Source organism: Vigna angularis, chromosome 7, assembly GCF_016808095.1.
Source record: "Vigna angularis cultivar LongXiaoDou No.4 chromosome 7, ASM1680809v1, whole genome shotgun sequence".
Taxonomy (NCBI): Eukaryota; Viridiplantae; Streptophyta; class Magnoliopsida; order Fabales; family Fabaceae; genus Vigna; species Vigna angularis.
Window position 1 is genome coordinate 16,384,448 of NC_068976.1, and position 59,872 is coordinate 16,444,319.

Here is a 59,872-nt window from a genome sequence, read left to right on the forward strand (position 1 = left end):
TTATATTAAAATATTAAATTAAATAAAATAATTATTCAAATTTAAAGAAAAGATAAAATTTTAACACAATTATTTATCAAATAAAAAATAAAATTATATTAAATAAAATATTTAAATATATTAAATTATATTAAAATATAAAATATTAAATTAAATTAAAGCATTATTAAAATTTAAATATAAAATAAAATTTTAAAAATGATTCTTTATCGAATATGGATATTCGATTCATAACTTATGAGATATTTGATTAACAAAATTTTTTAAAATTTTGTTTTTTAAAATTTTAATAATTATTAAATTTAATTTAATATTTTAATATAATTTAATATATTTAAATATATTAAATATGATTTTAAGTATTATTTTTATTTTCACTTTTATTCTTATTTTAGTTATTATTTTTTAATTTTCTTAATAGAACTATTTTAAAAATATAAATCATATTTTATTAATTATTATAATATAAAAATATAATAAGCAATATTATAATTTTTATTTAAGTTTAATATTTACTAAATTTTAAATAAAAAACAAAAGTATTAACATATTTTACAGATTTTAATATATAAATAAGTTTTTAAAAATTTTTATTTTTATTTAAAATTTAATAATTATTTAATTTATTTTAATATTTTATTATAATTTAATATATTTGAATATATTAAATCAAATTTATTATTATTATTTATAATAATAATAATAATTTTTATTTTTATTATTTTATATTTATGTTTTTAATATAACTATTATTATAATATAAATTATATTTTAATAATTATTAAAATAAAAAATTATTTTAAATAATATTTAAATTTTAAATTAAATTAAATTATTATTAAGCTGGTGAAGATTGTTTTTAATAAAAAAGAAAATAAAATGAAAAATATTTATTTAAATTAAAAATGAAAGTTTTGAAAAAGTTAGAGGTGTAGGATGACATATGAGATGGTTAAAATTGATATTTTTGGAGGTGCAGGATGAAATCCTCGAGGTGTAGAATGAAACACTCCCTTAGATTTTGCAATCACTCAGATAGAAAGGTTTTTTTTTAAAGAAAAAAAATTAATAAAATTTTAAATTAATTAGAAATCAAAACAAAATAATAATAATAATAATAATAATAATAATAATAATAATAATAATAATAATAGAAAGATTATTTCTCTAAAATTAAAATAAGAAGAAATAAAATCAATTAATTAACAACTGACAAAATTCGAATTAAGAATTAATTGGGTTTAAAGAGAAAAATAACAAAATTTGAACTGAGAATTAATTGGGTTTAAAAAGGAAAATAACGAATTTAGAAATAAGAATTAATTGAATTTAAAGAAGAAAATAATGAAATTATAATGATTAATTAGAATATGAAATGATTTACTAATTTTGGTTTTATGAAAGAGGAAAATAATAAGATTATAATTATTAATTAGATTAATAAATGATTTATTTATTTTAGTTTGTTATTAAATGATATTTAATTATTTATTTTGTAATCTATTTATTGGAATGGAATCCATGATTATTGGAATGAAATTCATGAAGGGTTCATGTTGAGTACATTAGATATTTTAAATGAAACTTTAGATAATGACGAATGAATAATGTTAGACAGAGATGAGAATAGTTGTTTTATTTAAGTATATGATGAACTTTGACTAATGATTGGAATGAGTGAGTGTTAGAGTTGCACCTGACTGTGTGGTTGATGCACATAATAGTGGAAGATAGGTTCACTTATTGTACCTAGTAAAACTTGAGACTATCGATCGTATGATACAAGATAGGGACTTCTTTTGGCTTTATGTGCGAAAAGGAGTGCTCAAGTATTGAACCTTATTTGTTTGGGGTGTTGGTGTTTGTAACACCCCGAAATTTGGTGTTACGTCGACTAATTTTTCCGTAAAACACGTAAGTAAAAATTCAAATTTTAATATTCAACCTCAACGGAAAAATAGTACGATATTTATTACAAACCGATTATTCCGAAAATAAAACGTTTAAATAGTCAGGATCGAATATAAACAAATACATTCCCAGTCATCTATTCCATCTCTCTTTCATCCTTTATGCATGTTCAGAAACATCAGCCATCACATCTGCAATAACATCTGCTCCCGTATAACATCACACATTATACGATCATCGCATTCACATGCACAAACAAGCAAGGGTGAGCTAACAAAAAATACAATTCATATACATCATAAATATACTCATAATAACATACTATCATCCACACCTTAACCACATCAAACTATATACCCAAGTACGAATTATGCTTCAACCTTATGCATATACCAATATGTATCAAAATATCAAATTAGAATGCATACACCAATATGCATTACAAAATAAATCAGACTACATCCACCAATATTACAGATCAATCAAAATACATACACCAATATGTACTAGCGTCACTCCCATCACTCTTTTCAGAGCTTCCCCGGGCCGTTACACATTACCCTAATGTGTAGTGCTGCTTCCCATCACTCTATAGGGAGATTCCCCGAGCAAGTACACAAGTCACCCTCCATCACTCTAATCAAGAGCTTCCCCGGACAAGTGCAAGTATACCCCTCATCACTCGCCTAAAGAGATTCCCCGGGCCCGCAAGCACAACACCAACTTAATTATCTCGAGCTTCACCGGACTAGTACCCCACGTCACCCCCATCACTCTTACATAAATGTAAGAGATTCCCCGGGCGGTTACACATTACCCCAATGTGTAGTGCTGCTTCCCATCACTCTATAGGGAGATTCCCCGGGCAAGTACACAATGTCACCCTCCATCACTCTGAACAAGAGCTTCCCCGGACAAGTGCAAGTATACCCCCCATCACTCACCTAAAGAGATTCTCCGGGCCAACACGCACAACGCTTACTATCCACCACTTGTTTAATAACATCATCTGACCAAATACCCATATACAATAATCCTTACAATACCAATCCAACCATACCATAACGCCCATATCATATCATCATCACATATTCGCCAACCATGAACTTAGCATATGTTCAATATATTCAAATGCATAAGTGAGATTATCACAATACCATATCATTAATAACCTCAATTCTTCATTTAACATGAAACTCATAATCAAATCATATACAACCATGATTTCAACAGTACTTAACCATCCAAACATCATTCTCATATCAATATGCAATGTCAAACCAATCACACAGCATTTCCATATCAAATAGATATATCTAACAACTCAAAACAATGTACACATAACACATTTTCTTTATATCCTTTTAATACCCATATTTAGGTAACTCAAATAGCTTTGAAACCATCACCAACAGTTCCGGAAGGGTCAAAAACCCCCCAAAACGAACTAAAGAACGTCCAAAACGGACATCCAGAACCCCCAAAACTCCCAAAAACAAAATCTGCAGCATGCTGCTGTGTTCAGGCGCGCTGGAGTGCGACCAGAGGGCGCTGGAGCGCGACTCAACCTGACCATCGCGCGCTGGAGCGCGATAAATGGGCGCTGGAGCGCCGTGACAGCAACCAGATTCTGGTTTTTCACCCAGAATTTTTCCAGATTTGATTTCCAGTACATATTCAACACTTCTAACATGTTTTCAAACATATTTGGAGTCTATTACCACTCCACAATCAACCACAAACACCATAAACATCAAACCATCCATTTACTCATGTAAAATCAACTCTTTAAGTGCATAGCCTCATATTTTTCTGCATAATTTCTACCAACTTTTAATTACTCAAACAACTCCCAAACTGAGTTCAATCCATCCCAAAACAGTTTACACACATCACCAATTCATCAATCATCACAAACAGATTTGAATTTGCACTATGCTTAAGTGAGCTTCCCAAAACTCATCACTTATACTACTCATCAAACCATACTTATAAATTCCATCATTTTCCACAACATAAAACTTTTATAACATCAACATCTTAAATCCTAACTAACCATACTTTCATCTTATTAAAGATTTCTACACAAACCATCAATTCATCCATCCAAAATTCATCAACCAACCAAAATACCCAATTTTCGTATTTGATCAAAAGGAAGGTAAAACCATCATGTTTCTCATCCCATTTCACAACCTAATCCAGCAAAAGCTTCATATACATGTATATCAACATGCTAGAACGAAAATCCACCATCAATCCAATATATTCATCAATTTTTCATCATAAAGTTCATACAAATTCCATATATCAAAGTTATATCAAAAACCCATTTGATTCATCTTTTTACCATCAAAGCATACTCAAAAACCATCATCTAAGAATAGGACATTTCCAATCCAAGATCTCACAACAAACATTCACATCCATCCCATTCAAACTAATCATTTGTTCAAGAAGTATGATTTTCGGATTTGGAAAAAGCTAAGGGAAAACCACCATGTTCTTCATCCCATTTCAAGAACCAATTCATCCAAAACTTCATATCTATATATACAAACGCATTAGAACGAATTCTCATCATAACTCCCATCATTCAACCCATTAAAAACTCATTACATTTCGCAGGACTTTCATCAAACAAAACATGTGCATTTTTTTTTTTTACAAATCAAAGTTAGCTCCCCTTACCTCTTGAAGACCTCCTTGGAACACCTTGAATCCTTCACTACGAATCTGGGCAGCACCTTGCTCCAAAGACCTCTAGAAAACTCTCTCACGGATTCTGCAGCAAGGACTTCACTCACACAAGTGCAGAACCCATTTCCTCCCTTCCCACACTTGTAGATCTGCCCAAGAGACATCATGGCCCCCTTGATCTACAAAGAACCACTTAAACAATGCAAAAGAGATTTGCCCACGCTCCTCTCGGACCCAAGGGACCAACATTATGGGTCTGGAGTATATTCCCCAACTTTCCACGTAATCCCCACATGTTTCAGATCTGAAAACTGATACGCTCGCGCCCGGGCGCCCCACAGGAAAGGGCGCTGGAGCGCCATCCACACAGACAGCACATCTGTCACACCTTTGACAGTTCCGTTGAACCCCTTCACGAAGTCGGAATTAGGCGTATGAGTACTCGAATCGAAGCTTTTTGAGTCTAATTTCCAATGGAAAAAGAATCAACCCAAAATATTAATTGTATAAAAAGTTATACATAAAATAGTAAACCATGTCAAATTTTGACAGCATTCTATTTTACACTACAACTTGAAATTTTTACAACTTGGTAAAATTTTGAGTTTACAAGGGTCTTACTGTGTTTGCTTTGTTCTTGTGTGGTAGAAAACATGTTCCTTAGCTAGGATGACAGGACTACTCGAGCAGACCTATAGGGGAGGCTATGGGTTTTTGAGGTAGGGTATAAGAGTGTGACTGATTCCTTTCACTGTGGAGTTCATGGTATTATGAGGGCTGATGGTGTTATTCATGATGAAGGATTCATGATGAGGTTAATTCTGATGGAGGTACATGTGATGATGATTCATAGTGATATTGTGTTTGGAGATGATGTTGATAAGGATGATGTTGATAAGGATGACGTTGATGGTATAATCATGATATAGTTAACAAGAATGTTGATGATGATCATGGTGTATAAATAATTCTGCTAGTAGGATAATGTAAGAACTAAGAAAAAAAAAAAAAAAAATTTAGTCATCAAAATTTATTTGAGATAAGGTTTAATTTTAGTATCATGTGTTAAACTTAGTTGTAGATACTGTTAAACTTTTAGAAGGCGTGTATTTATATTAAATTAATAAAAGTATCATGAAGTTTAAATTTGTCAGAACTTAGTATGATGGAGTAAATGTCTAGTGAATATGCTCATGGATGTTGAAAAAAAAAATAAATAAAATAATAAATAGTAAGTTAATATTTGAAATGTGTGAATTTATATACTTTATATATTTATTATATGGTCAATATATCAATAAATTCAGCTTGGTCTTGTGGTGTATGTGTTGATTGTGTATGCATAGCTTGATGGATGCGCCTTCGAACCTTCAAGTGGGCTAACTTTTACATATTTTCTTAAAAATGTATTTTTTTGGAGGTTTCAAGAAATAAAAATAAAAAGGAGGACTGGTAGGAAAAGGGGGGGGAGCGTTTTTGAGAGGGAAGAGAGAAGACCAGAGAGAGAGAAACTCACCCATCTTCATTCTTCTTCTCCTTCAATTATTTTTCTTTGTTCCTTCTTTAGAATCAAAAGTTCTTTTGACCCAATTGTTTTTCTTCTTCAAATTTGGGTTTTTTCCTCTTTCTCGGACCAAACCCTAGAACAGTGAGCAATGAAGATTGAAGGCTTAGTTTTTTTTTTTTATTTTTTGTGCGAGGGAGAGCACCAAATGTTGAATCCGAGTAAGATCGGTGGTTAGTGTGAGGCACTAAGAGAATCAGTTTGCGAGTCAAAGAGAGAACACAGGACTGGGAGAGCAAGATACATAATGTTCGAACCAAGGGTTACCGTAAAGAGGAGGAACAGGTATGGGGAACTAAACTGCTTCTAGATATTTAACAGTGTTTTCCTGTGTGCATACTTGCAATTTTGATTCAGGAATAAATGGTGTTTCGGATTGCTTGTGTTTGATACTTGAATGATGGGTCTGAATTGCATATTGAGCAATAACATGTGCATATATAATTTTTTTAAGATGATATACTTACCATGTGAAAACAAGGTATATAAATCTGTGATTTAATGTCTATATGTTGTTTTCGGTTGCTACAATGGGGTTATTTACCCGACGGGAATTCAGTGGGGTAAGTTTAGGTTAGAGTTGAGTTATTGTGCATAATATGACTTTTCATTGATGATTCACTTGGATCAGTGTATCAGAACCAGTATAACGTTAATGAACTAAACATCTAATACTCTAAGGGGGCTGATGGTCGTGTAATCTTAATTATATAAATTGTAACAGAAATAATGGGTATGTAATTATCTCCGCAATAGGTATAAATGGAAATAAAGGGGAGGAAGTCGTGCTCTGTTTGTTATTGTGACTTGGTTTTAGAGTTGGTTATATATATGTTTTGTTAGTATGATAAATGAGTTTCTTCTTCCTTAATTTTAAACAATGCAATGTAAATGAGATAATTACATACTTAGAAATTGTTGGGTATGTAATTCATATTCTATTTAACTTGAAATAACTGGTCCAAACATAAGAGAATCTCACTCTTAGAATGGTTGTGCACACGATTTACATTTCTTGATGATCAAACGTTGAGAAATTGCATGAATGAGTAAAATAGATATAATGTACGCATGATGTAATACAATGTATTGTTTAAGTGTATTTAGAGTTACAGGTTACTGTTTTGAAGGAATATAGGAATTGGAAATGAGTCTAAAGTGATTGAACTTAATTAAATTAAAGAGTTATCTTAAGGAATTACACTTTGTGGCTGAATGAATGTTACTAGTTGGTAAATCTGGTTTAGGAAATGCAAACTACCTAAATACCGTGCTGTCCTGCTATAAAATTTTTCAGAAATATCTCAGTGTCTTTGTATATAAACTATTTAAATACCTTGTTGTCTTGCTATAAAATTATGCAGAAAATACCTTGTTGTCTTGGTTGTATAAACTACATAAAAAAAACCTCGCTGTTTTGTTGAAATATTTGCATCAGAATGTTAATGTTTGCACAGTTGTTGGGCTGTTAATATCTCTCCAAATCTTTTAACACACTTGAGCTTTGAGTTAAGTTGTTTAAAGCTTGTGTTGGTTGTTGATATTTGTACCGTTAATAACTTTAAACCTCGACTAAATATTTATTTAGAGCAAAAGCAATTAACATTTTCTTTTCATTCAATGGCTTATTGGAGAAGGTCATAGAAAACGCGAATTTGGAGAAATTAGGACAAGTGTTGGGATTTTGGACAATTTTCAGTCCAACATATGTTTTAATATTATATTACAAAGTTCTCATGTGATGGTGCAATATATATTTTTTTATATATTGAGTGGTTTGAATCATAAGGCATTGGTTGAGTTTAAAATTGAAGTATTGAATTAAGTGGTAGGGCCGTTAGTATCTTGTTGTATCTCATTTCCTTTTGTTCGTCCAGTGTATTTCATAGATTGAAAATTCTTATATTATAAACAAAATCTAGAAAGACTATATATATATATATATATATATATATATATATATATATATATATATATATATTATGATATGTTGGTCATGATCGGTACATCATTAGGTTATTATATGTTATAATTATTATGTTATATATTATACAACATGCCAAGACGTGTTTTGTTTAAGTATGTTGTTTAAGACTTTGGGTATATAATATTATAATGTAATATATATGATAAAGTTCCTTAAACTTTTCTAGTGGAATATTTAAAATATTATACTAATATATATATATATATATATATATATATATATATATATATATATATATATATATATATATATATTAAATAACTTGTAATAAACTTTTCCAATTTTAGTTATTAGGATATTATATTAAGTATTAGAAAATTGTTTGGGATTAAAAGTATTAACTACATGGTTAAAATATTTTAATTATATAAAGACGTATGAACCTGTTAATGTACTAAACTGTTGTTTTAATTTGAGTTAAGCAATATTTTATTAGATTATTGAAGGCTGTTTTGTAGTTATAGTTAATTTGGTATGCCTTAAAAAAAAAAATATGAATTTGGAATGAATGTTTAATTTGATTAAGTTGTTGTGTTGTAAAATATATTGTTAAGTTTGATTAGTTAGTTGTTGTAAATAATGAATCATGGTTGTTGGGAATAATGAATCATGATTTTTGGAAATAATGAATCATGGTTGTTTGAATGGATTCTAGGTTGTCAAATGGTTTGATATGAATTAACGGTTTAATTAGTAATTTTACCACATGATTATAAATTAGTAGAATTTGAATTGTATGTTAATTGATTTTCTTAGCTCACCCATACTTGTGTGTTTGCGTGTTAGTGTATGTAATTATACAATGATTGTATAACATATGTTATATGGAAGCTCAAATAGGAACACAGACATTGTAGGAATTATAAGGGTGACGAGAGAGGGATTGGAGGATATAGGAGTTCATTTAAAGTTTATCCAATTTATGTAAAGGAACGTATTAAACTTTTTACGTTGGTGATGAATTTGGATAATTTATATATTGAAATTGTAAAAGTTTTATTTCTTTGGAAAATTTATAAGAGACATGTATATTTAATGTATGAATTGGAATCGTCTTGTAGTCGTATTCTTTCATAATAAATCTCTAGATTGTAAATATTGAATAACCATGACGTGTAAGATGAAAGAAATGTCCTGTGTAGATATTAATCAATTAAAATAAAATGATTTTATTCATGATTGTGAAAATTTTAAATTTCTACACATTTTTATGAAATTAAAATTGGGGGTGTTACAGATAACGCTGTAGATGATTGATTTGTTATTAAGTTGTGTTTGTTTCTTATTTAAAAATTTTCTTGTTATTGGTTGTGCTATGGTAGCTTACCCATATTTGTTTGTGTTAGATGTTATATGTGTCTTGCGATGATCGTATAACTTTTGGTTATACGAGAACAATGTTGCAAATGCTCCAAATAGAGCTGTCAAAATGAGTAACCTGGCTCGACCCACCACATGTTGGTGGGTTAAACGGGTTGGCTCACTGGCTTATTTAATTATAACTTTTTTTTTTAAAATAAAAAAAATTAATTTTTTTAAATTGAAATCTAAATAAATATCACTCTAAAACAATGTTAAACTCCAAAGACAATTCAAAAAAAAAAGTATCATACAATTCAAGCGTAATCTAAAAACATGTACAAAAGACGAACAAATAAGTTTTTAATGTTGTTAATTTTTGTTTCACTTATCCATTTATAATATTAGAGTCATAAATAGATAAATTTAAAATATTTTTCTCTCTTAAGACATCTTCTTCTTTATCACTATCTACAATATAATAAAAAAAAATGCTAACTAATAATATCGAAACAGAAAATAATAAATAATTAAATTAAATTAAGTGGGTTGGTGAGCCAACTCGACTCATCACGAGTTCAACCCGCTGAGTCAGGTTCTAAGTGAGTTGGATTGAAAACTAGCCGCATAAAAAATTACATTTTTTTCAAACCCAACTTGGCTCAAACCCGTGGTGAGTCGGGTTGGCTCACGGGTTACAACTCATTTTGACAGCACTAGCTCCAAATGCATAATAGAGATGCGAGAGTGAGGGAAAAGACTTGTGTTATTTACTTGCTATATGCCAAATTGATTGGGTAGAAATGCAGATTACTCAGATGTGATCTCCTAGAAACTTCCTGATCGTCAAACAGATGATTGAGGAATCAAATATCTTAGAGAAAAGTGAGAGGAAACTAAGAGGAAAAATTTTAGAGAGATGATTTGTATTGTAAGTAAAAAGATGAGTTTAAGAATTTCTAATTGAATTATTTTAACTTTAAAACACTTCGCTCATTATTTTAAAACACCTATAATCTTTAATACTTTACTTTTTAGATTCTTACAAAATAATATTTCTTAATCAATATTTAATATTTAATATTTGAAGTAGTATCATAATTAGAGCAATAAGGTTATATTAATTTCTAGTGATTTACTATTGGAAGGGATTTGCGGAGATGGATTTGCTGGTGATTCTGGTGTTCATAGAGGTAATGAAGGAATGTGATTGCGAGATTAGCTTCTCTTGCTATCGTCCTTGGGACGAGGAAATTTGTAGGTGAGAAATGGTATTTTACAATATTGTCCTTAATTTTTCATCACTTGCAGTGAAAGAGAGAGAGAGAGTGTGCTATTTGAAACTTCAATGGCAAATGAAATGATTCGGGGATGTTGGAATTGGTTTTTGGGATTAGCTCTTCAAGTGGAAAACACTACATGGAATTAATTCCATTAATATATACATAAGTATATCACCTATGAGGAAATTGTTTTTTTTTATTGGTTTATATATATATATATATATATATATATATATATATTTATAATTATTTTTTGTGGGGTGAAGTTTAAAAAGAAAATAATTTTACTTTACTTAATTTTTTTATTTTTTATGTTTTTTAATACTTAAAATTTATTTTATCAATAAATATATTATTAATAAATATAATTTTATATTAATTTTACTATTAAGGACATTTTAGTAATTTTTAATTTCTATCAATTAGTACTTTTTTTTTATCTATCACATTGGTCAAATCCTACCCAAATTGTCACAAATTTTATTTCTAAATTCACTCCTAATCACCTCTAAATCCATTCAGAAAACAACATATAATTTATTTTCAAATCCATTCAATCTTTTTTTCTTGAATCATGAGCCTCAAGTGAAAAAAATTTAATATTTGTTGAAAACGTTTTTTCACAAAACAATGTTTAACATTTTATCATTGCTTCATTATTTTTCATTAAATGATAAATTAATATTGATGTTGTAGGAATAATGATAATGAATCGAAGCTTCAACTTTAATTTAATTTATAGTTCAGATTCTCATTGCCTATATTGTGTTATTTTTTTTCAGGGAGTCTCGATATTGTTGAAAAGATTGAGTTGTAAGTGATTTTCTAGATGAATTACATTCATTTATAAAAATGAGTAAAATTAATATATGCTTAAGGTTTAATTTATTTAATTATATTAATTATATCAATACCCGAGTTGCAAGAATAAAAAAGATTATGGAAAGTAATATAAAGAAAAAACATGTACATAAATACTTTTTATTCATCAAGATGTTTCCTTATTATTGAGTAGAATTTTTATTTTTTTCTAATAATTTTTCTTGTTATAAATTATAATATTTATTTACACTTTTGTATGCAAGTATTCATCTCATTGTTCACATTATCAGCGACACCTGAAAAACATGTAAAATTAATGGTATAAAAGAGCAAATAAATTTTAAAAATCAAGAGAAAAATATAGTGAAATAAAACATCGAAAAACAATATAAAAACATGAAAGAAGAAAATATGTAATAATACGTACCATCGTTGATGGCGTTAGACTTTATTAAGTGACAATCACTTATACAATTATAAAAGGGATCATTGGATAATTGGCTACAGTGTGACGACTCACAATGACCCATACATCTGGAAAACAACTCTTGAGAAACTCCTGCAAAAAAACATCGAATTCTACACTTGATATCGCATAAAAGACCATGACTTAATATGGGTTGTGCAAAATTTAACAAAATCATAATCGTAATCATGACTCCAATACATTTCATCTCAATTTTCCCCATAATTCTTTTCTAAGTTATCTTTAAGATTACGAAATTGTGCAAAAGGTGAATTTCACTTGTGGTGTTTCATGAAGGCTAAATATCAATTTATAGAAAAATAATTGATATACATTTTTACCCTTGAAAATATTTAGTAATAAAAAATATTAACAATTTACTTATTATTTTCTGTTATAATTAATATATATAATTAATGTAACGTTTTTACTTTGTATCTTATTTAAAACAATATTTAAGTGATAGTTGACTTATTAAAAGGTATTAAATGAAAAAAAAGAGATTATACCAAAGATATTTGATTTTTTTTTAATTTTTAATTTTAAAATTTATTTACACATATACTTATAAATAAATATTTAAAGCATATATTTTGTCATATAAATATTTTCCAAGCTTTTAATTGATAAATTAATATTTTTAATTAGATAAATTAAAAATTACTCTATTATACTAATATTTATAACTTAATTTGTAAGTATTAATGATTTAAACATAATAGTGTTGGATATTTATATTTTTACAAAAATATAATATAGAAAATTTAAACTTTTTAATTATTTTAATACTGATTTTTAAATTAAAAAAATGAAAAAAAATGGGTCTTCTAAGAACAGGTTGATCTTTGACTTGCCAATTTTGCAGGCTAGGTGGGGTGAGCCAAAACAAACTAATAGGTTGAAATTTTCAATCTAGCTTGTCCTATTTTGGTGGGTTGGTGGGCTGACTCACAGGTCACAATCCACTTTGTCATCCCTAAATAAAAGTTGAGGGAAAATTTTGGAATAAAAATGTTATCTTTACCAATGTTTACGAATTGTAAATTTTGGAAATTTTTAATATGTAAATTAGATATAGAGATTTTTTTTGGAAGAATGGATATTGATAAGTCTCATTGATTTTGATTTGTGTCATGTGAGGTAATAATAAAATTGGAGAGCAATGCTTGTCAAATAAATATTTCTCTCAATTGATCACCTGTCATATAAACTACGTTATTATGAAGAGTAAATGGAAAATTCGTGCATAATATTTCTTAGACAAGAAAACCTCAACATGTTTTCCTAAATTAATTTTGTTTAAATACTTTAAATGTTTTATACTTATAATTACTAAAATTTATTATGTTGTATGAAGAATGATAACAAATTGAAGCTTCAAATTTAATTTAATTTATAGTTAGGGTTCTCGTTATCTATATTGTGTTTTTTTTCTCAGTAGTGAGTCTGAAGATAGTTGAAATGACTAGTGTTGTAAGAAATTTTCTAATGCTTAAGTTTTAATTTATTTAATTATATTAATAAGTTGCAAGAATAAAAAAGATTATGGGAAGTAATTGAAAGAAAAAATAAGACAATAAATAACAAATACTTTTTTATTGATCAAGATGTATTTCTTATTAGGAATATTATTTTTTCTAACAATTTTTTCTTGCTAGAAATTATAATAGTTTTTTACATTTTTGTACGCAAGTATTCATCCCATTGTACACCTTAGGAGCACCTAGAAATCATGTAAAATTAATGGTCAAAATCATAAACAAGCAAATAAATTATAGAAATCATGAGAAGAAAAAACAGTTAAATAAAACATTGAAAAACAATATAAAACCATGATAGAAAAACACATTTAAGAATACGTACCGTTGTTGATGGCGTTAAACTTCATTAAATGACAATCACTTATACAATTATAAAAATGATGGTTGGATAATTGGCTACAACGTGACTTACAATCATTGACACATGTGTCAAAAAAATTTTTAGAACCAAATCTTAGTGGTACACATTTAAGTGTACACTTTAGTCGGCAAAGATAACTAGTACTTAATACGGGTTGTGCAAAATTTAACAAAATCATAATCGTAATCATAATCCCAATAGACTTCATCTCAAATTTCCCCATAAGTCTTTTCAAAATGCTCTTTAAGATTATGAAATTGTACAAAAGCTAAATCTCACTTGTGGTGTTTCATGAGAGCTAAACAAGAATTTATATAAAAATAATTGATATACATTCTTACCCTTGAAAATATTTAGCAATAAAAAATATATTAATAATTTACTTATTGTTTTCTCTTATAATTAATATATAATTAATGTAACATTTTGAATTTGTATCTTATTTAAAACAATATTTAAATGGTAATTGATTGAATAAAAGGTATTAAATGAAAACATAGATTATACCAAAGGAACGAAAGAAGGAGAGAAAATTGAAAAGAACATAGAATCCCACAAACTAAATGTACTTGTCTCATTTGAGTTGAGACTAGAGATTCAATATGAAACATTCGAAAATAAAAGCATGGTTTTGTGCTAGCCAATATTTAAAAATGTTTTGTAAAGCATGATATCAGTACCTAATGAAAAAAAATGAGAATAAAATGTTTCTGTACACGTTAGTCTAGAGAACATATATTTGTTGTGTCTCGTTTCTTAGATGGTTATATACTATTATTTTCAAGATATTCAAACATTATCACCATATATCATAGTTTCATACAAAGAGTTCCATTAGAAAATATAACACACAAAAACATTTTTTTTCATACTTTCACTTATACTTTAAATAAATCCTTTAGTTTTTACTTACTTAAGTATCATAAAGTTTTTTGCAATTAGATTTTTGTTTTGTTTGTTCTGACCTATCTTGCAAAATCTTAAAATTCCACCACTATGTTTTACAAATCAAAAATTTAGAACTAATAAAAACATTTGGAACCAATCGTGGGACAATGATAAAGCAACCATCTCTAGGAACTTTAGTCCAACACTGACCATTTGAGACGGAACAAATCTCTAGGCTTTGCCCAAATTCACAACTCGCAGAGACATTCATCTTATCACCAAAAACATATATTTAGTTATTTTCATTTAAATAATTTTATTATGTTACCTCTATAACTTTAGAACATATTTATTTTGTTTATGAAGATCTTATTTTATCCGTTTATGTAAGGGCCTGAAGAATCCTAAAGCTATTGGGCCTTATGTGGGGCAGCCAGGCCCATCTGACTAAAGTCAACCTGACTTTAGGAAGGGCTCATCCGACTCTGAATTTTTCTGAGCTCTTCTCTCTCTAAAACTTCAGCCCTAACTTTCTCTGTCTTCTCTCTACCAAATCTTGAAATTGAATCGGTGCATTTTCATTTAGGTGGTGATTTTGCGTTCCCGGAGTCGATAGCTTCGACTTGAATCGATCGGTTTCGCGTTCTATAGCGGGTAAGTAGCTCCTCCCTGTTCTCCGCTGTTTGGGACCTAGGGCAAGTTGCATGTGCCTAGTGTGCCCTTCCTTATGTTTTTCTCTGTCCATTTTAGTTCTAAGAGTTGTTTCTATCGCCATTTGGGTGATTTGTAGATTGGGACTATGCCTTGTTTTGGGAAGTGCTGTGGATAACGGTACTGTATGTTGTACTGTAAAGTTCCAGGTAAGGGGAGCTAGTTACATATTTTTAGAGCTGTTTGATAAGATTATGATTGTCCTGCTGTCGTACTATATTTTGATGATGAACATGTTGAGTTGCATTGGTGAATATGTGAAATTTGTGTAAGCATGGTATACTGATTTTTATTTGACTTAGATGAGTTGGTTGGCTGTAATTGACTTTGTGGGAGAGGTTTGGAATGAGAATTCTGTAATAATGGTAAAAGGAATAGTAAATAATTGTACATGTACTATTTTAGCTTACTGTAATGTGAAGTGAGATAGATAAATGGGGAAAATTGGAGTCTAAAACACCATAGGACCGTTTGGATGACTTAGATAAATCAATTGTGACTTGTCGAGAGTACTTTGTTGGTAGGATAGAGGAATCTTAAAAACCTGAGTTGGCACATCCCTGATCATAGAGCAGCCCTGGTCAGATCCAGTCAGTTGTAACTAGTCATATGTGCTAGCACTGAAGGTGAGACTGATGCGTTCAAACATTTGATTCTTTTCCGATGACCAATTGGGTTAGTAAGGAGTGGTCGATGTGGAAATCATGTGTTAGTTGCGTTAGAAGGGTTAAGAGAGTACTATTTTAGGTCTTTTGAGGGGAACTGAGGTAGATAATTTGAGCATATGTGGTCTTGAGTGAAATTGGACAGTGTGGCTGCCTTGTATGAGTAAATTAGAACAAGTTAGGATCATAAAAATGGGCAAAGTCATGTTCAAAATGGTAGAATTGAAATTAGGTCCTTGGGTTAATGAAAATTGGAAATTTAAGTTAAAATTTGGTAGTGATCACTTTAAAATCATGCTAAGAACGTTTAAAATCATCTAGACAAGTTTAATTAGGTACAAAATATGAATTAGAAGTCTTAAAAGTTGGAAGAAAGGCCTATAAGTGGTAAGGAGTGGGTGAGTGGGTAATTATGATAAATTTGCGTTCTGCAGATTATGCAGACTCGCTAAGCGAATGTTTTCGCATAGAGAGTCCTCACAGAGAGGTGCTCTTTGTTTGAGCATTCGCACAGCGAGTTGGTGCGTTGTGCGAAAGACTAGAGATGGTTGCTCTCTGTTTGGTAAGTCGCGTAGCGAATGTAGTCGCTTTGTGACTATTGCTAGCTTGGGAAATTAGCCAAATTAATTCGAATAGCGAATTTGGGGCGGTATGAGAATTTTAGCTGTCCCCTTGTCAGGAAAATTCGCTTAGCGCATCAAGGGTTGTGCGTTATGCGAATTTTAGCTGAAAAACACTCCCTCCGTTAGGAAAATTCGCTCAGCGCACCAAGGGTGGTGCCCTGTGCGAATTTTTGTTGTCTTGCCTTGCACCTTGGTGCGTTGTGCGACCTGGTTCAGTGAGTTTCACATTTTTCCTCATCTGATTGAGCTGTTTGATGTTGTTTGACTGCCATGATGTATGTATGTCCATATATTTGAATTTTGTGGCTTGAAACAATGAAACTACAAATTGAAATGATGTAATTGAGTATTAAGTGGACATCTCAGGGTGAGATGATTGAAAGTGATGTGCGGGGTGTTGTTGTTGTTCTGTATAACTGTATGGAGCTTTGAACTAGTATGTCTATCCCTACACTCGAAGCACTGTTCATGCTCAAATAGAGGAGAGCAGTGTAAGTGGTGAGAGTAGAGGGAGGTCCTCGTCTATAGTCTTAGAGTTTAGACATAGACAAATGGGGGATTTACCTTGCATAGTGTTAGGGAGTGCCAGCTGAACTATGCAAGTGCAAAGACGACCAATAGTTCGACAGTTATACCAATCCGGATGAGTCGTGTGAGTGTTTGAGTCATGGTTTAAAGTGGTGTGCTTTAATCGTTCTTTATATGTAAGCTAAGCACGATGATATTTATTGATTGAACTAGATGATTATTGCTTGTTTATCTAGCTCACCCTTGCTTCTGTGTTGTGTGCTGCTCGTGTATGTTTTCTTTCCGATGATCATCCACTTGAATGGGAGCAGATGTTGTTGAGGAGATGCCTTTGGAGCAAGAACTAGAGGATACTAATGTTGTCGCGCAGTCTACTTAGGATTTTGCTATTTGAACTCTTGGGTGTTGAATACTCTAAACTATCTAAGTTTAAAATTCTGTATTCTTAATTTTGGAGGACTGTAATTTTGTATTTAATTGCAAGTCATACTATAATTATTCTCTTTATTTGGATGTTGACGCTTACATTATATGATTATGATTATTATATATTTAAGATGTCACAGTTTAAGTGATGTTACATATTTAAATAAATTAGTAAAACAATTATATTTATTTTAAGAATTATAGTGATAGTTATATTGTCATAAAAAATTACCATTGTGATATTTTTAAATATATTTTTTTATTAATATTAACTAGTGAAAACATATGTGTCGGCCTTTTGTTTTTATTTTAGTAAAAGTTATACTAAATTATAAAATATTTTTTATAAAATGAAAATTATTAAATAAATATTTTTATAATTTTATTATAAATAATTTGTGTAGATGATTTATGTGACATCTCTAAAATATACGTCATGCATATATAATAAAGACATCATTGAATTATAATAATAGAAAGCAGTTGGAAACATAAGACAGAGTATAGGGAGTTATAATCATCATTAATAAGCTAGGAAACCAAACATGAGGTACTAAAGTTCTTCAAAATAATATGAGTTCATGGAAATAAAAGCTAGCAAATCTAAGCTACAGTAGTGTCGTCCCCATCAAGAGCTATTTCCAAAGTATCCTCCTCGTCATATGCTCTCACCCAAGTGGATGATCATCGCAAAAGGAAACACATACAACATGCACAACCACAAGCAAGAAAGGGTGAGCTAATTATATAAAAAGCATGCATCATGTCAAGCATAGAATCTACAAGAGTTATTCTCAAATCAAAACATATTAAGACAGGTATCCTAACATGTTGAACACTAGACTTGACTCGTCCGGACTTTAGAATGATAGTCGAGCTATGGCGGGTCATGCACACGTGGTGGCTTGTGATACTTGGGCTCCCCCACCCTGCCACACTCACGAGGTTAGTCTGTTCCGCGCCCTGGAGCATACTGGAAGCCTCAAAGACTAAGACCTCCTGCTACTCCTCACCACATTGTTCAATCCTCTATACGTGAGAAGAAAGACCATTGGAGCGTCAGGAAGACCCCCAAGACTGAGCTCCTACTTTCATTCTAAACCACTAAGAATCTCACCAAGAGATTCTACACAGATGGAACTTGGTTTACCACTTGGATCGTACTTTCATAACTTTGTAATCATATACTTTTTTCCACAATCAACATATACATAATCTCAACAATATACATTAACTCATTCATCACAAGTTATAAAAGTAACAACTCCATAAATTTAATCTAAATTTATCAATACCAGAATCTTTATAATTTATTTTCAATGCCTACACTCATATACACTGAAAACATGTTTCCTTTAGTACTATTATAATAGTTATATTAATCATAATTCTATTATAATATTTATATTAAATCATTAAGTGTAACAAGCATTCCTAATTTTCATATTAAACCAACACAATAACATTCATTCATATTATAATATTATAAAATATTATGAACATCACCAATTATCACCATTTTCTTTTATACATATCATACATACCTATTAATTTTTCTTTTATATAATTATATTATATTAATAGGATATGTACTCTCTGTTACTAATTTTATATACATAACGATATTATATTAATATAATTTATTATCATACTTACTCTTTCATCTTTTGTATAAAATATATTAATATAATCTATCTCATACTTTCTTCTATATATATATATATATATATATATCATGGTTCCTATTTAGTAAACTACTTGTCTACTTTTCATCATAGTATAAATCTTACTTTCCTCCAATTGGTCACCGGAGAGGGAACGCATCAGACTCACCTTCGATGCTAGCACATTTGACTAGTCACAAAGTACTGGACCAGGCCAGAGCTGCTCTATGATCAGGGATGTGCCAACTCAGGTTTTTAAGTCCCCTCTATCCTACCAACAAAGAAAGGCTCTCAACAAGTTATGATTTAATTATCTAAGTTATTAAAATTGTCCTACAGTGTTCTAGACATCAAATACCCAATTATATATATCTCCCATCCCCTCACAGTAACCTTAAACAGTACCTGCCCATATACATGCTATCACAGAGCCCTTACTCCAAACCCTCCAACCAGAACAATTTCAACCAAAACAGATTACTTTCAACCCAAACACTTACAAACATAATTTCCACATGTACCAGTTGAACACCAAAGCATAAATTATTTAAACACAATTTCACAGTCTCAGTTATAATTATCCAATAAAAATTAAAATCGTAGAACAACTTCACAAGAACACACAAGTTCAACATTCAACCTGCATATATTTTTATAAAATAAATTCATACAAAAATAATTAGCTTCCCTAACCTTCTTCTTTTGGGTTGCTCAATACAATTCACAGTAGATTCCCTAACAATACCCTCCACACAGGGCGGAACTTGACAAAACCTACATATCACCAAATTGGTGATAGAACATAGCTCTTAGAGCTCGAATAGACAGAGAATGGAAGGAAAAATGTACAAGGCACGTGAACCCAGCAAAGTTGCATGCATGCCCTACGTTCTAGAACAGTGAAAGAGAAGGGAAAAGGGAACTTACCGGTCAGGAACAGGAAATTGTTCGGTTCAAAATGAAGCTTTTGCCACTGTGATCGTTTAGGCACCTTCAAATTAAAATTTAAATTGTTCAGTGTTTGGATCTTTTAGAGAGAAGACAGAGCAATTATTAAGGAAAAAGAGTTTCTGTTTAGAGAAAGAAAGAAAAAAGCAGAAATGAAGAATCTGGCTTTTGGGGAAGGACCCTTGCTAAGGTCAGGTTCCCTTAGTCTGGGCCTGGCTGCCTCCAACTAGTGCCCAATAGCCCTTTATTCATTTACAGGTCCTTACAATTTATTTATAACGAGTAATTATTTGAATTAAAAAATAAATATAAAAAAATAAAACTGGAAAGTATTATTTTATTATTAGTAATTTATTTAAATTTTAAAACATAGTTATAAAAAGTAAAATTAAAAAATACATAGATACCGAAAGAGAATTTTTTTTATTAAATTTAAAAAATAAGGTGAACAAGGTGAATCCCCTTATTAATCATAAGTATCAATAGTATAGATAATGAAATTCATGTAAATTTTCTTTAATCAATCAAATTAATATTAAGCAATTACACATTTTTTCTCTTTCTCTCTCTCTCTCTCTCTATATATATATATATATATATATATATTTACACGTATTTCAAAAATCTTTCTAATAATATAATATTTATATTTTTTTTCTCGAAGAAAAAATAGTGATAGTAAATATTTAGTATTCCTACTATCTTAAATTTTTAGGTTATTTAATAAAAAAAATATTTACAATGTAATTTTAAAATGGATATTATAACATCCTAACTATATAATATTAAACTACGAAAAAACTATCTTGTATTTAATAAAATAGAACAGTTAACATGATTGAGAATAAAAGATTTCAATATAATTATATACAAAACATAACTATAAATTTAATTTTATATATAAGTCAACTAGAATAAAACTATCTACATCTAACTAGCTTAGATAAGACTAAACATGAGTTGTTCTTCCATCCAAAGCCTGCTCCATAGATATATACCTCATCACCCTTTGCTCACATCCAACGGATGATAATACCTAAAACATCAAAGCATAACAAAATACTAACAAAACACAAAGAAAATGGTAAGCTAGTGATACAAAACAATTCATGACATACTTAAGACATACTTAAGCATGACATACTTAAAGAGAATAATTTTACTCTACTTAATTTTTTTATTTTTTTATTAATTTTTATGTTTTTTAATACTTAAAATTTATTTTATCAATAAATATATTATTAATAAATATAATTTTATATTACTTTTACTATTAAGGACATTTCAGTAATTTTTTATTTCTATCAATTAATACATTTTTTTATCTATCACATTAGTCAAATCCTACACATACTTTCACAGAAAACAACATGTAATTTACTTTCAATTTCATTGAATCATTCTCTCTTAAATCATCACCCTCAAGTGAACACATATATAATATTTATTGAAAACGTCTTTTCACAAAACCATGTTTTACATTTTATCATTGCTTCATTACTTTTACAATAAATGATAAAAATACTAATGTTGTATAATAATGATAACGAATCGAAGCTTCAAATTTAATTTAATTTATGGTTAGAAATACCTTAGTCTATATTGTGTTTTTTTTTTCTGGATGAGTCTCATTATTATTGAAAAGGCTGAAGTTGTAGGTGATTTTCTAAATGAATTACATTCATTTATAAAAATGAGTAAAATTAATATCTGCTTAAGTTTTAATTTATTTAATTATATTAATTGTTTTATTAACATTCGAGTTGTAAGTAAACATGAAAATATAATGAAAAAACATGAAAATAAATAATAAATACTTTTTATTCATCAAGATGTATTTCTTATTATTGAGTAGAAATAATATTTTTTCTAATAATTTTTCTTGCTAGGAATTATAATATTTGTTTTCATTTTTGTATGTAAGTATTCATCTCATTGTTCGTTGATGGCGTTAGACTTTATTAAGTGACAATCCTTTATACAATTATAAAAATGATGATTGGATAATTGGCTACTGAGTGACTTATAATCATTAACACATTTGTCAAACAATTCTTGAGAAATTCTTAGTATTGTACACTTTACTTTACACTTCAAATTGCATAATTTATCCCAAATTCATTCAAATTCATTCAATCATTCTCTTTCAAATAATCACCCTCAAATGAACCCTGAGATTTAATATTTGTTGAAAACGTTGAAACAATGTTTTATGTTTTTATCATTGATTCGTTACTTTTACATTATGAAAAATGATAATGAATCAAAGCTTCAAAGTTAATTTAATTTATTATTAGGGTCTCTTTTGTATTGTGTTTTTTTCTCCAAGTGTGGGTCTGAATATTGTTGAAATGACTGGTGGTGTAGGCAATTTTCTAAATGAATTATATTCATTTAAAAAAATAAGTAAAATTAATATATGCTTAAGTTTTAATTTATTTAATTATATTATTTAGTTGCAAGAATAAAAAAGATTATGGGAAGTAATTCAAAGAAAAAACATGAAAATAAATAATAAATATTTTTTATTGATCAAGATGTATTTCTTATTATCAAGTACGAATATTATATTTTCTAACAATTTTTTCTTGCTATAAATTATAATATTTTTTAACACTTTTGTATGCAAGTATTCATTTCATTGTTCACCGCATCAAGAGCACCTGGAAAACATGTAAAACTAATGGTCAAAATCATAAACAAGCAAATAAATTATAAAAATAATGAGAAAAAAATAGTGAAATAAAACATCAAAAAACAATATAAAACCATGATAGAAGAACATATTTAATAATACGTACCGTCGTTGATAGCGTTAGACTTCATTAAGTGACAATTACTTATACAATTATAAAAAGGATCATTGGATAATTGGCTACAATGTGACTTACAATGACCCATACATCTGACAAACCAGGCTTTAGAAATTCCTGCAAAAAAACATCGCATTCTACACTTGAATTCGCATGAAAAACCATCACTTAATACGGGTTGTGAAAAATTTAACAAAATCATAATAGTAATCATAACCCCAATAGATTTTATCTCAATTTTCACCATAATTCTTTCCTAAGTTATCTTTAAGATTATTAAATTGTGCAAAAGGTGAATCTCACTTCTGGTGTTTCATGAAGGCTAAACATCAATTTATAGAAAAATAATTGATATACATTTTTACCTTTGAAAATATTTAGTAATAAAAAAGTATTAATAATTTACTTATTATTTTCTGTTATAATTAATATATATAATTAAGGTAACATTTTGACTTTGTATCTTATTTAAAAAATATTTAAATGATAATTGACTTATTAAAAGGTATTAAATGAAAAAAGAGAGATTATACTAAAAGAGAAAGAAATGAAAGGACAGAAAATTGGAAAGCATATAGAACCCTATAAACTACATGGACTTAGCTTACTTGAGTGAGATTAGAGATTCAATATGGAATAATCGAAAATAAAAACATGATTTTTTGTTAGGCAGTATTTAAAATTGTTTTGTAAAGCATGATATTGTCACTAAGCCCTAAAAATAGATATGAAAAGGAAAAGTGAAAGTAAAATGTTTCTTAATGCTCATTGAAGTTTCATAATCTTTATTAATGGTAGATATCCAATGCATATAGATGCATATATTAGTTGTGCCTCATTTCTTAGATGGTTATCTACTATTATTTTTAAGATATTCAAACATGATTACTATATCTCATAGTTTCATATTGTTGAGTAAAATTTTTGAGAGTCTCAAGTGCTCTTATTGTAGGAGATCTTCATAAAGACTTGTTTTTATATTAAAACTTTTATAATTTAGTAGATTGATGTATAGGAGGATGTGGTTTATCTTTGATATTATGTATTGTTTGCCTTAGGTTGCGTTAACATTTATTTTGAATTAGAAAACTTCATTTTATAGTCAAGATAATTGATTATCAAATTATAATAATCGATTATCAGTAATCAATTATGACTTGCCATAATTGATTATAATGAACAACTTGTCATAATTGATTATAATGAACAATTATGAGAATTTTTAAGCAAATTTTTTACCGTTGTATATTCATTAAATGCATAATCAATTACCCTAATTGCATAATTGATTATCACACATTACTCTAATTCTAAAATACAAAATACAAAATACGAAATAAGTGTATTTCGGAACCCTTGTGCTATGACTTTGAGAATTTGGCGTTTTGGTACAGAGCGAGAACTTTCACAAGGAGTGTGATTGAGTGTTGTTGTTGTTGGCATAGAGCGAAAACTTTCATAGGGAGTGTGGTTGAGTGTTGTTGGTGTTGCTGAGTTAAAAGTCCATCATCCTTCGTGAAGCATTCGGAGGAGGTGTTCATCCTTTGTGAAGATTGAGAGGAGATGTTCATCCTTTGTTAAGATTCAAAGGAGGTGTCCATCCCTTGTGGGTTACAGGGGTAGTGACTTTCTTCTCTTGGGGTAACAAGAGAGGTGTTCTAACATTAAACTGTTTTATTTTCTTTGTAATTGTAATAGTTTGTTGTTTGTTCTAGTGCAATTTTAATTCTCAGTTGAGATTAACAATTGGATGTAGGATCTGTTTGATCCGAACTAGGATAAAAATTACCTCTGCAAATTTCTCTCTTCCTTATTCTTTAAATTTGTTTTAATTGTTTTAAGGAATTTATATTTATGTGAGAAAATTATTAAAAGAACTATTTGCGATAAGAAACCAATTCACTCATCTCTTGGTAAATTTCTCTCTTCCTTATTCTTTAAATTTGTTTTAATTGTTTTAAGGAATTTATATTTATGTGAGAAAATTATTAAAAGAACTATTTGCGATAAGAAACCAATTCACTCCTCTCTTGGTTTGTTGAACGCATTAACCATTTCGTTGCGCCGCTCTGACACATATAAAGAGTTCCGTTAGAACGTATAACGCACAAAATCATTTTTTATACTTTCACTTATACGGATTGATTAATTAATATTTTTAATTAGATAAATTAAAAAGTACTCTATTATACTAATATTTATAACTTAATTTGTAAGGGTTAACAATTTAAATTATAATAGTATTGGATATTTATATTTTTACAAAAATATAATATAGAAAATTTAAATTTTTTAATTATTTTAATTCTAATTTTGAAATTAAAAAAAATGAAAAAATAAAACGAGTCCGCTAGGAACATGTTGATCTTTGACCTACCAATTCTGCAAGCTAGGTGGGGGCGAGCCAAAACAAACTAACGGATTGAAAATTTCAATTTAGTCTGTCCTGTTTTGGCGGGTTGGTTCACATGCCACAACACTTTGTCTCCATTAAATAAAAGTTGAGGCAAAATTTTGAAATAAAAATATTATTTTTACTAAGTTTATGAATTGTAAATTTTGAAAATTTTTAATATGTAAATAGGATGAATGTATAATATTTTTAAGAGTTTGTAAATATTCTAGCTAAAATATATGGTATATAGAGAGTTTTTTTTGAAGAATCAATCTTGATAAGTCTCATTCATTTTTATTTGTGTCATGTTAGGTGATAATAAAATTGAAGAGCAATGTTTTTAAAACTTCTCTGTCAAATAAATTTTTCTCTCAATTGATCACTTGTCATCTAAACTACATTATTGTCAAGAGTAAATGGAAAATTCAAGCAGAATATTTACCTTAACATGTTTTCCTAAGTTAATTTTGTTTAAATAATTTAAATGTTGTGTACTTATAATTACTAAAATTAATACTGTTGTATGAAGAATGATAATGAATCGAAGCTTCAAATTTAATTTAATTAATAATTAGGATTCTCGTTTTTTGTATTGTGTTTTTTTTCAATAGTGAGTCTTAATATTATTGAAATGACGGGTGTTGTATGCGATTTTTTAAATGAATTATATTCATTTAAAAAAATAAGTTAAATTAATATATGTTTAAGTTTTAATTTATTTAATTATATTAATTAGTTGCAAGAATAAAAAAGATTATGGGAAGTAATTAAAAGAAAAAAATATGAAAATAAATAACAAATACTTTTTATTGATCAAATTGTATTTCTTATTATCAAGTAGGAATATAATATTTTGTAATAATTTTTCCTTGCAATAAATTATAATATTTTTTTACATTTTTCTACGCAAGTATTCATCTCACTGTTCACAATATAAGTACCACCTGGAAAACATGTAAAATAAATGGTCAAAATCATAAACAAGCAAATAAAATATAAAATTCATGAGAAAAAAAATAGTAAAATAAAGCATCAAAAAATAATATATAACAATGATAGAACAACATATTTAATAATACGTACCGTCGTTGATAGCGTTAGACTTCATTAAGTGACAATCACTTATACAATTATAAAAAGGATGATTGGATAATTGGCTACAGTGGTGTGACTCACAATGACCCATACATGTTTCAAACAAGCCTTCAGAAATTCCTGCAAAAAAACATCGAATTCTACACTTGAAATCACATAAAAAACTAACACTTAATACAGGTTTTGCAAAATTTAACAAAATCATAATCGTAATCATAACCCCAATAGATTTTATCTCAATTTTCCCCATAATTCTTTTCTAAGTTATCTTTAAGATTATCAAATTGTGCAAAAGGTGAATCTCACTTGTGGTGTTTCATGAAGGCTAAACATCAATTTATAGAAAAATAATTGATATACATTTTTACCCTTGAAAATATTTAGTAATAAAAAAGTATTAATAATTTACTTATTATTTTCTGTTATAATTAATATATATGATTAATGTAACATTTTGACTTTGTATCTTATTTAAAAAATATTTAAATGATAATTGACTTATTAAAAGGTATTAAATTAAAAAAAAAAGAGATTATACCAAAAGAGAAAGGAACGAAAGGAGAGAAAATTAGAAAGCATATAGAGCCCCACAAACTAAATGGACTTAACTAACTTGAGTGAGACTAGAGATTCAATATGGAATAATCGAAAATAAAAGCATGATTTTTTGTTAGGTAGTATTTGCAATTGTTTTGTAAAGCATGATATTGTCACTAATCCCTAAAAATAGATATAAAAAGGAAAAGTGAAAGTAAAAATGTTTCTTAATGCTCATTGAAGTTTCACAATCTTTATTAATGTTAGATATTCAATGCATATAGATGCATATATTACTTGTGCCTCATTTCTTAGATGATTATCTACTATTATTTTTAAGATATTCAAACATGATTACTATATCCTCATAGTTTCATATAAAGAGTTATGTAAGAAAGTATAACATACAAAATCATTTTTTATACTTTCACTTATACTGTAAATAAACCCTTAAGTTTTTACTTACTTAAGCATCATAAATATTTTGTAATTGGATTTTTTTTTTCTGTCTGGACTAACCTACCTTGCAAAGGTATCTAAAGATTCCATCACATGTCTTATAAACCAAAAATTTAGAATTGATAAAACATTTGGAATCCATCGTGGGGCAACAGTAAAACAACCATCAAGATGTCACTCTAAGAGCCCTAGCCCAATTCGTGGCGATTTGAGACGAGATAAATCTTTAGGCTTTGTCGGAATTCACAACCCGTAGAGACATTCACCTTATTGTCGAAAGAAACCAAAAACTTCACGAGTACATGAGTCCAATGTGAACTTCCAGGACGTAAGGGTACATCTGTGACTTTCCAAGGATCAAAACTTTTATCCTTTTACTTCAAATACTACGCGAGTTAACCTTGATTTTTTTTAGTTTGTATATTGAAGTTTCAAGAGATTTTGATTTTGCGTTATGGTTGTTAGAAAAGTAACCTTATATCTCAAGCCAAGAGGGGGAATTAGATTTTAAAATATTTGAAATATGTGGAGTCTAATGCTCCCCCTATCAACAATGGTTATGGTTAGGATTTGACACAATGAAGAGATTAATGACTTATTTATTTGTTACTTTTTACTTCAAAGTATAAGGAACTCTGGACAAGAAAAACTAATTTTAATCTAAAAGTTAAGTTATAAGTAAGTAACCTATTTTGTGATGTCTTGCAGAAATAGTTTAGGCCAAATGTTCCAACCAAGAGGAGGGGTGAATTGGTTTCCCTTGTAAAAATAAGTGCTTTGAAAATCTTTTTGAAATCTTTTGATCTTTCTTGGAATGAAATCAATAAAGAATGAATAACGATGCAAAAGTATAGGGAAAGAGAGATTCACATAGTGAAATATACTGGTTCGGCCACTACCTACATCCATTCTTCTTTCAACCAACCTTATTAGATTGAAAGAATTCCACTATATTGATTTAAGTTTTTACAAGCAAGAAATATAGAGATCACTCCTCTCAATGTAGTCTTCTTCCTAACTCCAAATCAACTATAGCAACCCAGAAAAAATACCCTATTTTTGTCACCCTTACAGATATCACACTCTAAGTCAAAGAACTCCACCGAGTTCTCTTCCTGGTCGCAGCAATAGGGAATACAATCCTTGATTGCAAGTAAATCTGATCTCCAGAAAATACACCTTAATAGTTCAGATATGATCAGCCAATGACAACTCTTCAATTCTTCAAGAATCTTTGAGAATTTCTTCCAAATGTGGTAGTCTTGATTCTTGGAGAGTTTCAGACGCTCCTGTAATAAAATCTCAACAAACAAACTTAGATATTAAAAATATGAATCATAAAGTTGTTGAATACAGATAACAACACGTCTATTTATAGATTTTCTCAACTTTGACACAATTTAATCGATTACGCAAACAATGTAATCGGGTAAGCAATTCCTTCAGCATTAACAAATTTACATTTCACAACATTTAACAGATTAAGAAGTACATGAAATCGATTAATCAAAACACATAAGCCATAGTATTTAAAAGTATGATCGTTAAGACAGTTAATGCTATTTATGAAAAAGGGTTTCATACACAATGCATATTAACCGATTAAGAAATTAATATAATCGGTTAAGTTCCATACTTAAGCAAATTTTGAAAACTTTTTCATTCAAAACATATCAATGCACTAAGTAAAACATGTGTGGCATAACCACGAGTTTTAATCGATTATATCCATAATCTAATCGGTTAAAACGTGATGTTTTGTCACAGTTAAGTATATACTGATATATGATGAATCTAACAGATTATACAAACAGTGTAATCCATTAATTCATACATATATACAATGTGCAAAGTGTTTTAATCAATGATTCATTATTATAAGCAATGAATACACATCACAGATAGTTCAAGCACGTACACAAATATAATCAAGCAACAATTTTAGTATATTATAGTACAAGAAACTATAAAACATTTTTGTTGTCATTATCAAAAATACATATATGAGATATGAGTTCAGCGATAAATAACTCCCATATCAACATGTCATGCTACTTTTGCATGTGAAAATGTTAGAAATATTAATTAATAACTTAGCCATAGACGTTTACATGATGAGATTGTTAAAATAAATTCTGATTTGAAAAATAATTAAAGTAAGGGTGGCAAATAGGGTCAACTTGGCCCGTTTACGGCAAACTGACCCGCCACTTTTTTTATTTTTTTGTAATTTTTAATTTTAAAATTTGTTTGTATATATACTTATAAATAAATATTCAAAATATATTTAGTCATATAAATATTTTTCAAACTTTTAACTAATTAGTTAATATTTTTAATTAGATAAAATATAAATTACTTTATTAACCTAATAATCATAACATAACTTGTAAGCTTTAATGGTTTAAATAATAATAATATTGGATATTTATTTTTTTACAAAAATATAACATAGAAAATTTAATCTTTTTAATTCTAATTTTTAATTTAAAAAATGAAAAATAAAAACAAAACGGGTCAGGCAGGGATGGACTAATCCACCTTTAACCCATCAATTTTGCAAGCTAGGTGGGGCGAGGGAAAACAGACCAACAGATAAAAAATTTCAATCGGATCCATCCTGTTTTGGTGGACTGGCATGCGGGTCACAGCCCATTTTATTACACCTAAATAAAAGTTGGAGGGAAATTTTGAAATAAAATATTAACTTTACTAAAGTTTATAGATAGTAAATTTTAAAAATTTCTAAGATGTAAATAGAATGAATGTGTAAATTTTAAGAGTTTGTAAATGTTATGTCCAAAAAATATGGTATATAGAGATTTTTATTTTGAAAATTTGATCTTGATAAGTCTCATTGATTTTGATTTGTGTGTCATGTGAGATGATAATAAAATTTGAGGACAATGTTTTTAAAACTTTTCATTCAAATGAAGATTTCTCCCTATTGACCACTTATCATCTACGTTAATTTTGTTTAAATACTTTAAATGTTTTATACTCATAATTACTATTGTTCTATTCTATATTTCTAGTGTTTTTATTTAACTAAAATTAATTATGTGGGCCAGGAAATACTTTTTATATATGTGTTTAACGATAGCCTAAACTAAACATCATGTTAACCATTCGATTAAATACTATGAATGAAGTTTTGCAAATATTTTTAAGCATACATAGAGCACATAGTTGAGCGATTAAATATATAGATAAAAAAATAAAAAACATATTTACTAATTAAGGTCAAGGAAAATCTAAAGTTGAACTACTCTTAACATAAAATACACTGTTGTCATTATACTTTTGATGCATATGTTGCCTTTCTTGGTGCAAAATTGGTATGAGCATCCACGATCGTTAATATTTTAGGTATTGACATGCCACCAGAAATAACAATTTCTGCATCACAATAATAACATGTAAAATAATAGTAAGAAAAGAACAAAAACCATCGATTGATGTTTGTAATTCCGTGAAATTTAAATTTGTTTTTGTGATAAACTTTAATATATTTTAGTTCTCAAACTTCAACAATAAATAAATATAATCATTTTAATTCAATTACTTTCTCTTATGACATTTGAGTTGGAATACGTCAAAACCAACTAATACGTCAACATAAAAATTTGATTTGAGAAACAAATTATATCAAAATTTAAGATAAAAAACATTTCATCTATGTTTACTTGAATGGACAGGGAGAGTGATTGAATGAATTTAAGATGATTTGAAAGTAAATTTTTTGTTGTTTATTTGAGTGGATTTTGGAGCTAAGTGAGAGTGAATTTGGAAGTAAAGTTTGTGAGAATTAGTAGAATTTGATTGATGTGATAAATTAAAAAAATTTACTTCCAAATTCACTCTCACTTACCTCCAAAATCCACTCAAATAAACAACAAAAAATTTACTTTCAAATCCTCTCAAATTCATTTAATCACTCTTTCCCAAATTCATTCAAGTAAACAAGGACTTCAATTTCACGTTACAGTTTAGAACTAAAAACATATTTAACTTCATTGAGTTAAGAACATTCGTACCTATTCCTTCTCGAACAGACAAATTTGGTCTTAGAATATCATTTGGGCTAATGAGATAAATATCTCCAAGGTACAAGTGATTGGTGGGAACGTAAACACAAAATAGTTCATCATCATCTCTATTCCTTAGTATCACCGAAGAAGTGATGAACCCAATTGCATACTCACCAACACGAGGGTGTCTTATGATCGCAACTTCCTTGAAAGCATTTGAGCTTTGATCTGTGAATTAATTAACAAAGCTTAAAGTTTGCTAAAAAAAACATGAAAATAATGATATAGAGTTAGATGAATGTGTAGAGAAATATACCAGGTGATATTGCTACACTTATTTGTTTAGAAGCAACATATATGTAGCTTACTAAAGGCATTTTCTTGATGAACCATTCACCAAGGGTGAGAAGTGAAATTCCTAACCATGATGACATGAAAATTCCAACCAAAAATATAAAAGTGATGGAAGTAATAAATCCAAGACCTGTAAATTGAAAAAAATAATTTGTTAAAGTTCATGACCATAATACATCTTACAAACAATGTTATTCAAGCATGAAAATTGTATTTGAAACTAAATTCCACATTGCAAAAGTTCAAAAAATAGAAGAAGCCCTTGATAAAAATATTTGTTCTTGTTTCCAATTTGTAAGAGATATAAATAAAAGAAACAATAAGAACAATATTTGTAGCAAATGATACAATTTCATCCTAAATCTAAAATTTATATAACTTTAAACATGCCATATTTCTAATAATTTATCTTTCTAAGTGAATAAACTTATGCATCAAATTTATGTATGTCTTAAATTTATAACCAAAATGATTTAAAAAAAATTGTGTTTACTAATAATTAGGTAATAGATTCCAAAATCTTACCAAAAATATTGATTCCTAGATGATTATATATTGGAGAGAAGAAACCATCAACAAATCGGATAAATCCCCAAGTAACATAAAATGTTATTGCAATGGGAAGAAGGATGACACTGCAAATTACATCACAATCTTCTTCAGAAACTTAACAGATAATAATTCATGTAAAGAATAATAATAAAAAAAACATCCCAACTTTATAATGTTACAAAAGTATTAGAGAAACTCCCTTAACCTTTTGCATCCTTTTAAAGACATTCGCAACCTTTTTAATTTGTGAAAAGTTCATTTATCGTAAAATAACCCTTTAAATATAGTTAGTACTATTTTCCATCTATAAGCAATGTACCGATAAACCTCTAAGAAATAACAAAAAAAAAAGTGAGGAAGAAAAAATGGAAATAGAACAAATATTTCACTGTGGTGGGTAGAGATAGGCATGTTGCTTGATAAAAAAGAGAGTGCCATTAACAAATAAAAAAACTGATTATTTGATTTAAAACATAATGAATGTTGTTACTACCACATCTAATCATCGTTTAAGAATTCAAGTCTAAGACAGATTTGGTTAGAATTTGTACGAGTCTAAGTTATATATGGGATAAAAGTGAGAAATTAAAATATTATATAAAAATGAAATCTATTATTTTATTATCTTAAGATTTTTGATAGAGAATAGTATCAATCCATTATGTAATTGATTGGTGTTGTATCTCTTTAATAAATTTCATTTTCTATAAATCTAATTAAGTTTAAATATTTTTTCATCCGAAAATATTTAGTTCCTTAAGGCTTCGATCATATACTTATATTCTTGTCACGTTTAATAATCTCACATCACTAATATTTTAGATGTAGAACTTGAAATCGAACCCATGACATTCAATTAGGCTTATTTTATTTAAAACTAAATCAATATTGTTACTATCACACTTAGGTCTCTTACATCCTTTATTATGTGTATTCAATTATTTTCTTAAGACTTGAATCAAAAGTTTATATTTTTATCGCATCTAATAGTCTCACATCACTGTTCGGATGAAGAGACTTAAAATCGAAACATGATATACAATTAGGTATTATTAAGGATACATTTACTTAAGAAACCCAGAAAAGTAAATGATATGATCAGCAAAATGAAGACAAGATTCATACCATCCAGACATAAACTTCTTTGAGGCCCAGCTGCGAATGACTTTTAAAAATGCCTACAAAAATTATTGGTTTATGAATTAAGAAAAGAATGGAGAAAAAGGATTGGTAAAAAAAAAAAAGAGATTGAAGAAAATGATAGAGAAAAATAGAAAGGAACCTCTTGGCCAGTGTGATTGTGGGTGGAACTAACGTTGGGAGAAGTGGTTGATGATTTGGATCCATTTTCTGATAAGTTGGAGACAGGAATCAAGAGCTCAAGATCTCTTGATGCCATCTTTCTTTTCTTTTTCTTCTTTCTCTCTCTCACAAATCACTGCATAACCTTATAACAGAATCTTAAACTCAACCAAAAACTTTCGTTAACTCTTGCGTTGAAATCGTCAGATAAACTTTAGATTTTATTAGTTAATCTTGTCACATAAATACTTGCAATAAAAGAATTTGGTCACATTTATTTTATTCCGATTTTTAATTTTTTTATCATATATTATATTATATTTGTATACAAGAGATATATTGTATGATGTCATTAGTAATATCTAATGATGTAAGAAAAAGAATAGGAGGATTTTATTAATAAATTTTTTATTGTTTTTCTTATTGTATTCCTAAAATTTGTAATAATTAATATATGAAATACTAAATTATATTTATATGCAGTTTTTATTTGATTATAAAAATAATCAACCGCACTAAAAAAAATTATTATTTAATAGAGGTTATTTTGTGGAGAGTTTTTATAATCTCTGTAAAATAAGATTATTAAGATAGTTAAAATTTGTGTTTGTTTGTATTTTATTTATTTATTTAAAAATTTACATAAAGTATGTATTTTGTTTTAACAAAAAAGCAGAGTTTAGATATTAGATAAAATGTTAATACAAGTTTACACAAATTTATAGAGAGAATCAATCATCATATTATTCATTATTCTCAATCAACAAATTTAACATCAAAACACATATTTTAGACATATTCAATCATATACAATCATACATTCCAGTAGTTATAATTTCATACATTATAATGTAATTTAAAGACAAATACGCTTACATCAAAGCTACATAGCTTTAACAATGTATATTTTTTGCTTCTCACACAAGGAACTCTAGAAAAACCTACGAATCACCAAATTGTGATAGAAAAGAGTTCTTAGGACCACAAATTAATGAAGAACTTGGAAAAGAAGTCATAAAACACATGCAACGAATGATCACTATGCATGATCTCAAACTAAGAACGAAAGGGAAAAAAAATCGAAACTTACTCGCTATATGTCGTAAATTGATCGGGTAGAAATGGAGATTACTCCGTCATGATCTCCTAGAAACTTTCTGATCGTCAAATAGATGATCGATGAGTCGGATATCTTAGAGAGAAATGAGAAGAAACTAAGAGGAAGAGTTTTAGAGAGATGATTTGTGTTTTAAGTATTAAGAGGAGTTTAAGAATCTCTATTTATATTATTAAATTATTTTAACTTTAAAACACTTGGTCCCATTATTTTAAAACACCTATCAACTCTAATACTTTGTTTCTTAGGTTCTTACAAAATAGTATTTCTTAATCAATATTCAATATTTAATATTTGAAGTAGTATCATAATTAAAGCAATAAGACTGTGTTCATTTCTAGTGATTTACTATTGGAAGGGATTTGCAGAGATGGATTTGCTAGCAATTGTGGTGTTCATATTAAAGGATGTGAGAAGTAATGAAGGAATGGAATTGCGGGATTAGCTTCTCTTGCTATCTTCCTTGGGATGAGAAAATTTGTAGGTGAGAAATGGTATTTTACAATATTGTATATCACCTATAAGGAAATTGGCTTTTTTTTTGTTTATATATATATATATATATATATATATATATATATATATATATATATATATATATATATATATATATATATATATATATATATGGTTTGCTAACTTGCATATGTACTCTCTTCTTTTTTCAGTTGGTACATTTTAATAATGTGTACCGAATTTTAGTAGACAAAAATACCCTCATATATTATGAATTCTAAGTTTTAAAGTCAATGGTATTTGAATAATTTTAATTTTCAAAATTAAAAAAAAAACAAGAAACTCCTAAACCCTACGGTAGCCCCAACTGAAAAAAAAATATTTTTTGTAAGAAATTGTTTAACAGCAAGTGTTTCTGATTTTTTTTCAATTGGGACTATAGTAGAGATGACAGGAAAAATGTTGGAGTGAGATAGATGAAAGAGAAAGGGTTAAGAGGAACGAGGGAAGTGAGTGAGAGTTTAGGTTTCTTGTTTTTTTTTTTAGTTTTGAGAATAAAAATTATTCAAATATCCTTGACCTTAAAATTTAGAATACATAATATATGAGGGTATTTTTGTCTACTAAAACCCGATACGCATTGCTAAAATGTACCAACTGAAAATATATATATATATATATATATATATTATAATTACTTTTTGTGTAGGTGAAGTTTAAAAAGAATAATTTCACTTTACTTAATATTTTATTAATTTTTATGTTTTTTAATACTTAAAATTTATTTTATCAATAAATATATTATTAATAAATAAATTTTATATTACTTTTATTACTAAGGACATTTTAATAATCTTCAAGTTTTACTAAATGAATACATTTTTTTTATCTATCATATCGGTTAAATTCTACACAAATTTTATTTCTAAATTCACTAATCACCTCCAAATTCATTCTAAAAAACAACATATAATTTACTGTCAAATCCATTCAATCCTTATCTCTCAAATCATCACCCTCAATTAAACACACTATAAATGAAATTTAATATATGATGAAAACGTCTTTTCAATAAACAATGTTTTATGATTTATCATTGATTCATTACTTTTACATTGATAAATTAATATTGACTTTGTATGAAGAATGATAATGAATGGAAACATCAAATTTAATTTAATTTATAGTTAGGGTTCCGTTTTCTATATTTTGATTTTTTTTCTCTAATTATGAGTTTTAATATTGTTGAAATGATGGGTGTGGTAGGTGATTTTCTAAATAAATTATATTCATTTAAAAAATGAATAAAATTAATATATGCTTAAGTTTTAATTTACTTAATAATATTAATTGTTTTATTAATACTCCAGTTGCAAGAATAAAAAGATTATGGGAAGTAATTGAAATTAAAAAACATGAAAATAAATAACAAATATTTTTTATTGATCAAGATGTATTCCTCGTTATGGAGTAGGAATGTTATTTTTCTAATAATCTTTTCTTGCTATAAATTATAATATTCTTTTACATTTCTGTATGCAAGTATTCATCTCATTGTTCACCATATCAGGAGTACCTGGAAAGCATGTAAAATTAATGGTATAAACAAGCAAATAAATTATTAAAATCAAGACAATAAAAATAGTGAAATAAAACATCGAAAAACAATATAAAATCATGAAAGAAAAAATATTTACGAATGCATACCGTCGTTGATGGCGTTAGACTTCATGATGTGACAATCACTTATACAATTATTGAAAGGATGATTGGATAATTGGCTACAATGTGACCTACAATCATTCATACATTTGTCAAAGATATGTTGAACAATTTTTAGTGCTACACATTGAAGTTTACACTTGATATCGCAAAAAACACCATGACTTAATACAGGTTGTGCAAAATTTAACAAAATCATAATCGTAATCATAATCCCAATAGATTTTATCTCAATTTTCCCCATAAGTCTTTTCTAAGTTCTCTTCTAAGATTATGAAATTGTGCAAAGGTTGAATCTCACTTGTAGTGTTTCATAAAAGTTAAACATCAATTTATAGAAAAAGAATTGATATACATTTTTACCCTTTGAAAATATTTAGTAATAAAAAAGTATTAATAATTTACTTATTGTTTTCCCTTATAATTAATATATATAATTAATGAAACATTTTGTATCTTATTTAAAACAATATTTAAATGATAATTGAGTTAATAAAAGGTATTCAATCAATAAACATAGATTATAATATAGTAAAAGAGACGAAAGAAGAGAAAATTGAAAATAACATAGAACCCCACAAGCTAAAGACTTGCCTAACTTGAGTTCAGACTAGAGATTCAATATGGAACTATATCGAAAATAAAAGCATAATTTTGTGTTAGCAAGTATTTAAAAATGTTTTGTAAAACATGATACCGTCATTAATGCCAAAAAAGAGATAAAAAAAACGAAAAAGTGAAAGTAAAATGTTTTTATACACTTTGGTCTAGAGAAATTAAAGATCTTTGAAGTTTCACCATCTTTATTAATGATAGATATTCAATTCATATACATGCATAAAGATTTTTGAAGTTTCATCATCTTTATTAATTATAGATATTCAATTCATATACATGCATATATTTAATGTGCCTCATTTATTAGATGGTTACTATTATTATTTTTAAGATATTGAAACATGATTAATCATATCCACATAGTTTCATATAAAGAGTTTCATTAGAAAGTATAACACAAAAAATCATTTTTTTCATATTTTCACTTATACTTTAAATAAATCCTTAAATTTTTACTTACTTAAGCATCATAAAGGTTTTTGCAATTGATTTTTTTTGTCTGGATCGACCTTGCAAAAGTATCTCAAGATTCCACCACATGTCATATAAATCTAAAATTTATAACTGATAAAAATATTTGGAACTCATCATGAGACAATGGAAAAACCGTCATTAAGATTCCACTCTAGGAGCCCTAGCCCAACTCCTGACCATTCGAAACTGAACAAATCTCAAGGCTTTGCTCGAATTCACAACTCGTTGACATTCACCTCATCGCTGAAACAAACCAAAAACTTCACCGGTACATGAGTCAAACATGAACTTCAAGGACGTAAGGATACACATGTAACTTTTCATGAATTAGGACTTCCATCCTTTTACTTCAAATACTTTTCAAGCAAACCTTGAATTATTTTTTAGTTTGTATGTTGCAATTTTAAGAGAATTTGATTTTTGTATAATGGTTATGGATAGGATTTGACACAATGAAGAGATTAATGACTTATTTATTTATTACTTTTTACTTCAAAGTATAAGAAACTTTGAAAAAACATAAACTAATTTTAATCTAAAAGTTTATAAGTAACACATTTTGTGTTGTGTTGATACTTTTGCACGTGAAAAGATTAGAAATATTAATTAATAACTTAGGCATGGATGTTTACACGTTGAGGTTGTCAAAAATTCTTCTAAATAATTTGAAAAAACCTAATCACTCACATTTTTAAATTTTCCATCTTCAATCTTCAATCAAATTTTCCAAAACTTATCTTCCCTTTTCAGTCAAAATTTTCCAAAACCTATCTCTCCTCTTATGCTCTCATATTTCCATCTTTTCGAAAAAATTACCAAACCTAACTTACATTGTGATTTTTTTTCCCTTTTAGCACCTTTTCCTCTTTCCTCTTAGCACAAGCCTTTCTCGCTTTCCTCTTAAACCCTAAAATAGAATCTAAGTCACAATCGTGCAACACAAGAGTCAGGTTACCATAATAAGGAAGAGGGCGCGTTAAAGAAGGCTTCCGGTGTCGATAATTCAGTGTCGTTGTCGGAGATGCATCTGTGGACGAAACGTTATTTCAAAAAAATCATTATTAGTTACTTGTGTTTGTTTTTATTTTATTTATTTATTTAAAAATTTACATAAAGTATGTATCTCGTTTAAAAAAAATGAGTTTATCAAGCTTGGTGGAAACTAGCTTGTTGCATACAGTGCTGACATTCTTGGAGCCATTTTACCTTGTATAATAATAATACGAAGGTTCAATAAGAAGGGGATTATTATTGATTGATATGGAATTACAATGTCTTTTTTTTCATTCCAAAAGTTTTGGTTAATCATGCATGAAAGATTTTGTAAATAATGCATGTTGAATAGAACATTGCACATGAACCCCAAATTCAGATGTATATAGTTAGCAATTATTTGTTTGTAATCACAAAGGTAAAAATTTAATTTTAATGACGCAATGACTAATCTACGTTTTTTTTAATTAAAAGTGAAACAAAAAGGCCGCTAATTTCTAAACTATATTAAATATTATATTTTCTAAGTTTTATTATTTTAAAACATTTATCAACTCTAATATTTTATTTTCTTGATTTTTACAAATATAATATTTCTTAATCAATATTCAATATTTAATATTTGAAGTAGTATTTTACAATACTATTCTTAATTTTTCTTCACTTGTAGTTGTAGTGGAAGAGAGAGTGTGCTTTGTGAAACTCTAATGATAAAGGAAACGATTTTGGGATTTGCAATTAGTTTTAGGACGCTGAAATTGGTTGGAAAACAGCTCTGCTACGTGAAATCAATTCTATTTGTAATTAATTTTTGTGTGGGTGAAGTTTAAAAAGAATAATTTCAGTTTACTTAATTTTTTTATTAAATTTTTTGTTTTTTAATACTTAAGATATATTTTATCAATAAATAAATTATTAATAAATATGATTCCATATTACTTTTACTATTAAAGACATTTTAATAATTTTTAATTTCTATCAATTACTACGTTTTTTTATCTATCACATCTCATAAATTTTATTTTCAAATTCATTCTTAATCATCTTCAAATTCATTATAAGAACAACATATAATTTATCTCAAATCCATTCAAATTCATTCAATCATTTTCTCCCAAAACGTCACACTTAAATAATAACGGGCTTAATGAGAGTAAATATTTGTTGAAAACATCTTTTCACGAAACAATGTTTTATGTTTTATTATTGAATCATTACTTTTACATTAAATGATAAATTAATATTGATGTTTGATGTTGTACGAAGAATGATAACGAATCAAAGCTTCAAATTTAATTTAATTTATAATTAGTTTTTCTTCTATATTGTGTTTTCTTTTTCAGCAGTGAGTCTAAATATTGTTGAAATGACTGTGTTGTAGACCATTTTTTAAATGAATTATATTCATTTAGAATAAATGAGTAAAATTAATATTGTTGAAATGACTGTGTTGTAGACCATTTTTTAAATGAATTATATTCATTTAGAATAAATGAGTAAAATTAATATATGCTTAAATTTTAATTTATTTAATTATATTAATTAGTTGCAAGAATAAAAAAAAGATTATGGGAAGTAATTGAAAGAAAAAAATAGGAAAATAAATAACAAATATTTTTTATTGATCAAGATATATTTCTTATTATCGAGTAGGTATTATTTTCTCTAATAATTTTTTCTTGCTATAAATTATAATATTTTTTTACATTTTTGTATGCAAGTATTCATCTCGTTGTTCACATTATGAGGAGCACCTGGAAAACATATAAAATTAATGGTCAAAATCATAAACAAGCAAATAAATTATAAAAATCATGAAAAAAAAAACAGTCAAATAAAACATCAAAAAACAATATAAAACCATGATAGAAGAACATAAGTAAGAATACGTACCGTCATTGATGGCGTTAGACTTCGTTAAGTGACAATCACTTATACAATTATAAAAAGGATGATCGGATAATTTGCTACAATGTGACTTACAATCATTGACACATCTGTTAAACAATCCTTTAGAAGTAATTCTTAGTGCTGCACATTGAGTTGTGCACTTCAATCGGCAAAAAAAACTAGTACTTAATACGGGTTGTGCAAAATTTAATAAAATCATAATTGTAATCATGATCCCAATAGATTTTATCTCAAATTTCCCCATAAGTCTTTTCAAAATTCTCTTTAAGATTATGGAATTGCAGACAAGTTAAATCTCAGTTGTGGTGTTTCATGAAAACTAAACATGAATTTATAGAAAAATAATTGATATATGTTCTTATCCTTGAAAATATTTAGCAATAAAAATATATTAATGATTTATTTATTGTTTTCTCTTGTAATTAATATATAATTAATGTAACATTCTTACTTTGTATCTTATTTAAAAAGTATTTAAATGATAATTGACTGAATAAAAAGTATTAATCTAGAAACATAGATTATACAAAGTAAAAGGAAAGAAAGGAGAGAAAATTGGAAAGAACATATAACCCCACAAACTAAATGGACTTGCCTTACTTAAATTGAGACGAGAGATTTAATCTAGAACAATCGAGAAAATAAGAGTATGATTTTGTGTTAGCCAATATTTAAAATTTGTTGTAAAGCATGATATTGGTAACTAATGCCAAAAAAGAGATAAAAAAAAGGAAAAGTGATAGTAAAATGTTTTTATACACGTTGATTTAGATAATTTAATGCTCATTGAAGTTTCATTGTGCCTCAATTATTTTTAAGATATTCAAACACAATTACCATATCCACATAGTTTCATATAAAGAGTTCCATTAGAAAGTATAACATACAAAATCATTTTTTCATACTTTCTCTTATACTTTAAATAAATTCTTAAGTTTTTACTTACTTAAGCATCATAAAGTTTTTTGCAATTGGACTTCTTTTCTGCCTTAATCGACCTATCATGCTAAGATATCTCAAGATTTCACCACATGTCTTACAAACCCAAAATTTAAAACTGATAAAAACATTTGAAACCCATCGTGAGACAACGGTAAAACAACCATTAAGATGTCACTCTAGGAGTCCTAGCCCAACTCATGGCCATTTGAGACTGGACAAATCTCAAGGCTTTTCCTGAATTCACAACCCGTAGAGACATTCACCTCATCACCGAAACAAGCCAAAAACTTCACGAGTATGAGTAAAACGTGAACTTCAAGGACATAAGAGTACACCTGTGACTTTCCATGGATTAGGACTTCAATTATTTTACTTCAAATACTTCTCGAACTAAACTTGAATTTTATGTTCTTATTATTTTTTTTTTGTAGTTTTTATGTTGGAGTTTTAAGAGAATTTGATTTTGTGTAATGGTTATTGTTAGGATTTGACACAATTAAGAGATTAATGACTTATTTATTTGTTACTTTTTACTTTAAAGTATAAAGAACTTTGGAGAAGCAAACCTAATTTTAATCCAAAAGTTAAGTTATAAGGAAGTAACCTATTTTGTGTTGTCTTGATATTTTTGTATGTGAAAAGGTTAGAAATATTAATTAATAACTTAGGCGTTTATGTGTTGAGATTGTAAAAAATTCTCCTGATTTGAAAAAAATAAAGTAAGGGTGGCAAATAGGGCTAGCTTGGCCCGTTTACGGCAGATTGACCCACCATATTTTTAATTTTTTTGTAATTTTTAATTTTAAAATTTATTTGTATATATACTAATAAATAAATATTTAAAGCATATTTAGTTATATAAATATTTTCCAAGCTTTTAATTGATTAATTAATATTTTTAATTAGACAAATAATAAATTACTGTATTAAACTAATAATTATAATTTAATTTGTAAGCTGTTAAGATCATAATAATATTGGATATTTATATTTTTATAAAAATACAACATAGAGAATTTAATTTGTTTAATTCTAATTTTTTAAATATAAATAATTTGTTTAATTCTTTTTATTAGTTAACATAAATAAATGAATAATAAATTTTCTATTTTAAATAATTATTAGAAATCAATCATCTTATTAGGATCCATGATTATGATTATAGGATTCACAATAATAGTATATATTGATACTATCGTATTAATGAAACACACAAAGATAATTTTTTAGATGGTATCCGTAATCAGTATTTGATCCTCAGATAATCTTATTTGCCCTCTCAAGAGAGTGTAATTAGAGGATTAGGATTATGATATAAAAGTAAAAAAGATAAATAATAAAAGTAAAAAAAGTAATTTTGAAATTAAAAAAAAATAAAAAGGTGTAGAAAGTAGTTGGAGTGAGAACATGAAACATAAGGGTTACTCTTTTTTTTTGTATTGAAGCCATGAAGAAACTCAAATATAGAAGCATAGTGATCAATGAGGTTACTTGTATTAAATTTCATCGTTGTTTTATATTTATCTTGTAATCTTGTGTACTTTTATAAATATATTCAATTTTTATTATTGACATGCCTTATTTGAAAGGGATACAAGATGGGTTGTCCATGTCCTCTTATACAAGCTTAGAAAGAAGAGTGACCATGAGATCATTTGAAGCTGAATTAATCATCAATAAAATTAATTTTGATTAATTTTTTGTGTACTATAAAAAATTTTATATATTTTATTCATTTCTTATTATATAAAATAAATTTAATTTAATTAAAAAATTTTAAATATAGATGAATAATTATGAATAAAGAAAATTTCAAACCCCCATAAAATAATAATCACCACTAAAAGAGGTTAAAATTTCCCAAAAAAAAAATGTGTGTAATATACATCTGACGATGATTAAAAACCTTCACAAATTAATAACTACTACTGTGAAAGTTTTTTAAACTTCCACAAATTAATTTACAGAACACTAAATAGTGACTATTGTATTTTAATTCACAGTAGAATTATGGAGACAATTAGGTGTGGAGTTTTCATATGTTTTCTACTCAAGAACATAAAAACTACTACTCTATATGATCTATATTTCTTTTATTTATTACATTCGAGACACTTATCTAAAATGTCATATAGATTGTTATGTTACAGCCTAACTTAAAAAAGTTACCATATATAAATTGGCATTATTTGAGTTCAGTCCATACTTTGGGTACATTTTTTTGTTTGTTTGATGATGCTCTGTCGAATCAATGAATCAATATAATTTTTTTATACTATGTGAATATTTCTGAATATCCAAGTATATTTCTGCTTTCTTTCAAATTTTCAAAATATTTTAAAATAATTATTTAAAATATAAATTCAGATAAAAAATAGATTTTTATTTATAATCTAAATAAAATTAAATAATAAAATAGAAGTGCAAATAAAATTAAACTTTCTTAAAAATCAAATACACAAACAGTGGTTAAATAAAACAATATATTTCGTTTTTAGTAAATAATTTTAATATAAAAATCAATTCTGTTAATTTTATTTAAATTCGTTAATGATGTAAAGATAATTGAGAACGTATTTAATTTCTTTAAGAAAAGTATTTTATTTTATGTTTTTTTTAATAAATTTGAAACTCTCATTGACTCTTTTGAAGGTAAATTTAATCACATATTAAACACACAATTATACGAAATAACATAGCAAAAATAAAGTGAAGAAAACAAACATATATTACTAAATCAGTATATACACATTGGACCCAGATGTTTAAAATGATTATTACTCACAGTTGAATGACATTAAAAAATGTGACACTATAAATAGAGGAGGATCCTCCTCATACATACATACACACTCTCCTATTACTACATAGCACTCAAAGAACCAACCAGGGGGAATTCTTGGCAATTAAGACAGAATAATTTAAACAACAAAAAGTGGCATCTTTTATCTACTTTCTTGTTTTTTAGGTTAGGCATTTCCACCACCATAAAGACAACTCTTGTAACCTACAAAATAAACAAAGAGCAAAGATTGTAAAACAACAACTACACTATAATCAAAGTTTATGATGAAATGGGTACTACTTACTTGGATTATTTGTTGATAACATGGCTGTTTGGGAGAAATCACAAGTCAATGGATTCCGTCCAGCAGCTTGATACAATAGATTCATGGCATATGCAGCATGGTTTAGTAAAGTGTTAGGTTCAAAACAAGCTCCTCCTTGTTGAATTGCAGCACAATCAATCCCCTGCCCACAAGCATAGTCCAAATTTGCTTGCAACTGTGGATCTGACACTCCTGCTTTCGGCACACACCAGTTTGTTTTGGTTGGACTTGGAACTGTTGTTGGATTTGGAGTCACGGGAGATTTTGACACATCCGGAGTGGTCTTCAATGAAATTAAGAAACATATTATATTAAATACCACAAGCTAGAACAACATTAAGACGAGAACTGTGAACATTATTAAAGACTGCAAAATGGTGGCTTCATGTCCACTCAAGAATTCTGCATTATTTGGTGTTGGACCCGGGCCTACTGGCGCTGGAATCACTGGAGACTTTTGTGTTTGACCCGGGTCTGTTGGCGCTGGTATCACTGGAGATTTTGACACATCCGGAGTCTTCAATCAAATTAAGAAATACATTGTTAAATACTGCTATAGACTATAATAAGTCTAGAACAGCTTCAGGATGATGAGAACTATGAATATGTAATGTGAGGATTGACAGATTGACAGTATTACTCATCAGCAACAGTGCCTAACTATTGACAGTATTACTCATAATAGAATTGTTTCTCACCGGAGCAACTACTGGCACGGGGCTACTGGTTTGTTGCTGTTTGGAGAGGCCAGCATCATAGATCATGGTTTGATCAGGGTTGAAAAGTCCAAATGCTCTCTCAGAAGCAGCACCGGGCTTCAAGTCTTCATCATACAGAGCAAACAGGTACGTGTCCACTGATTTTCCAGGCATCAATGGGGTCCCAACCATAGATCGAAGGTGTGCAATGAGATTACCGTTATAAGCCTTAGCATTCTCTAGACTTGGACCAGCTTCATTGCTGTCTCCCTTGTAGGGCCATCCTGTCTCCGCAACCACAATCTCAACATTCTTAAACCCCAAAGAATCCAACGCTGAGCGAACCGCATCCACCTACACTCACAAAAACACAAACACTTTCAATACACCATACCAATAATTTCACATAGATTACAGGAATAATTGTGGATACCTGAGCATCGAACATGTTCATGTACTTGATGTTGGTGTTAGAGTCAATTCGGCCCGCGTTAGGCTGAAAGAGGCAGAAAGCAAGGTTATCGGCTCTGCCAGGGTCGCTTCTGTAGGCGAAGTAGGGATAAGGGTTGATGGCGAAGGGTGAGCCCGTGGCATTGTTAAACGACAACAGCCCCTGCAAAACGGTGTCGTACTCAGGGTGGAACCTTCCGGCGGAGGGAGGCTCCGAGTCCCTCAGAACCGCCATCGAGTGCACCGTCGACACCTTGATCTTGCCGCCTAGAGAGGCCGCGTCCAGCGCGCTCTGCACGTTCTGGATCGCCGGCAGCATCTGGTTCACGAGGCCCTCGTCGTTCGAGGTTATCACTTCGTTGCCAACGGTCACCAGGATGATGTTGCTCGCGGGGTAGTACGGCACGACGTTGGTGTTCACCCACGTTTTCGCGAAGTTCGGGTCCGACGCCAGGCCCGGAATGTCGCCGTTCGCCGCGCCGATCACGATTCCAATTCCCGTGTTCGCCAGCGCTTTTATTATCGCCGGGTCGGTTCCGTACAACCGGACTTTCCCTATCGCCGTCGATTGGAGGAGCTTCGCCGTCGCCGAAGGCGGCGGCAGGTTGTCGGCGACTTGCCCATAGTTCACGCCGATGAACGATTCAGAACCTGCACAAATTAACAACATCAATAACTTCACTTCCTTCCTTCTTTCCATAAACTACTTAGCAAAATAGCAAAACAAAAAAGACAATAACAAATTAAAATCAAAAAATAAAAAATTGAGAAAAAAAAATACATACTGAAATTTCAAAGGACTAATTATATTATATAGATTTATTTTTTTTTCAAACTCATTCAAACTAAATATAAAAAGGGTGTCCCATTGTGTAAAAAAATCTTAAATCAAAACGAGAAAACTTACTTGCAAGTTTAAATATAAGAAAGAAAGGAAGAAACCGAAGAAAAGTTGCCATTTGAGAACTCCGTTTTCTTTTATCAACTTTGCTTTGTGTGAATGAACAAGTGGTATGAAGGGGGAAATATATAAAGGAAGGAAAGGGAAGGGTAAAACCGTCAAATTAAAAAGGAAGGTCTTTCTTAATGTATTATTCAAAAGCAACGGTAACCTACTATGTCTGTGTGAGTTCTTCCTACTTACCTTTTTCATTTATTTGGTTAACTTTTGAAGATTTGAAGAAAATAATTTGAACAGAGTTGAAATTACAAAACGGCTTTTTCTTACGTGCTAATCAAAGAACATTCTTCTGAGTGGAGGAAGAAGAAAGTAAAGGATTTTAGTTGAGATGAGTGTCCTCAAAAGCAGCACGTCGTGGGAGCTCGAATGTTGTTTTGCTTCCTGGAACAACCAATGACCAAGGAAACTCCGAGAAGGTTAGCATAATCCAATTAAGAATAATATTAACAAATACAAAATGAGATAAAGCCTCTTTTTTGCCTTTCATGAAATTTAATTTAATTGCTCACATAACCACCTCTTCCTTTTAAAAGGAATCAATTTTGCAATGGCATCCACACAGATTTCCAATTCAAACCAATGTGCCACAATCAAAATTTTCTAACAACTCTTTTTTTCCTAATGCTAGTGCTAATGTTTTTAGTTTTAATGTGAAATTAAAATTTATTTATATTTCAAATTTTAAAAATAAATAGATATAATTTTGTTAATTCAGCTCAATTATAAATTTTGATATGGAAAATGATATTTTAAGTTAGTGTTTGAATTGTTTATCCTGTTTCATATTTTTTGTTTAAATATGAGTCAAGAATGCAATTTAATATAAATTTAATGTTATTGGATTAAAAATTATAGTCATTTGTTTTTAAAGTTTAAGAATCAAAATATAATAAAATTTGAGAAAAAAACAAATTTTTAATTTTATGTCAAAATTTATAGACAACAAAAATATTTAACTTTATATTTATATATCAATATAATTATTAAGTAATAAACTTTTAATTTAATTATTATAAAATCAACTTAGATGAGGTTTGTATTTTTATATAAACTGACATTAAAACATATTTATCTCATGATTCAACATTTATAAATAATTTGATTATAATATAATAAGAATAACACAATATATTTAACAAATAATAAATTTTATTATGATATGGTTCACATAACTCTTATATAATGTGAATTTTAAATTTAATTCAATTTTATAAAATAAAATTTGTATTTATTTATCTAATACAAATTTATCTTATCCCTATATTTATTATTAATAATAATAATTATTTCATAGTGATGTTATATCAAACAAGTGGAGTGCCACATTTTGGTAAAAATAGTGGTAAAATACAAAAGGAAAAAAAAAAGCTATTAAAGACGTGTTGAGTGGTTGTTTCCTCTTTATTAGGCTTAGCTCCACTTTAAAGTTAGCCACAAAATGAAACTAAAGGGCAATGGAGTTTTCCCAAGGTCTTCATGGACTAAGAGATGGACCACCACCTCTTCCACTTCCTCTTAATAATTGCCACTTTTCTTCTACCCTAACAACTCTCATTTCTTAATTCATAAGTTACCATTCAAACATTAAACAAACAATTCATTTTTATACCAAACATTTTCCTCATTTTTTCATCTACATCTTTAATTTTTCTATTTTACACCTATTCTACTTAAATATTATTAAATTATTTAACTCTGATTTTTTTAGGTTGTAATATTTTAATAACATTCACAATTGTTTTCCCTTTTATCACTAAAAAATTGAAATTTCTTTTTATTCCTACTATTATATGATATCTGTTAAAGATTTTCATGTTTAACATATACATGATCATATTCTATATGTATTTTTTAAAAAGTCATAAATCTCGAAAATGAATATTATTTATCTAATTGAAAATAAATTCTATTAAAATTTTATTCATTCCATAGAAATTAAAAACAATACTCTAATTTTATATCGTTTAGATATAAAAAGTTGGAATTTCAAAATCAAAACATGTTGACTTCACACTAACTGATGGTATATTCAAAATTTTCATACGTAATCACATGCATACCACTTGAGTTTTTATAAAATTACCTTTCATAACTCTTTTTTTAAGACTTTGTCTTCTCTTAATTTATTTAACTCGACAAAAACTTATGGGACGTTGCTTTCAATTTCATGGGTGTATTTTTTTTTTAAGTTTTTTTAGTCAATTTTTTCTATGACAGAAATTTTTAAAATAAATAAAAAATAAAAAAGACAGAGTTTTCCTGTATTAAATAAAAATGTACTTGTTATAAAACAAGTCATTATATGGTTTAAAAGACGTTGAAATAGAAGTTATAGAGAACGCTAGTTGCATGGTTTGATGCAAAATTATCAACTTAGTATAGGTATTAGTTTTATTAATGTGTTAGAAATAATAATTAATCAATATTTATATAAAAAAAATTATTGGGTGACAAAAATTGGACATGGTACACTCAGTTTTGTGTAACATGAATTAGGATTACCAATAAATATTTATAAGTTTATCTTTATTCACCAACTTGATTTTCAAGGTATTCGATTGACTCTTTTTATGGTCTTTACAACAATTATTTTAGTTTGTTATATACATTTTTTATACTTTACTTGAATGTTCATTGTGACTTTGTTTACTATTGACACTAAATTCTAAAATAAAAATTTATGTTCTTCATATATTATTTTTCTTAGTTTATTTTAGGGTTTCAAAAAATGAAATTTTATTTTCTTCGTATTTTTTTATTTATTGTTATATTTATTTAAGAGTTAAGTATATTTTTAGTCTTTTAATTTTGATGTGAAAATTGAAATTCGTTCATATCCAAAATTTAATACGTTTTGGTTCCTAAACTTAAAAAAATGAATGAATTTAATTCTTTTAACCAAATTACAATAAATTGTTTTGATATGTCAAACACATTTAATGCTAGTATTTGAGTTATTTATATCATTTTACGGTATTCTCATTTTAGTGTCAATTAAGAAACATATTTAACATGTTTACGATATTCTCATTTTAGTGTCAATTAAGAAACAGATTTAACACGTTAACACGTAATTAATTATAAGAAGACTATTCATTTATTTTTAAAATTTAGGAAAATTATGATCTCGCTACAAAATTTAAAAATAAAATCATATTTAATTCTTTATTTAAAATTTTATGCTGAGAAAAACAAAATATGTATATTAGTTGTACCTAAATTCTTTAGTTTCCTTGAAAATTAATTTAAGCTTTTAAGTGTTTGTCTTAAAATAAAGTACTTGAAAGTGTAAGCTTCCATATATGATGTACTATTACTTATAAAAAAAGAAATTAATTAATTTTAAATGTTTGGACTCGTATTATATTGAGAAATACTAGAATAATAATGTTAATTATAGAGAAGAATAATTCAGTGAGTGTTACTATAAACACAAGTAATGACAATAACAATAATATAAATACGTTGGAAATGTAAATTAATAAGTGTCTAAATTACTTAATTTCAGATTATTTTATTACTCAAAATGGATAAAGTTGTTATATTTTTTAGTAAATTATACTTTAGATTAGAAATATGGTAATGATATTTAATCACATGTGAATTCAATGAAATTTTGATAAAAATGAAGTACTTTTACAAAAATAGAATAACTAACATAATTGAGAGCAAAGATCAATAGTGATCACTGAAAAACGATTTTTGAAGATTTAAAATATGACCTTCACAACTGAGCACTAAAAGAAGCTTGGTAGGAAACCTTTGAGTAATTTGAGGTGTTGGGGTGTGTTCAAACTTGGTTATGTAGTTGGTGACTCACATGAGAGTTTAGTATCTGTTATGAAAAAATTCACTATTCATGGAAAAATTCATAATTACCTTGTGCACTTTTCTGGTTTCACTTTCGCACTTCGTGAAGTAAATCTACAAATTCTAAAAAAAGCCACAACTCAATTGTTAAACTTGCTGGTTTTCAATTTGTTTCTCTCGAGACAAGTCCACATGTTGTGGAAATGTTCACAACTAGGTTGTGGAACTCTCTGGTTTCAACTTTACATCTTGGACATCAATTCTTTCCAAGTTGTAATTTTAACACTTAGAAACACCAATCTACAAAAAAAAAACACAAAACCCAAATGTATGATCCGAAACAAAGATAATGCATGATGAAATCATTCAATTTATGCAATTATGTATGCAAATGGTCTAAACTAAGATATGAATACAATTACATTTTATTCACACGTCATTCACCCTATGTGCTTCCATGCTTATGGTTTAAGTGATTTATGATAACTTATTGGGTTGTTTATGGTACTTTGATGTATGATCAGTGATGTTATATGTTGGTATTGAATGTGAAAGTGTATGGACATGTGTATGATTTCAAATGGTTTTCAAGGTTGGTAAAGAGAGTTTCAAGGAGGAACTTCTCAGCGGTGGGTTCAAGTATTTAACTATGAATATGTGAAGCTCAGCCTTGGAGTTCATCGTGACATTCTAATGGTCACTCATTTTCAAGCAGAGAGGGGCGAGACATGTCGTGAGAATATCAGAAGGTCCTAGTTTAGGGGCTTTACCTTGGCTTAAGACAAGTAATAACAGACTAACCTTGTGTGGTAGCTTGAGGTGGACCAATTGTTTCACCACAATAAGTGCATGAACTGTCATAGTTCAATATTTATACTAATCAATAGTCAAGTCAAAGGGGTTGTCATGCATAAAGTGTTTGGTTGGTTGATATGCTATGTGTATCATGTGTAAAAAGTTTAACATGTTTTAATGTATTATGAATTGTTTGTATTGCTAGCTTACCCTTTTGCTTGTGATTGTGTTTGTATGTTTCCTTTACTTTTTCTTTTTGCTATGATCATCTGGTAGGTGTGAGTAGAGGAAAATGAGGTCTCTTTGGAGTAAATGTTGGACGGAGGAGCTACATATGTTTAATTTACTTTAAACTAGTAATTGTAGATAGTTTTTGATTTAGCTACTTTATATAAAGTTTACTTTATAATTATTTTGAGATGACGGTAAATAATTTTATAATCTCTTTCTTGTTAGTATTAAAATTGTAATGACTCTTTAATATAGTTTAATATTATATTTTGGGATGTTACAATTTTAACAGGAGATGTTTTAGTCTCATAAAAAAAATGATAATCACAATATTTCTCTTGGTAATAATGACAAATCATAATTATGACATTTTCTCTAATTATAATAACAATTATAAGTGTTAATCAAGGATAAAATCCATGTATAACGAGAGGATAAAATGCTAAAAGAGTGTTACAATAAATAAGACATCATATGATATTAGGAGCTGTAGGTAATGGTTAAAGAAATAATTAAATCTATCCTAATAATTTATCAACTTTAGCCTAATAAATATAATTTCAGTTGAATCGAGTTTTAGAACAAATGGTATATCAAGAAGGGTTAGAATTCGAGTGAAAAATGTATACTAAAAATATAATTTATTAAAAATAATTATTAAATAATAACCAGTTTTAGAAATAAAAAAAAAATAATTATTAGTAACTAATTTAGAGATGATTTTATAAACTAAAAATTATTCATATCTAAAATAATTTTTATTATAAATAAAAGTTATAACTGATTTTAAATTAGGTTTTAATATTATTAATAAAAAAATTTCTCTAAATTAGTCTTTAATTTAAAAATTATTATATTAATTAAATTTCTTACAAATTTTAATATAATTTTTTATTTCTACTTACTTTTAACTTTATTTTCACTTATTTTTTCTTAGTAAACAATAAAGTTTCGATAACCCCGATAAACCTGGCAAACAAAATAAGAAAGAATCATATAAATAAATTCTAAATAAGAGGTGGATCAAATATTTCACAATTTTTTATTTCTTTAAATAAAGGATTACATCACTTACATTGAAACTAAAACAAATAATAAAGATAAATATTTACTCGCAGAAGATAATGATATTTTGTAAAAGTTGGTTACAATATGGTTGTCAACAAGAAAATGTAAACGATAACAAGATAAAACAAACTTATACCAAAAGTCAATGAAAATGTTAGTATCTTGTTAAACTAAATATAATATATTAACCAGAAAATAAGTGAAAGATAATATATACAAGATATAATATATATATATATATATATATATATATATATATATACATTCGTAAAGTTATATTATTTAAAAAGGAATTTAAATATATTTATTATTATTTACTTATAGTATTATCTCATAAGAAACTCAAAAAAATTCTACAACCGTATTTTATAAAAATCCCGTCTAAGGCCCAAAAAACAGAATCGGCCCATAGGAAATCTATCCAAAGCGGCCCAATTTGAAATATCCGAAGCTGACACATAAAAAACGTGCCTGGCAAGAATATCTACGTCATCGAGAACCTTCTTTTCTTTGTGACCGCAAATACCTTACCCAACCAACAACCCGCCCATTCGGCATTTCTTTTAAAGCAACAAACTCATCTAATCCACACCATTGGATCAATCAGTTTCAAATCAATAAAAACCGTTGATATTCTCCAGATTCGTTATATATAAAACGATCCCAACGCTTCATCATCCCATTCCATCGCCCATGTGAGGCCCTCGGCTTCTTTTTTGTGATTCATCAAACCCTCGTTTTCATCGTCCAAAGTCAAATTCTTCGTTCTCTTATGGCCGATCAAACGGTTTTTAGGTTTTGTTAAGTGCAGGTTCTGTTGCTTCAATTTCGACGGAGGCGAAGGAGACTGGTTTTACGCAGGCAAGTAATTGTTTAATTTGATCGTTAATTTTAATTAGGTATGTTAGATTAGGAGTAGTACCTTTACGAATTTTCTGTTAATTTTAAACGGTTATGGTTTTGTGTTGTTAGGTTTCGGTGGCGCCGGCGTTGATCGTGGTTTTTCTGTGGTGGATGTTGTTGATGGTCGCTTGTCGAAAGACTCAACTTAGTAATTGTCGCGAGATTCCTCGTGTTACGTTGACTTTGTGCCTTCCGGATGACCGAAGATCGTTCCGCTCCTCCAGAATCGGAATTATGGCGAATTCGTGGTTGGTCAGATATCGTGCGCGGAACCAACCTACAAGATGTCGGGATTTTCCATCCGATTCGTGATTACATGGATCTTCTACAACCACTAAGAGGTATATTAATAAAGGATTTGGTGGATTCGGAGTTTGAGATTTTTTGTAAAAGATCTCGTATCTGAGTGCTCTGGCTTAAGGTATTTTGATTGGGTTGATTCTTGATGGGGCTAATACCGGAACAGGTTGTATTGGTAAGATCGTTTAGGTATTTTATGTGGTTATTGGATCTGGTTGATATATTTGGAGGTATGGTTGCGAGGGGTGTGTGTAAGTGATTGTTCTGATGTTAGCTCTTGTTTATGGACCTTTGCCATGTCAGGTGCGCTTGCATGGCAGGTCCGAAAAGCGTTAATAAAATGGTTATTTTTTTTGTTTGGGGGAGGGTAGGAGTCGGGGCTTTTATTGGTAGTTTTTTCCCCGATTCTTTTCCCTCTCCCCGTGGTGTTGTGTTTTCCCCTTTCCCTTTCTCTTCCTTAGTCTCTCTGCTCTGCCCTCTGAATTTTTTTATATATTCTGGTTCGCTTACTGCTTATCGGCTCAACAAAACGACAAAACGATTGGCTACTCGGCAAGGTACATAGTGCTGAATGCACACTTTAATTCATTTTAATTTCGTTGTTTATGAATTTACTCTTCGAGTTTGCAATACATAATTAACACTATTCCATGCATCTAAATCAATTAATAGGGCGGTTTTATTGAATCTTAATTAACATTTAAGTCATTGCTACAATTTATGCATACTTTAATTATTTCTTGACCGTATGTTTTATAATTTCGCAAATAAATTATTTGTTTAAGCATATATACTCTGCCCTACTGTGATTTGTAATTCACATCAATAGAATTGATTTGAAGGGGGTTTCCAATAAATTAATAACTAAGGAATTTATAAACTTCATCGAAGGAGATTTGAACAATGTAAATTGCACCTTTTAGTTCTGTGGTTTTATAAACTTTAACTTGATTGATTAAAGTTAATTTATTAAACTGAGGCACAGCATGATTTTTAATATTTGTTCCAAATTTATATATTATTCAACAATTGAATCAAAGTGGCTTTGGAATTACAATAAAAAATGTGCAAATGTTTCTTTGAGAGCTCATGCATATATTAACAATTGAATCAAAGTGCCTTTGGATTCACGATATAATAGTTTGCGAATGTTTATATTTTCTGTTGAGCGCACATGCACATCAACTAGTTCATTTATATCAGATGCAGTACTTAAACTTATTTTTTCATTTTTTTTAGTTATATATATTTATATTTTAAACTTATCTTAAAGTTTTTATCTATAAATACCAGTCAATGTCTCCTCGTAGAATCCTGCATGTATTGTGATAATCTCGTAGGTTAGGGTGATGTCTTACTGCAATTGTATTATGGAGCTATTATTGGCTAACATTTGTACTTTAGTTCTGTTTAGGATCATTGGGATTTTGTTGTATTTTTATGTTTAAAAAATCTGCCGTGGTACACGAGTCAGTGATCATAGATTGCTGTAAACACCTGTGCCTAGTGTAGCTTTAAGGTTCCTTATATCTGCAGTATTCTGCTTTGGATCAGCATCAATATTGGCCTTTGTCAAGAACTGTGCGACTGGCCTCTTACATGTTCCTTTGGAGTCTAGATATAGTATTTGAAAAGGAGTCTGAGATCATGCAGAGGATGAATGTACGTGTTATTTTGCGAAGCGGGGAAGGATCTTCAGACTTGGAGGTAATATGGGTTGATCTCGGACCATTACATCTTATGGGTATGGATTTAGTTCTATTTTTTATAATTGCTCTTCCTGAATTCTCTTGTTGGAATTTAGAAGTAACTTACATTCATAATTGTAATTTGGTTTTGTTTATTGGATTGCGTAGTATAAATGGTTAGTTTTAGTTCATGTTGTCGATCTTTGTTTGGAATTGTCTGGTCTTCATTGCAAACAGTTGTGTAATCATCAAATTATGACATTCTCTGGCATATTTGCTATTTTCTTGGAACTTCGGGTAGAATTTGCTGGACACATTAAATAATTTAGTGCTTAATTAGTATCTCATTTATGCCTATGATTAACAATTGATGCTCTTATTGGTGATTGAATGTGCGTTTTGTCTAACATGATTTGTGCTCTATTTGCAGGTTAGATATCAATCTTCTATCACTTGAAAATTTCGATCCACGTCGAGGCTATTTATCTAGAGATTTGACTTTGGTGCTTCATCAAATCATGCTGGATCAACGACAAGCCACAGTGCATTATAATCAAACGATTGTTTTATGTTCGGTCATGTAACGTCGACCTTAATGGTCACGTCTTTTATATTTGGCGACATCTTCGGGGATCTGTATACTGTTGACGAAATCCTGAAGTTGGTGGTTGTTCTCAACTTCTCCTATCCTTGATCATTGTTATTGAAAATTATCCTCGTTGTTCTGTATTCATGGGAAAAATATTTGTCTCTGGTTTGTTCTCTACTCCATTTTTTAACTATGAACATGCTGAAACAGTTTTTTCCAGGTATTTTTGTAAATGTTTTCATGTAGATCTTTTGGTGCGGTTTGGCCAATAATCCCGCTACTTAGTGTTAGTTTTGGTGTTTTACTACTCTTGTTTCACAACATATTGGTTTATAATTGGTTCTCAGAATTCGGTTTCGTCGTTATATTTTGTGAATCAGATTTTGTGGGAAGATGTGATGGATTATCAGTTTGATCCTCCTGGTCTGTAAGTTAATTGATTGAATATTGTTTCGATAAAATAATAAATTAATTCTCAGGGAGGACCATATGATCTGAAATTGAATATTCATTTAGTAATTGACTGTTTAATGTTTCCTAGTCTTGTGTGCTCGACAAGTGTATGATTCAAATCACTTTAAGAACATCCGTTTTATTGAAGTAGTTTGTTACTTAAGTTGAGGAGTTACTACTGTTTTTTCCTCCTCATTTTGCTTTTTCAGTTTACCTTTATTAATTTCGAAAATCCTTTTTCTTGATTTGTGGTTTGACATCTAAATAATTTAATTTCATGAAGTATTTTACAATATTTTGGCTTATAAACTTGGTATGCAACCATCTCAAGGATACAATTGATCCACTAGCTCGAATCGGAACGAGCACCCAATTGCTGTTGCATATGGGAAGTTGGTGGTTCGAATCCACCTGGATCCGCCAACACATGTGACATTAAAATTTACTCGCCTTTTTTTAGAATAATATAAGCTGTGTGTATCTTCATGGGATAAGTCTATAGAAAAAAAAAATAGCTTACACATTCAAATGGGTTTAGTCTCCAAGAAAACTGATGACATCCATTTAGCTATTGAGATATTGGGATATACCTTTTAAGAACAATTTGTATGATCTGATTTATAATTATTTTTTTGATCTGTTCTGTTAAATATTAATTTTTTGTGACATTTTTTCCTTTAAATTTTGGTGAAATCCAGAGACTTGGCTGATAGTATATCGTTTTTTTTAACAGTTGAAGGGTTTGGCGACTACAGACATCTCTGGGGATACACCAGCTGGTCCTCTAGCTTAGGAAGTAATTAGGTTTAGATTTTTGTGGATTCAGATTTCAGAGCAATTATACTTGTGGAGTTTTGATTGCCTATGACATTTCTTTAGTAATGTATGTCCTCTCAGTTTGTTTAAAAATCATAAGATTAATGTAGATTTTACGTTCTTTCGATGATTTTTTTATGATTTTACAGTTTTCTATAGGTCTTAAGGAAGTAAGAGGGATTTAAAAACAAAATTTGTTTGAGTCAATGAACTTTTTTATCCTGTTCTAGCCATAAACGTTGAGAGATTTAAAACTAAAATATCCAATCTTATTCCTTTCAAGAGTAGTGGGACTTGAATACAACCAGTGTTGTGGAGTTGCTTACTAAAATATCCAATCTTATTCCTTTCAAGAGTAGTGGGACTTGAATACAACCAGTGTTGTGGAGTTGATTCCAAAAGGAAGCGCATTTGTTTAGGGATATCAGTTTGCTCATGCAACCAGAGGTATAAGTTGACACGGGTTTGCGATGTCCTGATGTTTCATAGTTCTTAGGACATTTGAGACTAAAAAACTAAAATAATAGGGAATTTTATAATTTTTTTAGATTGGATATCTACTTTTTTCAATATGCACTTTAAAATTTAGAAAGTATTAGTTTTCAATTTAGTTTTTACTTTGCAACTCATTTCTAACTTTCAATACTATGGAACCTTGATCCCGTTTTACATCTCTGTACATTATTTTAGGGTGAGAATCAAAACTTCAACATCGAGGCAGCCAAATCCCCTTAGCACCGATGCAGCAATAGCACGGCACTGAGCTTCTACGTTTTCTTGTTATTGTAGTAAGTTTTTTTTTTATATATATAGTAAACGCTGTTTTTGTTCGGTTACATAGAACAATCTTCGTATGTCTTAATTTTCAAGACCTGGAAGGAACAAAATAATTTTTCTTTTTCAGACAATTCACTGCGGAAATTTCAGGAGCAATTATTAGATTATGCTACTGCAGATGAGGCTTGCATCAGATAACACCTGCAAGCATGAAGTTTCCTATTTTTCATCAAAAGGGTATTATTATGATTGCATGGACCAAATTTTCGTTTCTCTGTTACAAATTTTAGTTTTTTCATTACAGTATTTGGCTGCTCAAGATAATTTTCAATCTTAATTTGTATTCTACCATCCATACGTATGTAGGCTTGGAAAAGTCTGATACTTTTTATCTTAGTTTCTGATTAAGTTTTTGGTAGTCTGAGTATCAACATGAGGGTATAGATTTGTGTGTTGATTTTCGTTATTGGGTTACCACTTTTCATAGATGCTATGGACCTTTCAGTGAAGTATTCAATTTTTCTTTCTTTTTCAGATTTTTTGGGGGTGGTTGCTGTTTGCATGGATTTCAAGTGACTTTAAATTTAACACCTGAAGGTTTTTGTGTCAACTATTTCTGTTTAATTTTTTAAGAGGTGAAGGAACTCTTGAAAAAGAAGAATACAGAATAGTTAGTTGAAAATGGGGTTCAAGAGTAGATACTGATGAAAGTTCCAAATGAGAAACTAGTAGAACAGGCTCAAGATGACTGGTAGGGGAATAAAACTTCTCAAAATAAAATCTTTCACCGGGCTGTAAATTCCTTGTTGATGTCATCAATTTGTGATGGTGAATATTTAATCTCAACCACCAACTCTCACTAGCTCTACAAATGTTAGTCTTCTTTTACAAGAGGGATGAAAACATAATCTTTTAATTCAACTAGAACCAAAGTTAGAAAAGAGGCTCATTGCAAGTGTTGTGATATTCTTATGTCAGAAAGGAAAAACTTTAATGTGTCGAATAATTTTAATGTTTTGATATTTGGTATATATTTTTAGACATAAGGACAATTTGGTAGAGGTA

General features: G+C 28.7%; 2 protein-coding genes and 2 long non-coding RNA genes across 18 annotated transcripts; 2 read left to right on the forward strand and 2 right to left on the reverse strand.

Moving 5' to 3' along the window:
* The first annotated feature begins 5,831 nt into the window (after positions 1-5,831).
* Positions 5,832-11,614, forward strand: LOC128197758 (uncharacterized). 2 transcript variants are annotated; one of them, XR_008250546.1, is made up of 3 exons: positions 5,834-6,460; positions 10,610-10,722; positions 11,527-11,614. It is a non-coding gene; the product is annotated as an uncharacterized LOC128197758 (long non-coding RNA). The 2 variants fall into 2 exon arrangements; XR_008250545.1 differs by lacking the exon at positions 11,527-11,614 and having other exon boundaries at positions 5,832-6,460; positions 10,610-10,922.
* Positions 11,615-30,865: 19,251 nt separating this feature from the next.
* On the reverse strand, positions 30,866-34,119 carry LOC108337046 (protein LIKE COV 3-like). Its single transcript, XM_052880794.1, has 6 exons — positions 33,906-34,119; positions 33,749-33,801; positions 32,597-32,706; positions 32,034-32,201; positions 31,724-31,945; positions 30,866-31,085 (listed from the first exon to the last, which is right to left on the reverse strand). Exons 1-6 carry the CDS (start codon positions 34,020-34,022, stop codon positions 30,982-30,984), a joined length of 774 nt encoding a protein of 257 aa, XP_052736754.1. The 5' UTR covers positions 34,023-34,119; the 3' UTR covers positions 30,866-30,981.
* A 10,749-nt stretch (positions 34,120-44,868) lies between these two features.
* On the reverse strand, positions 44,869-47,461 carry LOC108337049 (glucan endo-1,3-beta-glucosidase 7). Of its 2 annotated transcripts, XM_017573486.2 has the most exons (5): positions 47,324-47,461; positions 46,400-47,067; positions 45,967-46,320; positions 45,248-45,551; positions 44,869-45,165 (listed from the first exon to the last, which is right to left on the reverse strand). In XM_017573486.2, exons 1-5 carry the CDS (start codon positions 47,373-47,375, stop codon positions 45,128-45,130), a joined length of 1,416 nt encoding a protein of 471 aa, XP_017428975.1. In that variant the 5' UTR covers positions 47,376-47,461; the 3' UTR covers positions 44,869-45,127. The 2 variants fall into 2 exon arrangements, with proteins under 2 accessions (XP_017428975.1, XP_052736765.1); XM_052880805.1 differs by lacking the exon at positions 44,869-45,165 and having other exon boundaries at positions 45,280-45,785.
* Positions 47,462-54,253: 6,792 nt separating this feature from the next.
* On the forward strand, positions 54,254-59,651 carry LOC108338186 (uncharacterized). Of its 13 annotated transcripts, none has more exons than XR_008250473.1 (5): positions 54,254-56,228; positions 56,603-58,477; positions 58,721-58,818; positions 58,935-59,044; positions 59,343-59,651. It is a non-coding gene; the product is annotated as an uncharacterized LOC108338186 (long non-coding RNA). The 13 variants fall into 13 exon arrangements; XR_008250477.1 differs by having other exon boundaries at positions 58,958-59,044; XR_008250475.1 differs by having other exon boundaries at positions 56,603-58,097; positions 58,314-58,477; positions 58,935-59,651.
* The last annotated feature ends 221 nt before the right edge of the window (positions 59,652-59,872 follow it).

What these genes read in the sequence shown, in the direction of transcription:
- LOC108337049 (XM_017573486.2), bottom strand. Translation starts at nt 47,375, where the DNA reads ATGGCAACTTTTCTTCGGTTTCTTCCTTTCTTTCTTATATTTAAACTT. An exon ending in TCTTATATTTAAACTTGCAA is followed by an intron (nt 47,068 to 47,323) that starts GTAAGTTTTCTC and finishes TAATTTGTGCAG; the next exon opens with GTTCTGAATCGTTCATCGGC. An exon ending in GTTATCAACAAATAATCCAA is followed by an intron (nt 45,166 to 45,247) that starts GTAAGTAGTACC and finishes TTTATTTTGTAG; the next exon opens with GTTACAAGAGTTGTCTTTAT.
- LOC108337046 (XM_052880794.1), bottom strand. Translation starts at nt 34,022, where the DNA reads ATGGCATCAAGAGATCTTGAGCTCTTGATTCCTGTCTCCAACTTATCA. An exon ending in ACAATCACACTGGCCAAGAG is followed by an intron (nt 33,802 to 33,905) that starts GTTCCTTTCTAT and finishes TAATTTTTGTAG; the next exon opens with GCATTTTTAAAAGTCATTCG. An exon ending in TCTAGGAATCAATATTTTTG is followed by an intron (nt 32,202 to 32,596) that starts GTAAGATTTTGG and finishes TTCAATTTACAG; the next exon opens with GTCTTGGATTTATTACTTCC.